This window comes from Pan paniscus, chromosome 10 (assembly GCF_029289425.2).
Source record: "Pan paniscus chromosome 10, NHGRI_mPanPan1-v2.0_pri, whole genome shotgun sequence".
NCBI classification, from domain to species: Eukaryota; Metazoa; Chordata; class Mammalia; order Primates; family Hominidae; genus Pan; species Pan paniscus.
This window is the reverse complement of record NC_073259.2, coordinates 77,290,174-77,362,262: the sequence shown is the minus strand read 5'-3', so window position 1 is coordinate 77,362,262 and position 72,089 is coordinate 77,290,174. Positions and strand designations below refer to the sequence as shown.

The following is a 72,089-nucleotide window of genomic DNA, read 5'->3' as shown; positions in this document are numbered from 1 at the left end:
TTTTGGAATGAATAAGGAATAAAATGCGTGTTAAGCCACTGACATTTTGAAATTGTGTTATTTCAGCATTCCAGGTAGAGGTAAACATATTTAAAAATAAAAGAAAGGAAGAATAGACAAATCTTCCATGCAGGAGAATTTCAAGTACATTATGTAGATACTCTGCCCTCAAGGAAGTATTGAGGCTGTGCATAGTGACTTCCTTCCAAAGAATACAGTATGGAAACGAGGGAAAAGAATAATTTCACAGGAGAGAAACCTGACAAATTCTACTTCAGTCAGTAGATCAATGTTAACATCAACAGTGATAAGCCTCATTGATAAGTATGCATGCTTGATATGATGTGATGAAAATGGTATTTGCCTCTGTGGTCTTTCTCTCCAAAACATATAACCCCAGTCTCACCATAAGAAAAACATCAGACAAACCTCAAATGAAGATTATTCTACAAAATACCTGATGAGTACTCAAAACTGCCAAGCTCATCAAAACAAGGAAATTCTGAGAAACTGTTACAGCCAAGAGAAGCCAGAAGAGATACAACAACAAAATGTTATATGCCACCCTGGATAGGATCCTGTAACAGAAAAGGGGCATTAGGTAAAAACTAAAAAATCTGAATAGAGTATGAACTTTAGCTAATAATAACATATCAATATTGGTTCATTAATTGTAACAAAGGTACCTTATTGATGTAAGATGTTAGTAATAAGGGAAAGTGGGTGTGGGGAATACAGAAATGAACTGTCTTATCTTCAGGATTTTTTTGTAAATCTCAAACTATGCTGAAATTAAAAGTTTATTTAAAAATAAACACTGCCTCGGCAACATAGTGAGATTCTGTCTCTTAAAAAAAAAATTGGCCAGGCATGATGTTACATGCGTGTAGTCCTAGCTACTCTGGAAGCTGAGGTAGGAGGATCACCTGAGCTCACGAGGTAGCGCCATCATTGTGCCACTGCACTCACTCCAGCCTGGGTTGCAGAAGGAATCTCTGTCTCAAAAACAAAAAATAAAATAAAATAAAATAAAAAAAGAAAAGAAAAGAAAGGAAAAAAGGTATAAGAAAGAACATATACTGTGGAAGTTCCTTTATACTGTGGAAGTTCCATATGCTGTGGAAGTTCCTTTCAAAGTAGAAAGTGGAAGTGAAGAGCTTGGCTAGGTAAATGAAGAATCTTTTCTGCTATTAAAAGGAAATTCCATTTTTATTGTGTAGGTTAGGTGAAGGATCCCTAGAAGATCTATGGATAGGCTTCAGAGGTGTTGCTAAACCTCCAAAATTATATAAAATTATATTGCATATTTTTCTCAGAAGAAAGTAAAAAGCTTTATTATTTATTCTCAAAAGTATAAGTACCTAAAATAGGTTAATAATCATTGCTGAAGGCAATGTAAAAACTGAAGTCTTCTGAGTAAAAGAAATGACACAATTGTATTTTTTTGTGTGCCAAAAAGGACCATAGATCACATTTTGCTAGGACAGACTAAAGTGATTTGGTGTGTGTGGGGGTGTGTGCGTGTTTGGAGAAGGAAGGCCAAAATTAAAGGCAAGATGATAATAAAGACAGTGATCTTCAAACTTTTGAACATGGTACATTTTGCAAGGGGAGAACTGTTGGGATTCACTCAGGATGGTGGCAGAAAGAATAAAGGGAAATATTAGGGAAAGTTATAGGAAATAGTCACAAACCTTTTAGAAGGCCGAAAGTTTACATAGCTTGTAATAATTGAACAGGCCAAGGCGGCCGGTTCTTACCTTAGAGCATTAGGTCATAGGGTAAATACAAGGGACAACAGAGGCTTCCCCAGTTAAGTCTGTTTACCCAACTTCAATTAACTAACCTTTGAGCCAGATGGCCTTCTCTGGGGAGGCCTACCAAGGATATTGCCCCCTAATGGTATTTGTCACACACGTCCCTGTGAAGAGACCACCAAACAGGCTTTGTGTGAGTAACAAGGCTGTTTATTTCACCTGGGTGCAGGTGGCCTAAGTCTGAAAAGAGAGTCAGCAAAAGGTGGTGGGATTATCATTAGTTCTTAAAGGTTTTGGGATAGGTGGTGGAGTTAGGAGCAATGTTTTACGGGCAGGGGGTGGATCTCACAAAGTACATTCTCAAGGGTGGGGAGAACTACAAAGAACCTTCTTAAGGATGGGGAAGATTACAAAGAACCTTCTTAAGGGTTGGTGAGATTACAAAGTACATTGATCAGTTAGGGTGGGGCAGAAACAAATCACTATGGTGGAATGTCATCAGTTAAGGCTATTTTCACTTCTTTTGTGGATCTTCAGTTGCTTCAGGCCATCTGGCTTAGCTTGGGCTCAGAGGCCTGATAGTATTTACCTGAGACCGTGGTACCTGAGTTTTAATCATTCCTAGAACTACTCTCTTAACCATGTTAATTATCCACAAGTGTGTTTACTCAAGTTTACTCAAAGTGTGTTTACTCAAGTTTACTCAAAGCTTCTGTTGTTAATTGTATACTAAATAAATGCCTGGAGTTCGAGCTGCTCAGGGCCGTCCACAGTGACAAACTAGGTGTGCAGGCGGCTGGACACTCAGCTGGACTGGCAAAACAGAATATCTGTGTGTCAGTGTACGTTTTATTCATCTGTCGTTTGGGTCAGGGTCTGAGGGCAGACCCCGCGGCTAATGCCTTCACGTGTGAGGAGCAATACCTCAACTGGTGGCCTGTGTGAGGAAACCCGTGTGAGGAAAGCCCTGTGAGGAAAGCCGTGTGAGGCCAGTCAGGGGTCTGCAGAAACAGCCTCCCCGCAGCTGGAGCCCCTCCTGAGGCAAGCTGCCTAGGAAGAGTGAGGACCGCCCTCATGAGGAAAGCTGCGAAGGAAGCGTGAAGGAAAAGCGACGGACCCCCCGGAAAACAAAGGTGAAGAAAGGAACCGCGCGGTCAAGTCAGTGAGTAATCAGCAAGTCATTGGTGCCCACTCAAAGTTACCAAGTTCTGGGGGAAGTTGGGTCAAGCTGAGTTTTCATCATGGGACCACAGTTATTAGCACAGCAGAAACATTATATGAAAGTATTAAAACAGTTACTTAAGGCTAGCGGAGCCTCAGTTTCACAGGCTCAATTAAGGGACCTAATCATCCATGCTAGACAAACTGTTGCAATGCAAACTGTTGTGATCCCAAGCCCATGGTTCCCGGAAGAAGGAACGCTAGACGTAGAACTCTGGGAACAAATGGGGAGAAATCTTAACATGTGCAAAGGCAACAGGTCCCAGTAACAGCTTTAACCTTATAGGCTTTAATTAGAGCAGCCTTAGCTCTGTTACACGCAGAAGAGCCTAAAAAGAGCAAGGAGGAGAAAACGTCACCTGCCTTATCACCTCCTCTTCCCTCCACCCTAATATCACCGGGCCGAAATAACAGAGGAAACGGGGGTTTATACCTGAGCCTCCTCCTCCAATAGATAGGAAAAAAGACCTAGGATATGCTACAGCTATCAGTCCCTGTCTTAAGCGGGCAGCATTAGAAGCAGAGCTCTTACTCTGCCCAGTAATGCAGAATCGGCAAGGCCATCAGGTGTATGTTTATAAAAAGATAAGAAAAAAGGCATTAGGAGCCGAAAGCCGTGCAGCCGAGCAAGTAGTAAATAAAAAGAAAGGCTCGGCAGCCCGGAGGTTCACAGAAACAGAGCCCGCACAGGCAAAAGGCAGCGCTTTTACAAGTGTAAAACGGCTACCGCCCAGGGACCCGCCGGCTCAGCTCTCTAGCTCTGCAGGTGACCCAAGGCAAGTGCTCCTTGTTTACAAGCGACATCCCAGATTATAATTCTCTGCTAAAATTTAAGTAAAATGTAAGAATTTGAAAAACCTCTTTTCTGATAATGGCCACTGTTGCTCTCTCTCTCCTACCCCTGACGTAGCTCTCCAAATCCAATTTAGGTAAAACAGTAACCACTGAAGGGAGAGAGATTACAGAAGGCCGATGAATTAAAGAGTAGTTAAAAGCTAGGCATGTAAAACCACACATTACCCTTTAAAGGAGAACTTTAAACCTAACTAAATCATATTTGTTAAATTAGAAGAAAAGTTGTATGTAAGTGTAGTGAAAGCATATGCATGAATGACTGTCGTAACCCACTGATTAGATAGTCTTTGATTTGTACTTGCTAAAAGAGTCCTGAATTCAGTTCCCCAACTACTGGGTCACTGTTTTCAAGACTGTTGGCCAGATTAAAGTCCATAAACTTGATCAGCCTGAAAACTCAATTGCAAGATTTAAGCTGTTTGTTCTGCCTGTGGCTTTAAGCACATGGTTAAAGTATATTATTTAAGTTTCTGCTTCTAGAGATGCTTTCAGATTTTCTTTTTAAATTTCATGTTACTTATTTCAACTTGCCATCTTAATGATTAATGCAGTCAATTGCTAAGTTATAACCCTGATATCATCAGGATTCCTTTAAGTAAAAGGTAATTCGAAGCGGTACTGCACTTCCCCATACCTAATGCTTTAACACTGTTTACTGATGGGTCTGGTAAACATGGAAAAGCGGCAGTCTAGTAGAGACCACACAATTCCATCACTCAGAGTTTACTAGCACTCAGAGAGCTGAGGTTACTCTGTTTATTTATTAAAGAACTTTTACAGCATGAAGTTAGCTCTGGAGACCACTCTGTGTGCTCTTTTTCTCCGACTTCAGCAATTGCTAGACCAACGTACACGTCCTGTTTTTATTACACACATTCGAGCCCACAGCTCTCTGCCTGGCCCATTGGCTTATGGCAATGATCAAGCAGATCTTCAGGTTGTAACATCACTGCTAGACCAAGCCACCCAATTGCATCAATTTTTCTACTAAAATTAGAGAAACTCATCTTAAACAACTTCAACTTACACAGAGACTGGCTAAACAAATTATCTGATGGTGCCCAGATTGCCAGCTCACAGGCACAGCCCCTCTTTCAACAGGTGTTAACCCTAGAGGATTGGAACCTAATCAGTTGTGGCAAACAGATGTTACATCCCTAAATTTGGGAAACTAAGATATATACATGTATCCGTTAATACCAACACTCACCTAATTAGTGCACATTAAAAAGAGAAATAAAGGGAAAGAATGAGTAAGAAAGAGACTAGAAAAGACAGATCAGAGACAGACACAAAAAGACTAAGGAGAGAAAGTAGGAAGAAAGGAAAGAAATATTAAAGTTACAGATATAAGAATGCACCTTTAGTAAGGAAGGTTATAAAACATAGAAAGTTAAGGCATGTTAAAGATTGTCTGTGAAAGTTGTGAAGAATGTTATGAAAAGGAATTTATGCAGGAAATATATAATTTTTGTTTTGAAGGTCTAAACAAGTTTTAAAACGTTAATTGTAAAAAAAAATTCTGTGTGTAAACATATTGGCTAAAATAAAAAAGGTATCACCCAGTTTTTCTGTAAACTAGACATTAAAGTACAACAAGTTTTTCTTAAAACACTAACCTGCTCTTTAAAGACTGTAAAAAGTCTCTCAGCACAGGCACCACCCCTAGAATTTCCAGTACACCAGCACCAGCCTGGAGACTACATTCTTATCAAAGGATGGAAAGAAGAAAAATCTCAAGCCAGCCTGAGAAAAGCCCTACAGGACTCGCAGCCTCAACAATGTGGCTTCCGAAGACAACACAGGTCCCAGGCATTATGCTAAAGAAGGAAAAGGCTAAGCCAGATAATTTATTCATTTTAAATTCTCTCACTTTACCTACTACCTATACCTGCTACACTCTATTAAGCTCATCTCTTAAATCTGCCTTTTTTCAGTCCTGTCATCTAGGCAGACACTCCCTTTCCAGCTTCTAACAATATCTACGTGTCAATGTATGTTTTATTCTTCTGTCGTTTGGGTCAGGGTCTGAGGGCAGACCCCTGCAGCTAATGCCCTCAAGTGTGAGGAGCAATACCTCAGAAAACTATCCCAAAACCTACTTTACTCCACCTGTTGCTACTTTTCTGAGGAAAAAGTACTGAGTAATTATGATGAACTGTCACTTAAAAAGTCAAGTTTGGTTGAATTATATACATCTACTTTAGCATTATGCTTATGAATATTAACATCTGAAGCAAAATGCATATATGTTGTTAATTATAATTATAAACATAAAGCATTGTGATGTAAATCTACACTTACGGGAAATGATCATTACAAAGCAAAAAGGCAGGAACCGAAAACCATGGGACTGATAGCAAAACATCCTTTCTGAAAATTAGGGGAATTCTAACTATTTATGTACAGTTAACATTGCACGCAGCCAGACTTCTTTGTAGGATACTAATTTAGAGTAATCACTAAACCCTATTAATGTGCTAATTTTATTAAAACAAATTTTCAGTAATCCTTAATAACTCACAGACAATTAGGTTTGGGAGACAACTAGTTTGGGAGGAGGAAGTCAGAGCCAACTAAGAATTCCTGAAAATATAACAAGAGCAACTCTGTATTTATAATTTAAAATTCTTTGTGAAATTTCCACTGCCTATTTTCTTGAAATTATGTTTTACATATCCGTGTTTCTCCTTACCAGTCTCTCTCGTTCAATCATGGAATTTGAGTGTCTGTTCATTTATTTATTTTTTGTTACTTTTCATTGGTGTATTATATTTACTAAGTTAACACATTTTAAATGTACAGTTGAAAGAATTTTTACATACTCCCCGTGTAACTCCTGTGTTAACCATCTATAAGAGAAACACAGATGTGTAAAAAGTAATATCAACATACAGAATATATCCAGTAACTCAAAGTCTCCCTATGCCTCCTTCCAATCAACATTTCTTCAAAGGTAGGCAGTATTTTTTTTTTTTTTTTTTTTTTTTGAGATGGAGTCTCGCTCTGTGGCCCAGGCTGGAGTGCAGTGGCGCTATCTCGGCTCACTGCAAGCTCCACCTCCCGGGTTCACGCCATTCTCCTGCCTCAGCCTCCCGAGTAGCTGGGACTACAGGCGCCCGGTAGGCAGTATTTTTATCTCTGTCACCATTAGTTTTTTCCTGTTCTGGGTGTCATAATAATGGAATCAGAGAGTATGTTTTCTTCATGTCAGCTCGTCTCACTCAACATTATGTCTTTGAAATTCCTCCATGTGTTGCCACTTTGTAGCAGTGGCTCATTTTTTTCTGTGTAGTATTACTTTGTATGAATATGCCAGAATTTATCGATTCAACTACTGATGGATTTTTTTCATTCTTTTGGTAAATATGAATAGTTACTATGGATATTCTTATAGGTGTTTTTGGTAGACATATGCACTCATGTCTCTTGACTATAGTCCAAGCAATGGAATTGTTGGGTCATAGGATAGGTGTTTGTTTAGCTGCAGTAAATTCTGCTAGTTTTCCAAAGTAATTGGGCGTATTTAGACTCCTACCAGCAATGATGAAAGTTCTGTTTCTCCACACCTTTAGTATTGCCCGTACTTTTAATTGTAGTCTATCTGGTGTGTAGGAAGTAGCATGTTATTGTTTTTTTTAAACTAGCTCATTGAGATATATATAAAAAATTAACCGCATATATTTAAAGTATACAAATAGATTTTTTTTTTTTTTTGAGACGGAGTCTCACACTCTAGCCCAGTCTGGAGTGCAGTGGCGCTTGGCTCACTGCAAGCTCTGCCTCCCGGGTTTACACCATCCTCCTGCCTCAGCCTCCTGAGTAGCTGGGACTACAGGTGCCCGCCACCACACCTGGCTAATTTTTTGTATTTTTAATAGAGATGGGGTTTCACCGTGTTAGCCAGGATGGTCTCAATCTCCTGACCTCGTGATCTGCCCGCCTCGGCCTCCCAAAGTGCTGGGATTACAAGCATGAGCCACCGCGCCCGGCCACAAATTGATGTCTTAAAATATGTATACACACCTGAAATGATCACCACCAAAACAATGAACATACCCATTATCTCCAAAAGTTTTCTGTGCCCCTTTGTAATTCCTCCCTTTCTTTAGCCTCACTCCCCCATTCCCAAGCAGCCACTGATATGCTTTCCGTGATGATAGTTTGCATTTTCTAGTTTTAAATAAACAGAATCACATAGTATCTACTCTTTGTTGTCTAGCTTAACTCTGCATAATTATTTTAAGATTCACCCATGTCATCGCATGTATCAAAAGTCCATTTTTTTGCTGAGTACTATTCCATTGTACAGCTATACTACAATTTGTTATTCCAGTCATCTGTTGATGGACATTTGGTTTGTTTCCATTTTGGGGCTATTACAAATAAAGCTGTTACAAACATTCGTGTCTCAAGTCTTTGTAGGGACATCTATTTTCTTTCTCTTGGGTAAATACCTAGGAGTAGAATGTCTGGATCACATAGTAGGTGTATGTTTAACTTTTTAAGAAACTGTTAAACTGTTTCCCAAAGGTTGTACCATTTTACAATCATATGTGTCTCATATGTAAAATCAGCATATGAGAGTTCAGGTTCCACCATATCCTTGCCAACACATGATATGGTCAGTCTTTTTAATTTAGTCATTCTAATAGGTATGCAATAGTATCTCATTTTGCTTTTAATTTGCGTTTCACCAATGACTAATGATGTTGAACATTTTTTTCATGGGCTCATTTGCCATCTACATATGTTACTTGGTAAAATGTTTGTTGAAATATTTTGCCCATAAAAAACATTGTTTTCTTATTACTGAGTTTTAAGAGTTCTTTATATATTATAGATACAAATTCTTTTTTTTTTCTTTTTTTTTGAGACAGAGTCTCACTCTGTCACCCAGGCTGGAGTGCAGTGGCACAATCTCGGCTCACTGCAACCTCTGCCTCCCCAGTTCAAGCAATCCTCCTGCCTCAGCCTCCCCAGTAGCTGGGATTACAGGTGCCCACCACCATGCCCAGCTAATTTTTGTATTTTTAGTAGAGACAGGGTTTCACCATGTTGGCCAGGCTGGTCTTGAACTCCTGACCTCAGGTGATCCACCCACCTCAGCCTCCCAAAGTGCTGGGGTTACAGGCGTGAGCCACGACGCCCAGACTAGCTACAAATTCTTTATCAAATATTTGCTTTGTAAATATTTTCTCATAGTCTGTGACCTGTGGGTTGTCTTTCAGTCTCTTAACATTGTCTTTTGAAGAATAGTTTTCAATTTTGATGAAGTCCAATTTATTGATTTGTTTTTATGGGTTGTGCTTTTGGTGCTGTATCTAAGAAATTTTTGCCCAACCCAAGGTCCAAAGATTTTCTACTATGTTTGTTTTAAGAAGTTTTATAGATTTATGTTTTACATTTAGGTTTATGATCCATTTTGAGTTAATTTTTATGTATGGTGAAATGGTGCAATGTATAGATCCAAGTTCTTTTTTTTTTGCATATGGATATATACACACACACACATATATATGCATACATGCAAACACACAATTTACATTTAGTAAACAAGAGATAAAACTGTAATCTCAAAAAAAAAATTTCTTTCTTGGTGGTGATTTCCATTAAAGACCATCTCCAGATCCACTTCCTCTTCTGTGTCAGGCTATTGGCATGGAACTAAGTCTATCTGATGTGTAGTTGAACTGTGTTTGACTGTGTTGTGGTTTTAGTTAGTTTCTGTTCACCACTGACTTCAAGTGTTATGGAGTGGAATGAGGGCTTCTCTTCAGCAGAGCCTGGGATCTGAGAATTAACAACATCTTAGAGATCCACCTGTGCTTCCCAGCCATGTCACCTGGGGGAATCTCTTCCTGCTTTACAGCCAAGCTGTCAGGTTATGGGTTACTGGGAGTTTTCTTTGTTTTTCAGTCTAGTCTCCTGTTTGTGTGTGTAGAGGTCTCTTGAAGCCTTGCTGCTCACCCTCTGGCCTTTGGAGGACAGCTTGTCTGCTCTCCATGAAGGTCCAGAATGTTTCAGAGGAGTTTCTTAGCTTTCCTACTAAGTCTTTAGGCTTTGGTAGTTGAATGTCTGCATTGCTTGTGAGGATTCCTGACCTATCTCAACTTTCACAGTTGGACATTAGAGTACCTCTGATGGATTTCTCTCCACTCGTCTTCCCTGTTCCCTTGCCTCCAGAAAGAGCTATGAACTTGCAGAAGACTCCACACACCCCAACAGGGGATCTCTCTTAACTTTTCTTCTCTCCTTCTAACTTTTTACCTACTACTGTTGTATAATGACCCATGGGAAAAAGTGAATGAGTGGATGCAGACTTGCTCTGTGGCTGGGTATCTTTGGGATTTAATCTGTTTCACTAGCCCATTATTATATATTGGTGAAAAACTAGCTAATTTCTCCTTATTCCCATCCATGGTGTTTTTTTTCCCCTAACCTGTTCTTGCTCCAGTGATGAGAGCAGCTGTGGGTCTTATCTTTCCTAGATAAGGGCTACTTTCTGGAGTTTGTGTTTCTTTTCTTTCTAGATTCCTTTGTGTCTTTAGTCCCTTCATTATTTTCTTTCTCTCTTTCTTTCTTATAGAGGTAAGAGTCTCGCTATCTTGCTCAGGCTGGTCTGGAACTCCTGGCCTCAGCTGCCCTAGTAGCCACCATACCTGGACCTTCAGTTCTCTGAAGCAGTTAAAAAAATTATGTCTGGCTTGTTTTGATTTTTAGCATGAGATTGACACTCTTTTGTGATTTTCTATAATAGAATCAGAAGCAGAACTGAGATTTGGTCTTAATAATTTGAGAATTGTACCTTTACAAATAAAACTGTTGATGGTTATATGAATAACTAACGTTCAGAGAGAAGTGATTGGCCAAGGTATAGAAATGAGGTAGGAGCTATCTTAGTCAACTCAGGGCTGTCATATCAAAATACCACAGACTGGGTGGCTTAAACAACAGAAATTAATTTTCTCACAGTTTTAGAGGCTGGAAGTCTGAGATCGGAACTAGCATCATTAGGTTCTTGTAAGGGCTCTCTTCCTGGCTTTGCAGACTGCCACCTTCTCCCTGTATCTTCCTATGGTGAATAAAGAGTTCTGATATCTCTTCTTCTTCTTATAAGGGTACCAGTTCTATTAAATCAGAGCTCCACTCTTATGACCTCATTTAACCTTAATCACCTACTTAAAGACTCCATCTCGAATATAGTCACATAGGGGGTTAAGACTTTGACGTATGAATTTGGGGGTGTAGTGAAGGGGGACAAAATTCAGTCCATAGCAAGGTCCTAGATGAATTATAATCCAACACTTTTGATTTCTAGTCCCTCCAGGGTGGCAAATGTGGGGTCAAGGGACTCAGTGTCGTGTTGTAATTTAAAAAGCATAGGCTGTAAAGTCCAAAAAACTTGAGCTTAAATTTTGGCTCTGCACTAAAACTGTAGGAGCTTGTGAAGGGTCTTCAATGAGCCTCAATTTCCTAGAAGATGTGAGAGTTTGATGGGATTACATATGTAAAGTGCCTATGTGTCTTGATTGTACTTGTAGGATTTTCACTTTTGGAGATGACTGAGCGATTGCAGAGAGAGGCTAATGTCATCGAAAGAAGATTTCATTGTAATTCAGTTATCTAGAGGAGGGGACATGCCATTCCACTCAGGACCACATTTGGAAGCACCTGGGTCAGTTAGAAGGCATAGGAGCAGGAGGAAAGCATGGCTCAAAGACTTTATTGTGATTTCCATGAGAAGGAAGGAGCAAGACAGAGTAAATAGTTTAAAATTTGCTAGTTTGAATAATTTCCACAGACTCTGGACTATAGGGATGGGCTCTAGTTGTTAGGTACCTGGCCCAGGGGTGATTTAGGATAGGACAAATATTGGCTTGGTGTGTGATAGTTAGATACAGCCACGACCCCCAAAGGTTTGGGGGTGTGGCTTTGGATTTGTTGTGTTGCAAATGAAAGGTGTTTTCCCAGGCAAGTTATTTACTGTGTCTAGGAATTAACTAGCAGTCCCTCCCCTGCCAGTAGGGCTCCTAAGATGTCAAACCAGACATCTTACAGAAACACAGAAAGTCATTATTAATACATTATCTCAGTTCCTGGCATATTAGTACATGCTTCATGAGTGGTGGTCTTTTCCATAATCACTCCTGTCTTTCTCTCACCTCAGCAGCTTCTGGAAGATTTTTCTCTCAGTAGTTCTGTCTGGATAACCCAGGCCTTGGTTTTTCCCTGTCATAACTACATCTTGATGGACCACACCTGGGTAAGGCTGAGAGCCCCCCCCATTAAGAGGGAGCCCTTCCAGATTCTGTTAGGGCAGGGGCAGGACTAGAAAATAAGAGTCATCTGGAAGGGGCCAGCTTTGTTGGGGGATTGATATCTCTATTTTCAGGCTAAAAGAGAGGGATTCTCAGTCTGAAGCCCTATGGGTGGTTGATTTGGGGTCACCATGCATCAGCATCCTGGCAACAGAGAAGAAAACTAGAAAATCTATTCCATCTGACTGGGCTGCCCATATTTAGCTACATGCTTCAGCAGCAACTGTGTCCAGGCTGGTGAAAGGGCAGTATTGGCCTCTCCTCAAGAAAGACTGAGGTCAGGCCAGGCGTGGTGGGTCAGGCCAGGCGTGGTGGCTCATGCCTGTAATCCCAGCACTTTGGGAGCGCGGAGGCCTAGGTGGGCAGATCACAAGCTCAGGAGTTCGAGACCAGCCTGACCAATATGGTAAAACCCCGTCTCTACTAAAAATACAAAAATTAGCCAGGTGTGGTGGTGGGCACCTGTAGTCCTAGCTACTTGGGAGGCTGAGGCAGGAGAATCGCTTGAACCCAGGAGGCGGAAGTTGCAGTGAGCCAAGATCACGCCATTGCACTCCAGCCTGGGTGACAGAGTGAGACTCCGTCTTAAAAAAAAAAAAAAAGACTGAGGTTAGCAACAGTTGCAATAGTTATAATGAACAGTTCATTTTTCTGAGTTGTCTGGGCTGTCCAGCTTCAGTATGCAGTAAGAGTAAACAAGATTGATACTCTGGACTGAGTAAGCACCACTGGAATCTTTGAACATCAAAGAAAAAGGTGCTGGTAGAAGAAAAAACATAATTTTCTGTTAACATGGCCAAATGAGGCCTTAATTAATTAAGCACCTCTGAATGGCAAAGCGGGACACAAAGACAGGGCACCATTCAGAATACAGAATTATGAAACCCATGGAAACTGCATAAATATCTTTTCTTTCCAAAGTCATCCTACCATAAAGAGATTATCCATGGCTGAATTCGCACCATCAGAGTTCACAGTTCCTGCAAGTGATATGAACTTGGGTCCAGATGCCTCACGGATATTTGCCCAAGCAACCTCTCCAAAATAAAGGTTAAGAAGCTGCACTAATCTCTATGATTCTGGCCAGTTATTCATACACTATGAAACTCAACTTCCTCTTACAGAAGATAAGGATATTAATATCTACTTTGTGGCTTTGTTGAAATCACACCATGATGACTATTGCACATTCACATTTAAACAATAAATAAATGATAGCTTCTCCTCTTCCCATCCCCAGTTTGCTCTCCTTTCTAAACAATAAACAAGTTATTATCTCAAAACCATACAGTTACATGGAAATTAAACAACCTGCTCCTGCATGACTTTTGGGTAAACAATGAAATTAAGGCAGAAATCAATACATTATTTGAAACTAATGAGAACAAAGATACAACATACCAGAATCTCTAGGACACAGCTGAAACAGTGTTCAGAGGAAAGTTTATAGCACTAAACACCCATATAAAAAAAAGATCTCAAATTAACAATCTAACATCCCACCTAGAGGAACTAGAGAAACAAGAGCAAACCAACCCCAAAGCTAGCAGAAGACAAGAAATAACCAAAATCAGAGCTGAACTGAAAAAAAAAATGAGACTCAAAAGCCATTAAAAAGATCAGCAAATCCAGGCATTTTTTTTCTGAAAGAATCAACAAGATTGATAGACCACTAGCTAGACTAATGAAGAAAAAAAGAAAATATCCAAATAAACAGAATCAGAATGACAAACGGGACATTACTACCAACCTCACAGAAATACAAAAAACTCTCAGAGACTGCTATGAACAGCTCTATGCACACAAACTAGAAAACCTAGGAGAAATGGTTGATAAATTCCTGGAAACACATAAACTAGAGAACCCAGAAGAAAGGTTGATACATTCCTGGAAACATAACCTCCCAAGATTTAACCAGGAAGAAGTTGAATCCCTGAACAGACCAATATTGAGTTCCAAAATTGAACCAGTAATAAAAAGCCTACCAACCAGAAAAGACCCAGGACCAGATGATTCACAGCTGAATTCTACCAGATGCATAAAGAACTGGTACCATTCCTAATGAAACTACTCCAAAAACTTGAGGAGGAGGACACATTCCTAACTCATTGTATGATGACAGCATCATCCTGATACCAAAACTTGGCAGAGACACAACAAAAGAAGAAAACTTCATGCTAATATCCTTGATGAACACAGATGCAAAAATTCTCAACAAAATACTAGCAAACTGAATCCAGCAGCACTTCAAAAAGCTAAGCCACCATGATCAAGTAGGCTTTATCCCTGGGATGCACAGTTGGTTCAACATACACAAATTAATAAATGTGATACACTATATAAACAGAACTAAAAACCACATGATCATTTCAATAGATGCAGAAAAGGCTTTTGATAAAATTCAACATTCATTCATGTTAAAAATCCTCTAGGCATTGAAAGAACATACCTCCAAATAATAAGAGCTATCTATGATAAACCCATAGCCAAAATCATACTGAATAGGCAAAAGCTAGAAGCATTCCCTTTGAGAACCACAGCAAGCCAAGGATGCCCACTCTCACCACCTCTATTCCCATAGTACTGAAAGTCCTAGCCAGAGCAATCAGGCAAGAGAAAGAAATAAAAGGCATCTAAATAGGAAGAGAAGAAGTCAAACTATCTCTGCAGACAATATGATCTATACCTAAAAAACCCATAGTCTCTGCCCAAAAGCTCCTAGATCTGATAACTTCAGCAAAGTTTCAGGATACAAAATCAATGTACAAAAATCAGTAGCCTTTCTATACACCAACAACATCCAAGCAGAGAACCAAATCAAGAACATAACACCATTCACAATAGCCACAAAAAGAATAAAATACATAGGAATACAGCTAACCAGGGAGGTGAAAGAGCTTTATAATGAGAATTACAAAACACTGCTCAAAGAAATCAGAGATGACACAAATAAATGAAAAAAACATTCCATGATCATGGATAGGAAGAATCAGTATTGTTAAGATGGTTATACTGCTCAAAGCAATTTACAGATTGAATGTTATTTGTATCAAGCTACCAATAACACTCATCACAGAGTGAGGAAAAAACATTTAAAAATTCATATGGAACCAAAAATGGGCCTGAATAGCCAAGGCAATCCTAAGCAAAAAGAAGAAACCTAGGAGCCAGGTGTTGTGGTTCACACCTGTAATTCCAGCACTTTGGGAGGCCAAAGTAGGCAGATCATGTGAGCTCAGAAGTTTGAGACCAGCCTGGGCAAAATGGTGGAACTCCATCTCTATAAAAAATACAAAAATCAGCTGGGCATGGTGGCACACACCTGTAGTCTCAGCTACTCAAGAGGCTGAGGTCAGTGGATCGCTTGAACCTGGGAGGTGGAGGTTGCAATGAGCTGAGATTGTGCTATTGCACTTTAGCTTGGGCAACAGAGTGAAACCCTATCTCAAAAAAAAAAAGACAAAGCTGGAGGCATCATGCTACCTGACTTAAAACTAACTACAAGGTTGGCTGGGCGTGGTGGCTCACACCTGTAATCCCAGCACTTTGGGAGGCTGAGGTGGGTGGATCACGTGAGGTCGGGAGTTTGAGACCAACCTGACCAACATGGAGAAACCCCGTCTCTGCTAAAAATACAAAAATTAGCTGGATGTGGTGGCACATGCCTGTAATCCCAGCTACTCAGGATACTGAGGCAGGAGAATTGCTTGAACCCGGGAGGCAGAGGTTGCGATGAGCTGAGATCACGCCATTGCACTCCAGCCTGGGCAACAAGAGCAAAACTCTGTCTTAAAAAAAAAAAAAAACAACAACAAAAACTATACTACAAGGCTACAGTAACTAAAACAGCATGGTACTGGTATAAAAACAGACACATAGACCAATGGAGCAGAATAGACAACCCAGAAATAATGTCACACACAACCATCTAATCTTCGACAAACTTGACAAAAACAAACAATGGGGAGAGGACTTCCTATTCAATAAATGGTGCTGAGATAACTGGAGAGCCATATGCAGAATACTGAAACTGTACCCATTTCTTACACTATATACAAAAATAGACTCAAGATGGATTAACGACTTAAATGTAAAACCAAATACTATAAAAGCCCTGGAAGTTAACATAGGAAATAACATTCTGGGCACAGGACCTGACAAAGATTTCATGATGAAGACATCAAAAGCAATTGCAACAAAAACAAACATTAACAAATGGGACCTAATTAAACTAAATAGCTTCTACATAGCAAAATAAACTATCAACAGAGTAAACAGACAACATACAGCATGAGAGAAAATATTTGCAAGCTATGCATCTGACAAAAGTCTAATATCCAGAGTCTATACAATACTAAAATCTATAAGCAAAAACAACCCCATTAAAAAGTGGGCAAAGAAGTCCGGCCATGGTGGCTCATGCCTGTAATCCCAGCACTTTGGAAGGCTGAGGTGGGCGGATCACAAGGTCAAGAGATCGAGACCATCCTGGCCAACATGGTGAAACCCCATCTCTACTAAAAATACAAAAAATTAGCCAGGTGTGGTGGCACACACCTGTAGTCCCAGCTACTCAGGAGGCTGAGGCAGGAGAATCTCTTGAACCCAGGAGGCAGAGGTTGCAGTGAGTTGAGATTGTGCCACTGCACTCCAGCCTGGGCAATGGAGCAAGACTCCATCTCAGACACTTTTCAAAAGAAGACATACATGCATCCAACAAGTATATGAAAAAATGTTCATCACCAGTTATTGAAGAAATCCAAATCAAAACCACAATGAGATACTATCTCATACCAGTCAGAGTGGCTGTTATTAAAAAAGAAAAAATAACAGATGCTGGTGAGATTGCAGAGAAAAGGATATACTTATACACAGCTGGTGGGAATGTAAATTAGTTCAGCCATTGTGGAAAGCAGTGCCATAATTCCTCAAAGAACTCAAAACAAAATTACCATTCAACCTAGCAATGCAATTATTGGATATACACTTGATGAGGTTTGGCTGTGTCCCCAGCCAAATATCATCTTGAATTGTAGCTCCCATAATCTCCACCTGTCTTGGGAGGGACCAAGTGGGAGGCAATTGAATCATGGGGGCAGGTTTTTCCCATGCTGTTCTCATGATAGTGAATAAGTCCCATGAGATCTGATGGTTTTATAAAGGACAGCTCCCCTGCACATGCTCTCCTGCCTGCCACCATGTAAGATGTGCCTTTGCTCCTCCTTTGCCTTCTGCCACGATTGTGAGGCCTGCCCAGCCATATGGAACTGTGAGTCCATTAAACCTGTTTCTTTATAAATAACCCAGTCTCAGGTATGTCTTTATTAGCAGCATAATGGACTAATAAGGTAAATTGATACTGGGAGTGGGGCGCTGCTGTAAAGATACCCAAAAATGTGAAAGCAACTTTGGAACTGGGTAACAGGCAAAGGTTGGAACAGTTTGGAGTGGGAAAGTTTGGAACTTCCTAGAGACTTGGATGGCTCAGAAAACAGGAAAATGTGGGAAAGTTTGGAACTTCCTAGAGACTTGTTGAATGGCTTTGACCAAAATGCTGATAGTGATATGGACAATAAAGTTCAGGCTGAGGTGGTCTCAGATGGAGATGATGAAGTTGTTGGGAACTGGAGCAAAGGTGACTCTTGTTATGCTTTAGCAAAGAGACTGGTGACATTTTGCCCCTGCCCTACAGAAGTGTGGAACTTTGAACTTGAGAGAGATGATTTAGAGTATCTGGTGGAAGAAATTCTAAGCAGCAAAGCATTGAAGAGGAAGCAGAGCATAAAAGTTTGAAAATTTGCAGCCTGATGATGCAGTAGAAAAGAAAGACCTATTTTTTGGGGAAGAAATTCAAGCCTGCTGCAGAAATTTGCATAAATAACAAAGAGTTGAAAGTTAATCACCAAGATAAAGGGGAAAATGTCTCCAGGGCATGTCAAAGACCTTTGTGGTAGCCCCCTTCTATCACAGGCCTGGAGGCCTAGGAGGAAAAAATGGCTTCATGGACTTGGCCAGGCTCCCCTGCTGTGTGCAGCCTAGGGACATGGTGCCCTGAGTCCCAGCTGCTTCAGCTACAGCCATGGCTAAAAAGGGCCAACATAAAACTCAGGCCATTGCTTCAGAGGGTGCAAGCCCCAAGGCTTGGTGGCTGACATGTGGTGTTGGGCCTGTGGGTGCAGAGAAGGCAAGAATTGAGATTTGGGAACCTCCACCTAGATTTCAGAGGATGTATAGAAATGCCTGGGTGGCCAGGCAGAAGTGTGCTGCAGGGGTGGAACCTTCATGGAGAACCTCTGTGAGGGCAGTGCAGAAGGGAAATGTGGGGCTGGAGCCCCCACACAGCATCCCCACTGGGGCACTCCCTAGTGGAGCTGTGAGAAGAGGGCCATAGTCTTCCAGACCCCAGAATGGTAGATTCACTGGCAGCTTGCACAGTGTGCATGGAAAAGCTGCAGGCACTCAATGCCAGCCTGTGAAAGCAGCAGGGAAGGGAACTATAACTTGTAAAGCCACAGGGGTGGAGCTGCCCAGGGCCATGGGAGCCCACCTCTTGTATCAGTGTGACCTGGATGTGAGATACAGAGTCAAAGGAGATCATTTTGGAGCTTTAAGATTTGACTGCCCCATTGGATTTCAGACTTGCATGGGGCCTATAGCCCCTTTGTTTTGGCCAATTTCTCCCCTTTGGAATGGGTGTATTTACCCAATGCCTGTACCCCCATTGTATCTAGGAAGTAACTGACTTGCCTTTGACTTTACAGGCTCATAGTTGGGAGGGACTTACCTTGTCTCAGAAGAGACTTTGGACTGTGGCTTTTGAGTTAATGCTGAAATGAGTTAAGACTTTGGGGGACTGTTGGGAAGGCATGATTAGTTTTGGAATCTGAGGACATGAGATTTGGGAGGGGCCAGAGGCAGAATGATATGGTTTGGCTGTGTCCCCACCCAAATGCCATCTTGAATTGTAGCTTCCATAATCCCCACATGTCATGGGAGGGACCTGGTGGGAGGTAATTGAATCATGGGGCAGGTTTTTCCCATGCTGTTCTCATGATAGTGAATAAGTCTCATGAGATCTGATGGTTTTATAAAGGGCGGTTCCCCTGCACATGCCTTCTTGCCTGCTGCCATGTAAGACATGCCTTTGCTCCTGCTTCACCTTCCGCCATGATTGTGAGGCCTCCCCAGCCATGTGGAACTGTGAGTCCATTAAATCTCTTTTTCTTTATGAATTACCCAGCCTCAGTATGTCTTTATTAGCAGTATGAGAACAGACTAATACCCAAAAGAATAGAAATCAGTCTGCCATAAAGACACATATATGCATATGTTTATTGCAGCAGTATTCACAACAGCAAAGACATGGAATGAACTTATCAATGGTAGACTGGATAAAGAAAATGTGGTACATATACATCATGGAATACTGTGTAGCCAAAAAAAAGAATGAGATCATATCCTTTGCAGCAACATGGATGGAGCTGAAGGCCATTATCCTAAGCAAACTAATGCGGGAACAGAAAACCAAATATTTCACATTCTCATTTGTAAGCAGGAGCTAAACAATAAGAACACATGGACACAAAAAGGGTACAATAGATACTGGGGCCTACTTGAGGGTGGAAAGTGGGAGGAGGGAGAATATAAAAAAACTACCTACCAGGCATTACGCTTATTACCTGAATAAATAATTTGGACCCCAAATCCCTGTGACATGCAGTTTTCCTGTATAACAAACCTACACATGTATCCTTGAACCTAAAATAAAAGTTAAATATATATATGTATTTAATATACAGTGTATTTTTATATACTATATTTTAGGTGATATATATTTATATATATTTATCACCTAAAAATACAGCTATTAAAAATTGATCACAGTAATCAAGAGAGTGTGATACTGAAAGAGGGAAAGACAGATCAATGGAACAGAAATACACCCACACAAATATACCCAGTTAATTTTTGATAAGGGAACAAAGGCAATTCAATGTAGGAGGGATAGCCTTTCTCAACCAATGATGTAGGAGTAAATGGACATTCATTGGAAAAAAAAAAAGAACTTTAACCTTGACCTCACACCTTAGGCAAAAATTAACTTAAAATGGATCATGATCTCAAATGTAAAACGCAGAACTATAAAATTCTATGAAAGAACACAGGAGCAAATCCTTGAGACCTAGGACTAAGTAAAGAGTTCCTAGATTTGAGACCAAAATTACAATTCACAAGAGGAAAAATAGATAAATTTTACCTCATTAAAATAAAAAACTTTTGCTCTGCAAAAAAAATTTTTTTAAATCCCTGTTGAAAGGATGAAAAGACAAATTACAGACTGACAGAAAATATTTGCAAATCACTTATCAGACAAAGGCCTCTTACCTAGAATGTATAAACAACTCTGAAAATTCAACATAAAAAATAAACAATCCCACTAGAAAATTGGACACTGACACAGAAAGACGCTCACAAACATTTCACCAAGAGGATATATGAGTGGCAAATAAACACGTGAAAAGATGCTCAACATCACTAGCCATTAGAGAAATGGAAATTAAAACTACAATGAAATATTACAGCTAGTCTGAATAATAGACCAACATATTATTTTCAGGCTGCTATAACAAAACAGCATAGACTGAGTAAATTATAAACAATGGAAATTTTTTTTTTACAGTTTTGTAGACTGGGAAGTCCAATATCACGGCACCAGCAGATTTGGTGTCTGGTGAGAGTTCATAGAGAGTTCATAGATGGCTGCCTTTTCACTGTGTCCTCACATGGCAGAAGGGGCAAATCAGCTCTCTGGGGTCTCTTTTATAAGGGCACTAATCCCATTCATAAAGGCTTTGCCATCATGATCTATCTAATCACCTCCCAAAGGTCCCACCTCCTAATACCATCACCTTGGGAGTAAGGATTTCAGCATATGAATTTGCAGGGGACACAGTCAGACCATACCACCTGGCAACTCCTGTCATATCTCTGGGATATATGTCATAGATAAGTCATATCTTAAACATATGGAAAAAATGGAGTTACCAAACAATCCAGCAGTACATTCTTGGTTGTATATCCCAGAGATATGTAATTTCCGCACAAGAACTTTTACACACATGTTCATAACAGCTTCATTTCTAATGTCCCCAAACTATAAACTATCCAAATGTCCTTTAATGAATAAATGATTAAACAAACTGTGGTATGTCCATGCGATGGAATACTACTCAGCAAGATAAAATGAACGAACCATTGATTTCATTGAATTGTCTACTTGTATCTTTTTGCATCTCATTGAGTTCCCTTATAATCATTACTTTGAATTCCTTTCCTGGAAATTTATTGATTTCCTATTCATTGGGGTCTGTTAGTAGAAAGTTATTATGTTCCTTTGGTAGTGTGCCATTTCCTTGTTGTTTCATGCTTCTTTGTTGATGTCTGTGCACCTGGCAGAACAATCACCTCTTCCAAAATTTCTAGAGTGGCTTTCACAGAGAAAGACTTTTACCTGCATTAGGTTTTAGTGTGCCAGTTGGGAAGGGTGTGGTAACTCCGTTTCCAGATAGGTGCAGTGGTATAATCTCCAATCAGCTTCTTCAGCTGCATTCAATGTCAGCAATAACTCTGAATGTCACAGTGGCCTAGGCTATAGAAGTTTGTGGTTGTGGTAGTGGCAGTGGCAGTGGCAGTAGCAGTGGTGTAGGTTGTTAATGTCCTTGTTGTCAAGGGCTTTTGGGGTCCTCCTATTCTCATTTTCACCACAATGGAGACTTAGCCAAGGGGATCCCTCTTGGTGTCAGGACTGATGGCCCTGTAAGCAGCTTCAGTGGCACTGGATTTCAGATGCAGTAGGTCTTGGGCTAGGGTCGTAGGCTCAGGTTCTTGCAAACCTATTATGGCACCTGAATCTTGTGGTGCAGGTTTGCTGTCTGTGGCAGGGTTGAATGTAGATTGCCCACAGTGCTAGGATCTGTGACTCTGAGACCCCTTAGCAGCTTGGGGCCAGGGGGTTGGGGTTGTAGCTGTGATTCTACCCTTGAGGGGCAGGGCACAGCCCTGGCCTGACTCCAAAGAAGGAGTACTCTGGAGTTTGAGCCTAGGCTGTAGGGTCAGCTATAATCCAGGAGCCAGAGTCAATAGGACTTAATAGCAACTTGGGTTCCTAGGGATAAGGCACTATGTAGTGGTGACTGTAGGCCCTGAGATGGTGAGGCTTGGCAGTATCCCAGACTCTGTGACATCAGGTGCAGTGGCAGCAAGTACTTCTGAATGGCTGATTATGGCTGTCATTTGGGCTCTGGGGGGCAGGGAACAGCACAGCAATGACTCCACCTCCCCAGGGAGAGTAGTATCTCAGCAGCTCAGACTCTAGGGGGCTAGTCCAGCTCCAGAAAAGCAGGGTACTAGAGCTGCTTAGCCTGTAGAACTGTAGCATGGAGTGTCTTAGTTCAGCCACACTGCTTTGCTTCCCTGGGATTCAGGGTACTATATCAGCCCAGTCTTGAGATGTTCTACTGCTCAGCTTGTCCAAGGCTCCAATTCTCCAGCAGAGCATGGTGCCATTCCAGCTGGGGTGGAGGGGGGTTGTGACTATCCCTGGGATGCAGGGCTCCACAGCACTGTTCCTGTAGGAAGCAGTGCACAGTTTCAGCTCAGGCCACATGGGGCAGGGGCAGCCACAGCTGAAAGAGGTAGACGGAGTTCTACCAAAGCATTTCCCCAGGAGGGACTGCAAAACTTCAGCTCTGGCCCAAAGATTGAGAGGGAAGGGTAAGTGGGGTGATTCCACCTTGACCCCACTGGAGAGTGAGTGCTACGGGCTTCTAATTGGCCGTCTTACTGACATCACTCATCTCTGTATCAAAAAAGAAACAAACTTCTGATATATATATCTTGGAAGAACCTCAAAAAAATTATGCTGAGTAAAAACAGCCAAACTCAAAGGGTATATATTGGATGATTCCATTTACTAACCATTCATGAAATAACATAATAATAGAGATGGAGAACAGAATAGTGGTTGCCATTGGTTAGAATGAGAGAGAGGAGATGGATGTGGCTATAAAGTGATGACATGATAGAGTCTTGTGGGGATGGGACAGTTGAATACCTTGACTGTGGTGGTGGTTATACAAGTTTCTACATGTACTAAAATTGCATAGAGCTACACACACACACACAAGTATATGTATAACTGGTGAAATTTAAATAAGCTCTATAGGGCTGGGTGCAGTGGTTCACGCCTATAATCCCAGCACTTTGGGAGGCTGGGGCAGGATGATCACTTGAGCCCAGGAGTTCAAGACCAGCCTGAGCAACACAGGGAGATCCCATCTTTACAAAAGGTTTTTTTAAAAAAATTAGCCAGGTGGCACATGCCTGTAATCCCAGCCACTTGGGAGGCTAAGGTGGGAGGATCACTGGAGCCTAGGAGGTCAAGGCTGTAGTGAGCTGTGATCACACTACTGCACTTCAGCTTGAGTTACAGATTGAGACCCTGTCTCATAAATAAATAAATAAATAAGCTCTATAGATTGCACCAATATCTATTTCTTGATTTTGAGACTGTACTGTAGTTGTGGAAGATATTGACATTGGGGGATGCTGGAGGAAGACTGAACAGAATTTCTCTGTTATTTCTTTGCTGCCACTGGTGATATAATTACCTCAAAGTAAAAGCTTTTAAACAACTGCTATGAAATTTGCAAATAAAAAATATTATTTATAATAAATAGATTGGCTAGATATAATGAAAAAACTTCTTGAACTTTCAAAAAATTTGAAAAAATTTGTTGAACTTTCTTAAAAGTAAAACCTACTTCCTTTTTTCCACCTCTCATTGAGAATCTTTCAACAGAATCATCTTGACAATTAGAGGCTTGGTATGGACAAAACAGGCCAGTGAGAAATATATTTATCTGGTTTCCTAATATTCATACTGAGCTGGATATTCTGTCATTTTAAGAAAAAGAAAAAATAAACCAGGCATGAAAATGTACCACTTATCTTTAATTATTTTTTCTGGGTGTATCACAAGTTACCTGGACCTCAATACTGTTTTGTTTTATGATTGTAAATGGAATATAGATGTTGCAAAATTGTAAACAATAGACTTTTTTTTTTTTTTAAATGAAACAGGGTCACACTCTGTTGCCCAGCAGTGGAGTAATCATGGCTAATTACAGCCTTAAACTCCTGGGCTGGAGGAATCTTCCAAGTAGCTGAGACTACAGGTGTGTGCCACCACGCCTGGCTAATATTTTCATTTTTTCTAGAGATCATCTCACTGTGTTGCCTGGGCTAGTTTTGAACTCCTGGCCATGGGTGATCCTCCCACATCAGTCTTCCAAAGTGCAGGGATTACAGGCATAAGCCACCAAGCCCAGGTAAAACCATTTTTAAAAAGAAAGTGAATTCCCTCAGAATCCCACCCCAAAGAAACCACACATATTTTTTGGTAAGTCAGATAATTCAATATATACTATTGAATAATTTGCTCTTTTTCACAGCACAATATTTCATACACAAATTTCTTTGCCAGTGCTCCCCGTTATTGCCATTGTTTGGATGTACTATAGTTTATTTAACCAATTTCCCATTGATGGACATTTGGATCCTTCCAATATTTTTATTAAATTTATTTAGTATTTTGAATAGTTTGTCTGTGTTTGCTGTGTATTACCCCAAAAAGTAGCAGTGGTTTAAAATAATAATCATTTATTTCACTTATGATTTGGTGGACTGCAGCTCTTCTGGTCTAGGCCACCCTGGCTGATTGCTGGGTTTTCTCAGATGTCCGTAGTTAGTGGTTGGTTGGCAGCTAGGTGATTTCAGATAGCTTCATTCATACGTCTAACAGTAGGCAGGCTGTTGTCTAGAATCATAGGAGGCAGCTAGTCTCTTATCATCCAGAAGGCTAGCCTAGGTTTATTCACATAGTGGCAGATTTCCAAGAGCAGACTGAGGTCTAGCCCTAATCCATAAGCAGTTTTCAAGCTTCTGGTTGTGTCATCTTTGCTAATGTTTCATGACCAAAGTGAATGATATGGCCAATCCAGAATTGAGGAGTGAAGAAAACAGACCTTACTTCTTGATGATAGGATCTACAACATTACATTACGAGGGCACAGATGTCAGATTAGGAAGAAATTGTGGCCCTGTGTTCAATCTACCACAAGGAGATGATACAATCACATAGTTTTAGATAGATACAATGTTAGAAATCAATAACCATCATATATACAAACAACAACCAGCTAGGAGAGAAAATAAAAGAAAATATTTTACTTTCTTTTTTTAATTTAATTTAATTTAATTTTATTTATTATTATTATACTTTAAGTTTTAGGGTACATGTGCACAATGTGCAGGTTAGTTACATATGTATACATGTGCCATGCTGGTGCGCTGCACCCCAACTCGTCATCTAGCATTAGGTATATCTCCCAATGCTATCCCTCCCACCTCCCCCCTCCCCACCACAGTCCCCAGAGTGTGATGTTCCCCTTCCTGTGTCCATGTGTTCTCTGTTCAATTCCCACCTATGAGTGAGAATATGCGGTGTTTGGTTTTTTGTTCTTGCAATAGTTTACTGAGAATGATGATTTCCAATTTCATCCATGTCCCTACAAAGGACATGAACTCATCATTTTTTATGGCTGCATAGTATTCCATGGTGTATATGTGCCACATTTTCTTAATCCAGTCTATCATTGTTGGACATTTGGGTTGGTTCCAAGTCTTTGCTATTGTGAATAATGCCGCAATAAACATACGTGTGCATGTGTCTTTATAGCAGCATGATTTATAGTCTTTTGGGTATATACCCAGTAATGGGATGGCTGGGTCAAATGGTATTTCTAGTTCTAGATCCCTGAGGAATCGCCACACTGACTTCCACAATGGTTGAACTAGTTTACAGTCCCACCAACAGTGTAAAAGTGTTCCTATTTCTCCACATCCTCTCCAGCACCTGTTGTTTCCTGACTTTTTAATGATTGCCATTCTAACTGGTGTGAGATGGTATCTCATTGTGGTTTTGATTTGCATTTCTCTGATGGCCAGTGATGGTGAGCATTTTTTCATGTGTTTTTTGGCTGCATAAATGTCTTCTTTCGAGAAGTGTCTGTTCATGTCCTTCGCCCACTTTTTGATGGGGCTGTTTGTTTTTTTCTTGTAAATTTGTTTGAGTTCATTGTAGATTCTGGATATTAGCCCTTTGTCAGATGCGAAAATTTTCTCCCACTTTGTAGGTTGCCTGTTCACTCTGATGGTAGTTTCTTTTGCTGTGCAGAAGCTCTTTAGTTTAATTAGATCCCATTTGTCAATTTTGGCTTTTGTTGCCATTGCTTTTGGTGTTTTAGACATGAAGTCCTTGCCCATGCCTATGTCCTGAATGGTAATGCCTAGGTTTTCTTCTAGGGTTTTTATGGTTTTAGGTCTAATGTTTAAGTCTTTAATCCATCTTGAATTGATTTTTGTATAAGGTGTAAGGAAGGGATCCAGTTTCAGCTTTCTACATATGGCTAGCCAGTTTTCCCAGCACCATTTATTAAATAGGGAATCCTTTCCCCATTGCTTGTTTTTCTCAGGTTTGTCAAAGATCACATAGTTGTAGATATGCGGCATTATTTCTGAGGGCTCTGTTCTGTTCCATTGATCTATATCTCTGTTTTGGTACCAGTACCATGCTGTTTTGGTTACTGTAGCCTTGTAGAATAGTTTGAAGTCAGGTAGTGTGATGCCTCCAGCTTTGTTCTTTTGGCTTAGGATTGACTTGGCGATGCAGGCTCTTTTTTGGTTCCATATGAACTTTAAAGTAGTTTTTTCCAATTCTGTGAAGAAAGTCATTGGTAGCTTGATGGGGATGGCATTGAATCTGTAAATTACCTTGGGCAGTATGGCCATTTTCACGGTATTGATTCTTCCACCCATGAGCATGGAATGTTCTTCCATTTGTTTGTATCCTCTTTTATTTCCTTGAGCAGTGGTTTGTAGTTCTCCTTGAAGAGGTCCTTCACGTCCCTTGTAAGTTGGATTCCTAGGTATTTTATTCTCTTTGAAGCAATTGTGAATGGGAGTTCACTCATGATTTGGCTCTCTGTTTGTCTGTTGTTAGTGTATAAGAATGCTTGTGATTTTTGTACATTGATTTTGTATCCTGAGACTTTGCTGAAGTTGCTTATCAGCTTAAGGAGATTTTGGGCTGAGACAATGGGGTTTTCTAGATATACAATCATGTCGTCTGCAAACAGGGACAATTTGACTTCCTCTTTTCCTAATTGAGTACCCTTTATTTCCTTCTCCTGCCTAATTGCCCTGGCCAGAACTTCCAATACTATGTTGAAAATATTTTACTTTCAATAGCAATAAAATAATTTTTTAAAAATCCAGAAATAAATCTAATAAAAGACACATAAGATCTATATGAAAGAAAAAAGGTGTTAAGGAACATAAAACTTGAACAAATGGAAAAGTCTATTATATTCTTGATTAAGGAAGACTGATATAAAAATATCAGTTCTCTCAAAGTTGGCCTACAAATCTAACTAAATAGATCCTAATGAAAATATCAAGAAGATTGGTTTTATTTTTTGAAAGTAGATAAATTCTAAAGTTTATACAGAAAAATGAATATGGTGATTTTAAAATGTCTAAAAATTCCTTAGGAAGTACAGTTTAATTCCCTTCTCCCTAAAGTGTGACTAGCTTACTTCTAATGAATATGATAAAGTGACAGCGTGCCATTTCTGACATTAAGTCATAAAAATTATGTGTCCTTCTCCTTGCTTTCTCTCTCTTGGATCATTTGTGCAGGGAGAAGTCAGTTGTAATGTCAGAATATTCAAAAAGCTCTATGGAGAGGTCCATGTAGTGAGTTACTGAGTGAGGAACAACAAGTGAGGAACAGAAGCCTCTTGCTAAAACTAACTTGGAAGTAGATCCTCCAGCACCAGTCAAGTCTTTGGATGACTCCATCCCCAGCTGATATCTTTTCTACAATCTAATGAGACACCCTGAGCCAAAACTACCCTGGAAAGTGACTCCTAAACTCCTGACATACAAAAATGATGAGAAAATAAATGTTTATTATTTAAGCGATTACATTTGGAGGGAAAATTGTTATACAGCAATAAATAACTAATATAATGAATAAGCAATAATAGACATAAACCTTAAAAGCAAGAATAATAAAGGGGGATTAACCCGATTATATAGTAAAACATATTCTAAAGCTATAATAATTAAAACAATGTGGTAATTGCATATGAATAAATATAGATATCAAAGGAGTAGAATAGGAGGTTGATAAATATGTACATATCCACTGAAAAAAGTTAGTGTATGATAATGGCAAAATTTCAAATCAATAGGGCAAAATAAGGATTATTCAATAAATGGCATTGTAGGAAATGAAGAGCTAGCTGAAAAAATAAATTATATCCATACTTCACATATTATATGAAAATGAATTATGGATAGATCAAATATTTAAATAGTAAACATAAAAAAGGATTTTAAAAATTATGGGAAAATTTTAAAAGGAAAACCTCTGAGTGGAAATATAGAAGCCTTAAGAGATTAGTAAGTTTACTTACACACACACACATTCTCCATGGCTCAAACATTGTGGACAAAGATAAATGACAAACTGGGAAAATCTTTGCTGCTTGTATCAAATATAAGGTAACTGATCATCCGAATTTATAAAGGAGTGAATATAAATTGATAAGAAAAAGACCAACAACCCTATGAAAAAAATGAGTAACAGACAACTGACACAGAAAAGGAAATACACATGGCTTTTAAATAAATAAAAAGATACTTAATAACCCTCATAAGAAATGTGAATTAAAACTACAAACTGATGCTACTTTTGATCTAATTAGTTGGCAAAAATCAAAATGCTTGACAAAATCCTATGTTGGTAAGGGTAAGGGGAAACACTCTCATATCTTGCTAGTGGGAAAATGAACTGGTACAATCTCTTCAAGATCATTTTGGCAATTTTGTTATCTGTCAAAACTACAAATTTACTCAGCCAATCCATTTCTAGGATTATGTCTCATAAATATATATAGTCACACGTGTAAAATGACATGTATAAAGTTATTCTCCTTGGCATTATTTATCATAGCAAAACATTGGGAAAAACTTAAATACATTGAAGAGGAAACATTAAATAAATCATGTCACACACATAAAATGAGATAATATGGAGTTATAAATAAGATCAAGGAAGTTAATTATATACAGATATAGCATGTCTACAGGATACATTTAAACATTAAAAAGCAAGGTGCAGATGCTTAACACTGTGGGAGGCAAAATAGTTTACTGACTTTCAGCAAGTCACTAAACAAATGGAAAATCAAAGAGTAATAACAAACCCTGGAGGAGGTAGGAGATCAGTACCCAGAGTTTGTACATTATTTGACATGTCCAGTTTGGAATACTGGCAAGTATATTACACAGCACAAAGGAGGTGGATGGGAGCAAAGTTGTACTGAGTTAAGGAAATAACTACAGATAGAAACGTAGGGGAAGAGGGGAATAGAGCTATATAGGATTAACATTTTTAAACACCACTGAAATTAAGCAATTATAAATCAGAAGCTGATTCTGATAAGTCAAGGTATATAAGGTATAGCCTAGATCAACTACTAAAAAAACTTTTTAAAATAGAGAAAAATAATTAAGAAAATTAAAATGTTTCATTAAAAATATTCACCAAAGGCAAAAGAAAGCAGTAATGAAGAAATAGCAAAATAAAGATATGAGACATAGAAAATGAAAAGCAAAATGGCATATGTAATCCAACTATATCAATAACAACACTAAATGTGAATGAATAAAAAAATTAGTAACAATTCTTCACAAACTCTCCAAAGTACAGAAGACAAGGAAATAGTTCCCAATAGGTCTTATAAGGCCAATATTACCCTGATACCAAAACCAGACAAAGACATTACAAGAAAAGAAAGGCACAGACCAATAATTCTTACAAAGATGGATGCAAAAGCCTTCAAAAAATACAAGCAAACTGAATGCAGCAACATATAAAAAGAACTATAGACCATGACCTGGTAGGATTCATCCCAGGAAGGCAAGGTTGGTTTAACATCTGAATGTCAATCTATGTAATATAACACATCAATAGAATAAAAAGGAAAAATCACATGATTATCTGAACAGATGCAGCAAAAACATCTGAGAAAACATCCAGCCTCCTTTCATGATGAAAATACTCAACAAACTAGAAATTGAAGAGAACATCTTCAACCTGATAAATGACATCCATAAAAACCCACAGATAACATCATACTTCATGGTAAAAAACTAGATGCTTTTCTCCTAAGATTAGGAACAAAACGAGGATGTCCACTCTCGCCATTTCTATCCAACACTGTATTGGAGGCCCTAACCAGGCCAATTAGGCAAGAGAAAAAAACAAGAGGCTTCCAGATTAGAAAGAAAGTTAAACTATCTCTATTCACAGATGACATGATTTTGTATGTAGAGAATCCTAGGGAATCCACTAAAACCTCTTATAAACTATGAAACAAGTACAGCAAGGTTGCAGAATACAATATCAATATATAACTTTCAATTCTATTTCTAGATACTTGCAATAAAAAACTCAAAAGTGAATATAAGAAAACAATTCCTTTTACAATAGCATAAGAAAGAATGAAATACTTAGGAATAAATGTAACAAAAACTGCAAAACTTATACTCTGAAAACTGTAAACCATTGTTGAAAGAAGTTGAAGAAGATCTAAATAACTGTAAAAACATCACATGTTCATGGATCAAAAGACTTAACATTGTTAAGATAGCAACACTCTCCAAACTGACCTACAGATTCAATCAAATCTCCATCAGCATCCCAGTTAACTTCTTTGCAAAACTGACAAGCTGATTTTAAAATTGATAAGGAATTGCAAGGTGCCCACAATCTTGAAAAAGAACAAAGTAGGAAGACCCACATTCCCTGATTTCAAAATTTACATAAAGCAACAGTATTCAAGACAGTGTGGTACTGGCCAGGATGGCTAGAATTAAAAAGAGGATAAATAAGGAACACTGGCAAGGGTGTGGAAAAACTGGAACCCTCATACACACCTGGCCGATATAGAATGGTGCAGTTATTTTGAAAAATAGTCTGGCAGTTTCTTAAGAAGTTAAACATAGAGTTACCCTATGATCCAGAAATTCTACTCCTAGGTTTCAATTCAAGAGAGAAATGAAAACACACATCATGCAAAAAACTCATATACAAATGTTCACAGCAGCATTATTCATAATAGCTAAAAAATCAACTCAAATGTTCATTGTCTGATGAATGCATTTAAACAATATTTCTTAAACCTTTTTAAAAAGTAAGCTGGACACAGTGGTGTGTGCCCGTAATCCTAACTCCTCAGGAGGCTGAGGTTGGAGGATTGCCTGAGCCCAGACGTTCAAAACCAGCCTGGGGAAAGTAGCAAGACTCCCTACCTCAGAAAAATGGTCTCACTTGTTCTTTCAAAATTATTTTCGTTTCTGTGATGGTTTTCCTTCTTTTATTTCCTCCTTCAGTCTGTCATTTAGTATTTTATTTCCTTTGATTATCTGACCATCTATATTGTATTCTTGCATTGTGTTCTTTCACAAAATCAACAATTGCTTCATTGTCTATTGATTTCAATTCATGGTAAAACGTTTGGCAGCCCCGAATGTTTGCAGGGCCTGGGGCAAGAGTAAAACAGAAACCCCAACAGCCATTTGTCTAAATTTAAAAGGTATAAGTCAAGTTTTGGAACTATTGAATAAAATACATTCTGCTGTCTTATTTTGACCAAAATACCTTTAAAACAACATAAAAATATGCAGAGATGATCTTTATATGATTGAAATGCAGTCAATATAAAAGAGAACTAAATTTAATTATTACTGCACATGTCTAGGTGTTCTGTTCATGGATAAGCAATAAAAGAAACAAATAAATAAATGAAACAAATATATTTTATAAATTATATTTATTCCATGAATTTTATGTCTTCATTTTAACACAATCACAATATCAACAAATGTCATACTATTTTCAATTAATTTCTGTTCCATTGAAGGTAATAATCTAAAGGATTACAAAAGAAACATTTTATTCAAAGTGTCCCAAATTTCCACAAAGGGGTACACTTTGAACACAAAGAGAAGCAATAAAATCAGTGAGGCACTTAGTGGAAAACAATACTTTATTATGCAAAAATTTTTTGCTTTCGTGTTGAGAGGAAAAATATGACAGGTTAATTAATTTGTCATTTCTGTTTCCTGAAACTTCTGACACTCCAATCCTCACTGATCTGTGCAGCAGTGTCAGTAGCAGTCAACCCATAAATCTGAATAATAGTTGGGCAGAGTTACCTATTGTTTTAAAGATATTGGGCAAAGGATTTGGAGAAGCATTTCCCTGGCGTTATTCACAAAAAGTTTAGATTAGTTGTGCTGTGCTGACACAGAGCATCAAATCCAAAAGTGACAGAGCTGCCTATGTGTTCTTTAATAAATGTGTGTGCTTGTGATATATGGGTCCCTCTGAAGTGTGGAACCCAGAGCAGAGGCCTCTTTTTTCTGAGTCGATGAGTGATACGTATTTGGTACTTTTCATCTTCTCTATACCATGTTTTTCTGGTTAATTTTGTCTCATGCCATGTTTGACTGCTCTTTCTCACATCTTTTTTCTCTAGTATCCTTATCTACCACTGCAAAGGCAAATACTTCAGATCATATATCCTCGTTGGCTCTTTCCGGGAGCTGCTACGATCCGTCCCCAGCCCACTATGCCAACAGTCCATTCACACCACCTGTTAACACTACTTAACTATTTTTACATTTGAGGATCTTCATCTGGTATCCAGTTTTGCTTGGTGTTATGGGTTGAATCGTGTTCCCATGTAAGTAAAAAATATGTTGAAGTCCTAACTCCTAGTACCTCAGAATGTGACCTCATCTGGAATTAGGGTCATTGCAGGTGTAACTGGTTAATATGCGGTCATATTGGAGTAGAGTAGGCTCCTGATCCAATCTTAATGGTATCCTTATAAGAAGACAGGCACGGGAGGTCAGAGACACACATGGAGAATGCCATGTTATGACTAAGGCAGAGACTGGAGTTATGCAACTGCAAACCAAGGCACACCAAAAATTGCCAGTAAACCACCAAAAGCTGGGAAGAGGCAAGGAAGGACATCTCTGCAGTTTCAAGAGGAAGCATAGCCCTGTTTACACCTTGATTTTGAACTTCTAGGTCCCAGAACTGAAGAGACAATGAGTATCTATTGTTTTGTGGTACTTTGTTATGACAGCACTAGGAAACTAATACACGGTGTGTTTTACCCATTTCTTGTTGCTCTGGTTCATTTCTAAAAGAGATGAAACTTTGGATCTAAGATGTCATCAAGTTCATGGTGTCAACGATTCTCCACATTTGCAGTAGAGTTATGAGATTAGAATTGTCTACATGATTGCCCTAAAAGGAATGGGTTTCTATTCCATCTACTAACCCACAAAAGATCCTTAATAAATAAATATATGTGAGAAGTATTTTCATATATGGAGGCAACTAAACTTCTCCATAGCATAAGTGTGACTGCAATTTGGAAGACGTTTGAATTATTATGAGATCATTTGTTCCTTGCAAAGTTTTTGCCTTCTTAGAAACAGAGGCTCCCTGTAAGTAAACATAACCAAGTTGTGGTAAAAGTCCATGATGTCCTCCCAGTCCCATATGGGGACATAGGCTTATGATGTCAGAAAAACATGAAATTCTGTTTTCCACTGAGGACTCTGGAGGCCTCAACATAGTCACTATTCCATACCTTTCTACACTCCCACTACTCTCCAAAAATAGTAGTTCACTGGAGGGTGAATATTTTGTAAAAATGTGTAGTTCTTGGGGTTTCAACTTTCTTTTGTTTTTGAGACAGAGTCTCGCTCTGTCTCCCAGGCTGGAGTGTAGTGGCGCGATCTTGGCTCACTGCAAGTTCCACCTCCCAGGTTCACACCATTCTCCTGCCTCAGCCTCCCAAGTAGCTGGGACCACAGGTGCCCGCTGCCACACCTGGCTAATTTTTTGCATTTTTTAGTAGAGATAGGGTTTCACCGTGTTAGCCAGGATGGTCTCAATCTCCTGACCTGGTGATCCACCTGCCTCAGCCTCCCAAAGTGCTGGGATTACAGGCGCGAGCCAATGCGCCCAGCCGGGGTTTCAACTTTCCACCAGGAAAGGTAAGAAGTGGAAGATGGCCTTTCAAGTATGGTTTGACCATTCTGAATCTATCATCATGACATTTGGCTTGTGCAAATCCCAAACATCCATTGATTAATAATAACATTCTCTGACAGCTACTTTCCCATTTCTCTCCTCTTCTTTACCTGTTTATTATTTTTAAAAAATTAGATAGAGTCTTGCTATATTGCCCAGGCAGCACTTGAACTCCTAGGCTCAAGCAATCCTTCTGCCTCAGCCTCCTGAGTAGCATGGATTACAGGTGCATGCCACCTGCCCAGCTTCTCTGCTCTTCCTTAGAACAATACTCTTATTACTATTATTATTGTGGTTAAAAAACACACACAATGTTGTATTTACCATCTTTGTATTGGGCCATTCTTGCATTACTATACAGAAATACCGGGCTGGGCATGGTGGCTCATGCCTATAATCCCAGCACTTTGGGAGGCCAAGGTGGGTGGATCACGAGGTCAGGAGATCGAGACCATCCTGGCTAACACAATGAAACCCCGTCTCTACTAAGAATACCAAAAAAATTAGCTGGGCATGGTGGCGGGCGCCTGTGGTCCCAGCTACTTTGGGAGGCTGAGGCAGGAGAATAGCGTGAACCCAGGAGGCGGAACTTACAGTGAGCTGAGATTGTGCCACTGCACTCCAGCCTGGGTGACAGTGCGAGACTCCATCTCAGAAAAAAAAAAAAAAAAAAAAAAAAAAGAAAGAAATACCTGAGACTGGGTAATTTATAAAGAAAAGAGGTTTAATTGGCTCACAGTTTGCAGGCTGTATAAGCATGGTGCTGACATCATCTGGCTTCTGGGGAGGCCTCAGGGAACTTTTATTCATGGTGGAAGGCAAAGTGGGAGCTTGCATGTCATGCGGTGAGAGCAGGGGCAAGATTGTGGGGAGAGGTGCCACACACTTTTAAATGACCAGATCTTGTATGAACTCAGATCAAGAGCTCACTTATCACCAAGGGGATGGCCTAAGTCATTCATGAGGGATCTGCCCCCATGACCCAAACACATCCCACCAAGGCCACCTTGAAGATTGGGGATTATATTTCAACATGAGATTTGAGTGGGGACAAATGTCCAAACTATATCATTCCATCTCTGCATCCCCCTTCTCATGTCCTCCTAATATTGCATAATACGATTATGCTTTCCCAATAGTCTCTTAAAGTCTTAACTTGTTCCAGCATTACCTCAAAAGTCCAAAATCTCAAATGAGACAAGCCAAGTCTCGTCCACCTATGAGCCAGCTTGTAAAATCAAACAAGTTATTTAGTTTCAAGATACAATGGGAGGACCAGCATTGGGTAATCATTTCCATCTCAAAAGGGAGAAATCAGCCAAAAGAAAGGGGCTACAGGCCCCATGGAAGTTAGAAACCCTGCATTAATTCTTAAAGCTTTGAAATAATCTCCTTTGACTTCATGTCCCATATACAGGGCACACTGATATGAGGGTTGGGCTCCCAAAGCCTTGAGCAACTCTGCCCCTGTGACTTTGTGGGTTCTGCCCCACAGCTGATCTCACAGGCTGTTGAGTGCATGCAGCTTTTCCAGGCACAGGGTGCAAGCTGCCAGTGGATCTACCACTCTGGGTTCTTGAGGACAGTGGTCCCCTCCACTAGGCAGTGCCTCAGTGAGGACTCTGTGTGTGGGCTCCAACTACACATTTCCCCTCAGCACTGCCCTAGCAGAGGTTCTTTTTGAGGGCTCTGCCCCTGTAGCAGGCTTCTGCCTGGGCACCCAGGCTTTTTCATATATCCTCTGAAATACAGATGAAGGCTGGCACACCTCATTCACTCTTTCACCCTACAGGCTTAACACCATGTGGAACGCACCAAGGCTTACAGTGGCTTTCACTCTCCAGAATGGCGGCATGAGCAGTATCTGGGGTCTTTTGAGCCAAGGCTTGAGCCAGAGTGGCCAGAATGTAGGGAACAGTGTCCTGAGGCTGTGCAGGGCAATGGGGCCCTGGACCTGGCCCATGAAACCATTCTTCCCTCCTAGGCCTCTGGGCCTGTGATGGAGGTGCTGCCATGAAGGTCTCTGAAATGGCTTTGAGGTCTTTTTCCCACTCTCTTTGATATCAGCACTTGGCTCCCTTTTAGTTATGCAAATATCTCTAGCAAGATATTGCTCCACAGCCTGCTTCAATTTCTCTCTCGAAAAACCTTTTACTCTCTTTGCCACATAGCTAGGCTGCAAAATTTCCAAATATTCTCTCATCTTCCTATCTTCTTCTCTGCCCTCCAAACTCTTCCAGCGTCTGCCTGTTACCCAGCTCCAAAGTCAGTTCCATATTTTCAGGCATCTTTATAGCAATGCTCCACTCCTCAGCACCAATTTTCTGTATTAGGCCATTCTTGCATTGCTATAAAGAAATATCCAAGACTGGGTAATTTATAAAGAGGTTTCACTGGCCCATGGTTGTGCAGGCCATACAAGCATGGCATCAACATTGCTCATCTTCTGGGGAGGCCTCAGGGAGCTTTTACTCGTGGTAGAAGGTGAAGTGGGAGCTTGCACATCACATGTTGAAAGCAAGAGCAAGAGAGAGAGAGAGAGAGAGGTGGGAGAGGTGCCACATACTTTTAAATGGCCAGATCTCATGCAAACTCAGAGCAAGTGCTCACTTATCACCAGGGGGATGGCCCGAGTCATTCATAGGGGATCCACCTGATAATCCAAACACCTCCCACCAGGCCCCACCTCCAACGTTTCAACATGAGATTTGGTTAGAGACAAATAACCAAACTATAGGCCAGGTGCAGTGGGTCATGCCTGCAATCCCAGCACTTTGGGAAGCCAAGGCGGATGGATCATGAGGTCAAGAGATCGAGACCATCCTGGACAACATGGTGAAACCCTGTCTCTACTAAAAATACAAAAATTAGCTGGGTGTGGTGGTGCACACCTGTAGTCCCAGCTACTTGGGAGGCTGAGGCAGAAGAATCACCTGAACCCGGGAGGCAGAGGTTGCAGTGAGCTGAGATCACGCCATTGCCCTCCAGCCTGGTGACAGAGTGAGACTCCATCTCAAATAAAATAAAATAAAATAAAATAACCAAACTACATCAATCTTAATCATTTTTTACTTAAAAATGATTACATTTCAGTAGTGTTAAATATATTCACATTATTGTGCAACAGATATCTAGGATGCTTTCATCTTGCAAAACTGAAACTTTATACCCCCAAACACTAATTCCTCTTCCCCCAACCTCCAGCCCTTAAAAACTACCTTTCTGCACTCTGTTTCTATAATTTCTGACCACTCTAAATACACCTTATGAGTGGAATCATATAGTATTTGTCCTTTTATGAATGGTTTATTTCACTCAACATCATGTCCTTGAGGATCATTCATGTTGTAGCATATGACAGAATTCCTTAAGGCTGCATAGTATTCCATGTATAAATATACCACACTTTCCTTATCCATTCATCTGTTGATGGACATTTGGGTTGCTTGCACCTCTTGGCTATTATGAATAATGCCACAATAAACATAAGTGTGCAAGTATCATTTAGAGACCTTGCTTTCAATTATTCTGCATGTATACCCAGAAATGAGATTGCTAGATCACATGGTTTTTCTATTTTTAATTTTTTGAGGAACCGCCATATGGTTTTCCACAGTGGCTGTGCCATTTTACATGACCACCACTAATACACAAGTGTTCCAACTTCTCCATATCCTCTCCGACATGTGTTATTTTCTGTTTTTTTGACAGTAGCCATACTGGTAGGTGTGAGATAATATCTCATTGTGGTCTTGATTTCCATTTCTTTAATGATTGGTGATGCCGGGCATTGTCCTGTGCATTTATTGGCCATTCATATATCTCTGGAAAAATGTCTATTTTGATCCTTTGCCCATTTTTAACTTGAGTTTTTGTTGTTGAGTTGTAGAAGTTCCTTATATGTTCTGGATATTAACCCCTTATCAGGTACATAATTTGCAGTTATTTTCTCCAATTCTATAGGTTTTCTTTTCACTGTTTCCTTTAGTGTGCTAAAGCACTTAAGTGTAATGTAGTCCCATTATCAATTACTGCTTTTCTTGCCTAGTGTTTTTGGTGTCATATCCAAAATATCATCGCCAAATCCAATGTCCTGAAGCCTTCCTCCCATATCTTCTCCAGGAGTTTTATAGTTTTAAGGCTTAGAGTTAGGTCTTTGATCCATCCTTTTTAACTTAATTTTTGTGGGGTAGGGTAAGGATTCAATGTCATGCTTTTGCATCCAGTTATCCCAACACCCTTTACTAAAGAGACACATTTCCCTATTGTGTGGTCTAGGAATACTGCCAAAGTTTATTTGACCATACATACAAAAGCTTATTTCTGGGCTCTCCATTCTGTTCCATTGGTCTATATATCTACTTTTATGCCATTATCACATCATCTTAATTGCAGTTTTTTTGTGGTATGCTTTGAAATCAGTAAGTGTGAGGCCTCCTACTCTGTCCTTTTTCAAGATTGTTTTGACTATTTGGCATCCCTGGAGGTTCCATATGCAATTTAGAATTTTTTTCTCTTTTCTGTAAAGAATGCATTGGGATTTTCATAGATATTGCATAGAATCTTAGATTACTTTGGGTAGTATGAATATTTTAACAATATTAAGGCTTCCAAGCCATGAACATGGGATGTCTTACATTTATCTGTGTCTTCTTTGATTTCTTTTAGCAATGCTTTGTAGTTTTCAGTGTACAAGTCTTTCATGTCCTAAGTGTTTTGCCCTTTCTTATGTTATAGTATATAGTATGCGTTTTTGTAATTTCCTTTTCTGGTCAATGTTAGTGCATAAAAACACAAATGATTTTTATGTGTTGACTTTGTATCCTGCAATTTTTTTGAAAGTGTTTATTGTAATTTTTTTGGAATCTTTAGAATTTTCTAAATATGAGATCATATTGTTAGCAAATAGAGATAATTTTACTTCTTTTCCAGTTTGGATGTCTTATACTTCTTTTTCTTGCCAAGTAGTTCTTGCCAGACTTCCCATGTTAAATATTAGTGGTGAGAGGGCAAATCCTTGCTTTATTCTTAATCTTAGAGGAAAAGCTTTCAGTCTTTCTCCATTGAATGTGATGCTAGTATGGGCTTGTCTTATATGACCTTTATTATATTGAGGTAAGTTCCTTATATACCTATTTTGTTGCATCTATATTCATCAGCAATATCAGTCCATTATTGGTCCATAGGTTTTTCTTTTTCTTTTCTTTTTTTGTGTTTGTGTGTTTTGTTTTGTTTTGTTTTTGAGAGAGTATCTCATTCCTGTTGCCCAGGCTGCAGTGCAGTGGCATAATCTCAGCTCAGCACACTGCAGCCTCGACTTCTCGGGCTCAGGTGATTCTCCCACCTCAACCTCCTGAGTAGCTCCAAATGCACATCACACCTGGCTGATTTTTTTTTGTTTTAATAGAGACAGAGTTTCACCATGTTGCCCAGTCTGGTCTTAAACTCCTGGGCTGAAGAGACCCACCTGTTTTGGTCTCCCAAAGTGCTAGAATTACAGATGTGAGCCACCATGCCCAGTCTCTTGTGTTTTATTCTGGTTTTGTTATCAGCTTACTGCTGCCCTCAAAGACTCAGTTTGGGATTGTTCCCTCCTCTTCAATTCTTTGGAAGAGTTTGAAAAGAATTGGTATTAGTTCTTTAAATGTTTGGTGGAATTTTTTTGTGAAACCATCAGGTCCTGGGCTTTTCTTCACTGGGAAGGTTTTGATTACTGCTTCAATTTATTTACTCATATTATGTTTATTCATATTCTTTATTTCTTCATGATTCAGTCTTTGTAGGTGGTATTCCTTTAGGAATTTATCCATTTCTTTTACATGATCCAATTTGTTGGCATAGTTGTTCACAACAGTCTCATAATCCTTATTTCTGTGACAATGGTTATAATGTCCTCTCATTCATTTCTTTTTTTTTCATTTTTTATTATACTTTAAGTTCTAGGGTACATGTGCACAACATGCAGGTTACATATGTATACATGTGCCATGTTGGTGTGCTGCACCCATTAACTCGTCATTTACATTAGGTATATCTTCTAATGCTATCCCTCCCCACTCCCCCCACCCCACAACAGGCCCCAGTGTGTGATGTTCCCCTTCCTGTGTCCAAGTGTTCTCATTGTTCAATTCCCACCTATGAGTGAGAACATGCGGCATTTGGTTTTTTGTCCTTGCGACAGTTTGCCGAGAATGATGATTTCCAGCTTCTCATTTGTTTCTAAAGTTTTTTATTTTACTTCTTTTTTAGAGATAGGGTTTCGCTATGTTGCCCAGGCTGGTCTTGAACTCCTAGGCTCAAGCGATCCTCCCACCTTGGCCTCCCAAAGTGCTAGGATTACTGGTATGAGCCACTGCACCTGGCTTTCTAATTTTACTTATTTCAGTCTTCTCTCTTATTTTCTCAGTTGGTCTAGCTAAGGGTTAGACAATTTCATTGATCTTTTCAACAAAAACAACTTTTGGTTTCCTTGATGTTTTTCTATGGTATTTCTATTCTCTAATTCATTTACCTATGCTCTAATCCTTCTGATAACTTAGGGTTTAGTTTGTTGTTCTTTTCTAGTTCTTTGAGGTATGAGATTAGGTTGTTGATTTGAGATCTTTCTTCTTCTCCCTCACTTCTACTTTCACTGCATTCCATAAGTGTGATATGTTGCATTTTTGCTTTCATTAGTTTTCAGATATTATCTAAATTCACTTGTGTTTTCTTCTCTGACCCATTCATTAAGAGGGCACTGCTTAGTTCCCACAAATTCGTGGACTTTCTTGTTTTCCTTCTGCTATTGATTTCTTGTTTTATTTCATTGTGATTGGAGAAGATACTTTGTATGATTTCAATCTCCTTAAATTTGTTAAGATTTGTTTTATGGCCTAACATGTGGTCTATCTTGGAGAAGCCTCCAAGAGTACTTAAGAATGTGTATTCTGCTGTTGTTGAGTGGACATCAGTTACAGCCAACTGATCTATACTGTGTTCATGTCTTCTGTTTCCTTGTCGATCTTCTGTATGGTTGTTCTGGCCATAAATGAAAGAGAAGTATTATGTCTCCTGCTATTATTGTATTGCTGTTAATTTCTTCTTTCAGTCCTGTCAATGCTTCACCTATTTGGGAGTTCTAACATTAGATGTGCATATATTTATAGTTGTTATATGTTCCTGATGAATGGACCCCTTATCATTACATAACATCCTTTCTTGTCCTCCTGACAGTTTCTACTTAAAGACTATCTTGTCTAGTATTACATATGGCCACCCCTGCTGTCTTGTAGGTTTCCATTTACATGGAATCTTTTTCTGTCCCTTTACTTTTAGCCTATGTGTATCTTAAGTATAAAGTAAGTCTCTTGTAGAAAGCATATAGCTGGATCTTGTTTTTAAAAATACGTTCAGCCAATCTACATCTTTTATTTGGTGTGTTTAATGCATTTACATTTAAAGTAATTGCTGATAGGAAAGAACTCACTATTGCCAGTTTATTAATTGTTTTCTGTTTGTTGTGTAGCTTTTTGTCCCTCCTTTCTTCCCTTGCTGTCTCCTTTTGTGTTTTGTTGATTTTTTTGTAGTGACATATTTTGACTCCCTTCTCATTTCCCTTTGTGTATATTCTGTAGATATTTTCTTTGTGGTCACCATTGCAATTACATAAAACATCTTAACATTGTAACATTCTATTTTATGCTGCTAACAACTTACCTTCTTTCATGTGTAAAACTCTGCTCCTTTACATCCTGCCTCTCTTCATGTTATGTTATGAATAACACAAATTTTCTCTTTTTATAATGAGTATCCAGTAATATACATACATAATTACTTCTAATTTTTTTTAATTCAATTTTATTTTATTTCAAGACAGGGTCTCATTATATCACTCAGGCTGGAGTGCAGTGATGGGATCATGGCTCACTGCAGCCTCAACTTTCTGGGCTCAAGCAATCCTTTTGCCTCATCTACCCAAGTAGCTAGGACTACAGGCATGCACCACCATGCCTGGCTCCTTTTGTTTTTGGAGAAAGATGAGGTCTTGCTATGTTGCCCAGGATGGAAGAGCAAATATAAATTGATTAGAAAAAAAACCCAACAACCCTATGAAAAAAATGAGTAACAAACAGACAATTTACTCAAAAAAGGAAATACATATGGATTTTAAGCATATAAAAAGTTGCTAGGCCTGCCCAGCACTGCCCGCCCCATGTCAGAGTCCCAGCCCCCTTCGCCTGTGTCCATCATTCCATGCAGAAGCACCACCAGCATGTCTGACAAACTGCCCTACACAGTCACTGACATCAGCCTGGACGCCTGGGGACACAAGGCCCTAGACATTGTGGAGGCTGACATGGTGGGCCTGATGTACATGAGGGAGTTGTTCCTGGCTCCAAGCCACTGAAAGGCACTCACATCACTAGCTGCCTGCAAATGACAGTGGAGACCATTGTCCTCATTGAAACCCTCATTACCTCAAGTGCTGAGATGCAGTGGTCCAGCTGCAACATCTCCACCTAGAACCATGTGGCAGCTGCCATTGCCGAGGCTGGCATTCCAGTGTGCGCCTGGAAGGGTGAAAGAGATGACAAGTACCTGTGGTGCATTGAGCAGATACTGTATTTCAAAGATAGGCCCCTCAACATGATTCTGGATGATGCTGGTGACCTCAACCAACCTCATTTACACCAGGTACCCACAGCTTCTGTCAGTCAGCTGAGGCATCTTTGAGGAGACCATGACTGGGTCCACAGGATGATGGCCAATGCGATCATGAGGGCACCTACCATCAATGTCAATGACTCCATCACCAAGAGCAAGTTTGACAACCTCTATGTCTGCCAGGAGTCCCACATAGATAACATCAAGTGGGCCACACACGTGATGATTGCTGGCAAGGTAGCGGTGGTGGTGGGCTGTGGCGATGTGGGCAATGGTTGTGTCCAGGCCCTGAAGGGTTTTGGGGCTTGCATAATCATCACCAAAATCGACCCGCTCAACACACTGCAGGCTGCTATTGATGGCTAAGAGGTGACTACCATGGAGGAGGCCTGCCAGGATGGCAACATCCTTGACACCACCACAGACTTTTTCAATATCATCCTTGGCCGACACATTGAGCAGATGAAGGATGTTGCCATTGTGTATAACATTGGACCCTTTGACATGGAGATCAATGTCAAGTGCCTCAACAAGAATGCTGTGGAAAAGGTGAACATCAAGCCCCAGCTGGATGAGGCAGTGGCTGAAGCCCACCTGGGCAAGCTGAACATGAAGCTGACCAAGCTGACCGCAAAGCAGGCCCAGTACTTGGGCATGACCCATGATGGCTCTTCAAGCCTGATCACTACTACTACTTAAAGGCAGGCCTGCCCTTCACCTTCCAGTTGCTGTCCTTGCCCAGGCCCCAGCTTTCCTCCCCAAGAGCAAACGACACCAATCCCATTGACTCCCTAAGGCTGATTCCTCAGTTTTTGACCTCTACTGCATCCCTCATATGGTTCCAAGTGTCACAGGGGAAGCTGAGAGGCACCTCCTCAAACCCTGGTCATGATGGGGGTATGAAGGAGACATCCACTGGGAACCAGCTCAGTGGTCTTGGAACTGCTAAGTCAGTCCTTCCTTAGCCTGAAGCTGGCAGTGGGGTCACGAAGCCCATGTACTTTACCATCCAGTCTTCACTTGGCCTACAGACTTATGCCCATGGTGCTTGGTTTACAGGTTCACTGGTTCCTCAGCCCATGACAGATGAGAGGAGCTATATATATTGAAGGGCAAGGGAGAACTGAAGGGCAAGGAAGAACTGTTCCTGAGAGCCTGGCTTAGTGCTGGGCCTTCTCTTAAACCTCCTAACAATGAGGTTGGCACTTTTAGTCCCTATTTTACAGGGGTTAGAATAGTTAAGTGACAACCAAGAAAGGACAAAGAAGTGACAGCTTGAGGTTGAGAGAGGACAGAAAAACATAAAAGCAGGCATAGACCTGCCACCATTTTGTAACAAGAATGGTTCTTATCACAACTCTCAGTCAAAAAGAGAGTAATTTGGTTTATAATGTCTATATAGTGTTTGTAATGTTAAAATAAAGGAGTTTGGTAAATAAAAATTTGGGTGCCTAAAAGAAAAATTGAATTGAAGCTACTTTTGGTCTATTACATTGGCAAAAATCAAAAGGCTTGAGAAAATCCTATGTTGGCAAGGATATAGAGAAACAGCCACCTTCATACATTGCTGGGGCAAGAATGTTCAATCTCCTCAAGATCATGTTGGCAATGTTGTTATCTGTCAAAACTACAAATTTACTCAGCCAATTCATTTCTGGGATTTTGTCCACTAGTTTCACATGTGTAAAATGACATGCATAAGGTCTCGCTTCGGCATTATTTATTATTGCAAAACATTGGAAAAAACCTACATGCACTGAAGAGGAAACTGATTATATAAATTATGTCACACATATACACAATGAGATAATATGTAGTCGTAAACAAGATTAAGGAAGTTAATTATATACAGATATAGTATGTTTGCAAGATATATTTAAACATTAAAAAGCAACGTACAGGGCTGGGTGCAGTGATTCATGCGTGTAATCCTAGCACTTTCGGAGGTCAAGGTGGGTGAATCACTTGAGCCCAGGAGTTTGAGACCTGCCTGGGCAACATGGTGAAACCCCATCTGCACAAAAAAATACAAAAATGAGCCGGTCGTAGTGCCTCATGCCTGTGGTCCCAGTTACTTGAGGCTGAGGCTGGGGGATCACTTGAGCTGGGAAGTGGAGGTTGCAGTGAACCAAGATTGTACCACTGCACTCCAGCCTGGACGACAGAGTGAGGCCCTGTGTCAAAAACAAAAACAAACAACAACAACAACAACAAAAACCCCCCAAAAAACCCCCACCAAAATTACCAAATTCTGATATATGTCCTCATCAGTACAAGTACTGATACAGGCTACCACAAGTATAAACCTTGAAAAAAGTATGCTAAGTGAAAGAAGCCAGTCACAAGAGACCACATATTGTATGATTCCATTCTTGTAAAATGTGCAAAATAGGGAAATTATTATAGAGACAGAAGGTAGATTAGTGGTTGTCTAGGTCTGGGTGGGAAGAGTGTTAGAGGATAGGTGGGTAATAGCTAAAGAGTAAATGGTTTTTTTTCTTTTCTTTTTTTCCTTTTTTATTGTGGTAAAATATACAAAACATAAAATTTACCATCTTAACAAATTGTAAGTGTACAATACCGTGGCATTAAATACATTCATAATGTTGTGCATCCATCACCACCATCCATCTCCAGAACTCTTTTTATTTTGTAAAACTGAAACTCTACCCATTAAACAGTAACTTTCAATTCTTCCCTCCCCATCCCCACCATTCTACTTCCTATGATTTCGACTACTCTAGGTACCTCACCTCATATAAATGGAATCATAGTTATTTGTCTTTTTGAGATTGACATTTCACTAAGCAGAATGTCCTCAAGATTCTTCCATGTTGTAACACATGTCAGATTTTCCTTCCTTTTTAAGGCTGGATAGTATTCCATTTGTATGTAGATGCTTTACCACATTTTGTGAGCCCTTCATCCCTGGATGGACGCTTGGGTTGCTTCCACCTTTTAGCTATCGTGCCTAATGCTCTGAATATGAATGTACAAATATAAACATTCTTATTCATTCTATTGACATACATAGATTTTTAAAAATGTGACAGATTCATCTATGATCAAACTCTTTTGAAAATCTGTGGCAGGATAAGTATACCAATGGTTCACTATGTTGAATCTCGGTTTACCACTTCACTAATTTCTGCTGTTATCTCTATGACTGTCTTTCTTCAATTTTTAAAAAATTTGCTATTCTTTTGTTATCTTATTGCAGGAAATGCTTAAATCAGGGGATCAACAACCTTTTTTTAAAGGGCCAGATGGTAAATGTTTTAGGCTTTGTGGTGGTAAATATTTTAGGTTACTCTGCTGTCAGAGTACAAAAACACTCATAGAGAATAAACCTTTATTTACAACAACTAGCAGTGGGCTGGATTTGGCTTATGGGCCACAGTCTGCTGATCCTTGGCTTACAGCATTAGATCCCTCATCGACCTGTTTCCATTGTTCATTGTTTCTCTTGGCTTTTATCCATGTTTTGTCTTCTGGTAAATCCAATAATTTTTTATTGAGTGTCAGAATAGCATTTGAAGAACTGTAGGTAGTTTGAAACTCTGCATGATGTTAATCTTCTCCAGATAACTTACTTTTGCTTTTGGTAGCAGGTAGACCAATGTCACTAGCAGTTCCTCTTAATTCCCATAAACCAACAGGGATTGAGACAATCTGAAGCTAAATGAGTCTTTTGGGGTTCCAAATGAAAACTTGAGGTGTACACCTTCTCTTAGCAGCCTTCATCTTCAATTTTGTTCCTTCAGCACCGTGCATCTGTTGAAACCCCTACTGAGCTTCTAGACCTCTTGGCCTCCTTCAGAATTGGCAGGAAGAGGTGGCCTCAAATACCAGACTCTTATCTTTGGGCTTCTCTCCTTTCCTAGACACTAACCCCACAATTCTTCATGCATTACTTGCTTTCTGAGGCTTCAGAAAGATATATTTTCTCCAGCTTTTCTGGTTGTCTTCTGTGAGAGAGGAAGCCTAAACCATCTATTTTACAATTGCTTGAAACAGAGCTCTCTTTGTGGCAACCATTCTGGGTCAATATTTCCTATTACAGTGCGCCTTTTCAATGTACACATTTGAGCCTTCAGTTTGCAAAATTACATTTGGGTTTTCTACTAAGAATTTTAATTGTGACTGTTAGATTTCCTTTGCCTTCCTTCTTGTATTTCTGTAACTCAGTGGTGCTCAGCTTACTTTTTAAAAAAGGTTTAAGAACTATTGCCTTTTAAAAAGGGATTTAGGACGCTAAGGCAGGAGGATTACCTGAGGCCAGAAAATGGAAACCAGCCTGGGGAATGTAGTAAGACTCTCCACCTCAAAAACAAAAAATTGACTCACTTGTTCTTTCAATATTGATTTTAGGCCAGGCATGGTCGTTCACACCTGTAATCTAAGTAAGCATTTTGGGAGGCTGAGATGGGCAGATCACTTGAGGCCAGGAGTTTGAGACCACCCAGGCTAAAATGGCAAAACCCTATCTCTACTAAAAATAGAAAAAAAAAAATTAGCCAGGCGTGGTGGCACACACCTGCAGTTCCAGCCACTTGGGAGTCTGAGGCAGGAGAATCACTTGAACCCAGGAGGCGGAGGTGCAGTGACCCGAGATGGCTCCACTGCACTCCAGCCTGGGTGACAGAGTGAGACTCCGTCTCAAAAAAAAAAAAAAAAAAATTATTTTCATTTCTATGATGGTTTCCTTTTTTCTTTTATTTCCTCCCTCAGCCGGTCATTTCTTATTTCATCTCCTTCAATTATCGGACCATCTATGTTGTATTTTTGCATTGTGTTCTTTTACAACAGCAATAAGTGCCTTATTGTCTACCAATTTCAATTCATAGTAAAAATGTTTGGCAGCCCCACTCTTTACATTTGCAGGGCCTGGGGCAAGAGTAAAAATGGAACCCCCAGCCACATGTCTAAATGTAAAGGTTATAAATCAAGCTTTGGAGCTATTAAATAAACATCCTGCTCTCTTAATTGGACCAATATACCTTTATGAGATTAAAATATGCAGAGAGATGGTTTTTATATGATTGAAATGCAGTCAATAAAAAACAGAACTAAATTTAATTACTACTGCACATGTCTAGGTGTTCTATTCATGGATAAGCAATGTTTGCATAAAAAATAAACACATGTATTTCATAAATTATATTTATTGTTATTTTTTTGCCTCATCTTAGCACAATCACAATATATCACAACAAATGTTATACCGTTTTCACATAATTTCTGTTCCATTCACGGAAATGATCTAAATGATTACAAAAGAAACATTTTATTCAAAGTGTACCAAATTTCCACAAAGGGGTATCAAATGTTTACACTTTGAACACAAAGAGAAGCAATAAAATCAGTAGGGCACTTAGTGAAAAATAATACTGCATTATACAAAAATCTTTTGCATTTATGTTGAGGAAAAATATGACAGGTTGTCATTTCTGCTTCCTGAAACTTCTGACACTCCAATCCTCGCTAAGGTTGACTGCCAGTAGCAGTCAACCCATAAACCTGAATAATAGTTGGGCAGAGTTACCCATTGTTTTAAAGATACTGGGCAAAGGACTTGGAGAAGCATTTCTCTGGGGACTGAATGGCGTTGTTCACAAAAAGTTTAGAACTATTAGTTGTGCTATGCTGACTCCGAGCATCAAATCCAAAAGTGACAGAGCTGCCTATGTGTTCTTTAATAAATATCTGTGCTTGTGATATATGGGTCCCTCTGAAGTGTGGAACCCAGAGCAGGGGCTCCGTTTTTCTGGGTCAATGGGTGATACTGGCACTTGGTACTTCCCATCTTCTCTGTACCATGTTTTTCTGGTTAATTTTCTTCATCTGATGCCATGTTTGACTGCTCTTTTTCACATTTTTTTCTCTAGGATCCTTATGTACCAGGGCAATGGCAATACCTCAGATCATATATCCTCATTGGTTCTTTATAGGAGCTGCTACAATCCCTCCCCAGCCCACTATGCCAACAGTCCATTCACACCACCTGTTGTCAACACTACTTAACTATTTTTACATTTGAGGATCTTCATCTGGTACCCAGTTGTGCTTGGTGTTATGGGTTGAATCGTGTCCTCATGTAAGTAAAAGATATGTTGAAGTCTTAAGTCTTAGTACTTCAGAATGTGACCTCATCTGGAATTAGGGTCATTGCAGATGTAATTGGTTAATATGAGGTCATATTGGAGTAGAGTAGGCTCCTGATCCAATCTTAATGGTATCCTTATAAGAAGACAGGCACGGGAGGTCAGAGACACACATGGAGAATGCCATGTTATGACTAAGGCAGAGACTGGAGTTATGCAACTGCAAACCAAGGCACACCAAAAATTGCCAGTAAACCACCAAAAGCTGGGAAGAGGCAAGGAAGGACATCTCTGCAGTTTCAAAAGGAAGCATAGCCCTGCTTACACCTTGATTTTGAACTTCTAGGTCCCAGAACTGAAGAGACAATGAGTATCTATTGTTTTGTGGTACTTTGTTATGACAGCACTAGGAAACTAATATATGGTGTGTTTTACCTGTTTCTTGTTGCTCTGGTTCATTTCTAAAAGAAGATGAAACTTTGGATCTAAGATGTCATCAAGTTCATGGTGTCAACAATTCTCCACATTTGCAGTAGAGTTATGAGATTAGAATTGTCTACATGATTGCTCTAAAAGGAATGGGTTTCTATTGCATCTACTAACCCACAAAAGATCCTTAATAAATATATATGAGAAGAATTTTCATATATGGAGGCAACTGAACTTCTCCATAGTGTGTGACTGCAATTTGGAAGGTGTTTGAATTATTGTGAGATCACTTGTGTCCCTGCAAAGTTTTTGCCTTCTTAGAAACAGAGGCTCCCTGTAAGTAAATATAACCAAGTTGTGCTAAAAGTCCATGATGCCCTCCCAGTCCCATACGGGGACATAGACTTATGATGTTAGAGAAATGTGGAATTCTGTTTTCCACTGAAGACTGTGGAGGCCTCAATGTATTCACTGTTCTGTACCTTTCTTACACTCCCACTACTCCCCACAAGAAGTAGCTCATTGGAGGGTGAATATTTTATAAAAATGTGTACTTCTTGAGGCTTCAACTTTACATAAAGAAAGGCAAGAAGTGGAAGGTGGCCTTTCAAATGTGGCTTGAGTGTTCTGAATCATGATGACACTTGGCTTGTGTAAATCCCAAACATCCATTGCTTAATAATAACATTCCCTTCTAGTTACTTTCCCATTTCTCTTCTCAATTTTTAAAAACTAGAGGTGGATATTTGTGTTGCTTCCACCTCTTGGCTATTGTGAATAATGCCACAATAAACATGGGTGTGCAAGTATCATTTAGAGACCTTGCTTTCAATTATTTTGCATGTATACCCAGAGGTGGAATTGCTAGATCATACGGTTTATCTAATTCTTTGAGGAACCTCCATACAGTTTCCCACAGTGGCTGTACATTACCACCATCAATGCACAAGGGTTACAACTTCTCCACATCCTCTCCAACATATATTATTCCTGTTCTTTTGATAGTGGCCATAATGATATGTATGAGGTAATACCTCATTGTGGTTTTGATTTCCATTTCTTTAATGATTTGTGATATTGAGCATCATTCTGTGCATTTATTGGCTATTTGCATATCACCTCTGGAGAAATGTCTGTTCAGGTCCTTTATCCAGTTTTAGCTTTATTATTATTATTATTATTTTGTCGCTGAGTTGTAAGTTCTTTATATATTCTGGATACTAACCCTTTATCGGGTACATGATTTGCAATTATTTTCTCCCATTCCACAGGTTGCCTTTCACTGTTTCCTTTAATATGCTAAAGCATTTAAGTTTGATGTAGTTCAATTTATCAATTACTGCTTTTGTTGCCTGTTTTTGGTGTTATATTCAATAAATACTTGCCAAATCCAATATCCTGAAGGCTTCCTCGCATAATTTTCTAGTTTTTTAGTTTCTAGGAGTTTTATAGTTGTAAGTCTTAGAGTTCAGTCTTCGATCCATCCTTTTAAATTTTTGTATGTGGTATAGGGTAAGGATCCAACATCATGCTTTTGCATCCAGTTTCCCCAATGCCATTTAGTGGAGATACTCCTTTCCCTATTGTGGAAAAGTGTGGTCTAGATACAGTGTCAAAGTTCATGTGGCCATATGTACAAAAACTTATCTCTGGGCTAATTGGTTCCATTGTTTTATATAGCTATCTTTATGACGTCATCCCATCATCTTAATTGCAGTTTTTGTGGTATGTTTTGAAATCATTTAAGTGTAGGCCTTCCACTCAGTCCTTTTTCAAGATTGTTTTGCCTATTTGAGGTCCCTTGAGGATCCACATACAATTTAGAACTTTTTCTATTTTCTGTAAAAAATGCATTGGGATGTTGATAGATATCACATTGAATCTGTAGATTGCTTTAGGTAGTATGGATATTTTAACAATATTAAGTCTTCCAAGTCATGAGCATGGGCTCTTAATCCATTTATCTGTATCTTCTTTGATTTCTTTACAATGTTTTGTAGTTTTCAGTGTACAAGTCTTTCATGTCCTAAGTATTTTATCCTTTTTCATGTTATAGTATATGGTATGTATTTTTAATTTCCTTTTCTGATTGGTCACTGTTAGTGCATAAAAACTCAAATGACTTTTATGTGTTGACTTTGTGTCTTGCAATTTTGCTGAAATTATTAGTTGTAATTTTGTGGTGTCTTTAGAATTTTCTAAATATGAGAGCATACTGTCAGCAAATAGAGGTAATTTTACCTCTTTTCCAATTTGGATGTTTTATATTTCTTTTTCTTGCTTAATAGCTCTTGCCAGACTTCCCACATTAAATATTAGTGGTATTAGTGGTAAGAGTGGACAATCTTGCTTTATTCCTAATCTTAGAGAAAAATCTTTCAATCTTTCTCCACTGAGTGTCATATATGACCTAAATATACATATATATAAAGAGAGAGGGTCTCGCTATGTTGCCCAGGCTGGAGTACAGTGGCTATTCACAGGCGTGATTCCACTACTGATCAGCACAGGAGTTTTGACCTGCTCCTTTTCCGACCTGGGCCAGTTCACCCCTCCTTAGGCAACCTGGTCATCCTCTGCTCTGGAAGGTCACCACACTGATGCCCAACTTAGTACAGACACCTGATCAGCATAGCGCACTACAGCCCAGAACTTCTGGCCTCAAGTGATCCTCCTGCCTGCCTCAGCCTCCCGAGCAGCCAGGAATACAGGCATGTGCCACCATGCCCAGGGGACCTTTATTATATTGAGGTAAATTCCTTATCTACCTATTTTGTTGCTACTGTATTAATCCAAAATGTTGGTCCATAGTTTTCTTGTGTTTTTGTCTGTTTTCAGTATCAGGGTACTGCTATAGACCTCTCTCTCACTTCTACTTCCACTGCATTCCATAAGTGTGATATGTTGCCTTTTTGTTTTCATTTGTTTCCAGACAGTTTTTAAATTCACTGGTGTTTTCTTCTCTGACCCATTCATTAAGAGGGCACTGCTTAGTTTCCACAAAGTCGTGGACTTTCCTTCTGCTATTGATTTCTTGTTTTATTTCATTGTGATTGGAGAAGATACTTTGTATTATTTCAATCTCCTTAAATTTGTTAAGATTTGTTTTATGGCCTAACGTGGTCTATCTTGGAGAAGCCTCCACGAGTACTTAAGAATGTGTATTCTGCTGTTGTTGAGTGGACATCAGTTACAGCCAACTGATCTATACTGTTGTTCATGTCTTCTGTTTCCTTGTCGATCTTCTGTATGGTTGTTCTGGCCATAAATGAAAGAGGAGTATTATGTCTCCTGCTATTATTGTGTTGCTGTTAATTTCTTCTTTCAGTCCTGTCAATGCTTCACCTATTTGGGAGTTCTAACATTAGATGTGCATATATTTATAGTTGTTATATGTTCCTGATGAATGGACCCCTTATCATTACATAACATCCTTTTTTGTTCTCCTGAGTTTCTACTTAAAGGCTATCTAGACTATCTTGTCTAATATTACATATGGCCACCCCCGCTCTCTTTTAGCTTCCCATTTACATGGAACTGTTTTCCATCCCTTCACGTTTAGACTTTGTGTGTCCCTAAGTCTAAGGTAAGTCTTTTGTAAAAAGCATACAGTTGGATCTTGTTTTTTTTTTTAAAATCCACTCAGCCAATCTGTCTTTTAATTAGTGTTCATCACATCTACCTTTAAAGTAATTGCTGATAGGAAAGAACTCACTATTGCCATTTTGTTGTTTTCTGTATGTCACGTAGCTTTTTTGTCCCTACTTTCTTCCATTGCTTTCTTTTTTGTTTTGTTGTGTGTTTTTTTTCTTTTTTTTTTTTGTAGTGACATGCTTTGATTCCCTTCTCATTTCCCTTTGTGTATATTTTGTAGGTATTTTCTCTGTGGTTACCACTGCAATTACATAAAACACCTAAACATTGTAACATCCTATTTGATACAGCTAACAACTTCATTCATGTATAAAAACTCTACTCCTTTACATCTCTGCCCCCCTCCACTTTGTAATTAATAACACAATTTTCTCTTTTTATAATGAGTATCCATTACTCAGATATATAATTACTTTTTACACTTTTGTTTTTTGTATTCAAAACTGGTACCTGGGCATGGTGGTGCACACCTGTAGCCCCAACTACTCAGAGGGTAAGGCAGGAGGATTACTTGAGCCCAAAAGTTCAAGACCAGCTTGGGCAACAAAGCTAGACCCCAACTTTAAAAATAATAAATAAATTCAATGCTAGAATTAAATGTAATTTACACACCTACATTACAATATTATAGGACTGTATATATTTCTATGCATTCACCTTATCAGGAACTTCTATACTTTGAATGTATCATCCCATTCCCTTCTAGTCTGCAAGGTTTCTGCTGAGAAACATGCTAATAATTGATTAGGAGCCCTCTTGTACATGATGAGTGCTTTTCTCTTGCTGCTTTCATGATTCTGTTTTTGATAGTTTATTATAATGTGTCTTGGAGATTTATCTTTGCTGGCATTTTCTTAGTTTCTTTTATATGTCAATTTCTCTCATATCTAGGGAATTTTTTGCTGTTATTTCTTCTAATAGGTCTGTGCCTTTTTCTCTATTTTTCTTCTGAAACTCCCATAATGTTGTTCTATTTGATGGTGTCCCATAAGCCCCTTAGGCTCTTTATATTTTTTCATTCTCCTGTGCCTCAGCAATTTTGAAAGTCCTGTCTTTGAGTTCACTATTTCTTCGGCCTTTCCAAGTCTGTTCAATCCCTCTAGAGATTTTTTTTTTCAATTCAGTTATTGTATTCTTCAGTTGCAGAATTTGTTTGGTACTTCTTTACAGTTTCTCTTTGATGATATTCTCAATCTGTTTATGCATGATTTTCTTGGTTTTGTTTAGCTATCTATGCTCTATTTTAATTAAGCATTCTTATAATGGTATTTGTTAATTCTCTGGCACCTCATTTACCTCCATTTATTTCAAGTTGGTTTCTGGAAATTTAATTGGTTTCTTAAATGTGCCATGTTTCCATTTCTTTGTTATGTCTCATTAATTTTTGTTGGGATTTTAGTATTGAAGAATCAGCCATCTCACCCAGATTTTCTGATCTTGTTTTCTATATCAAAGACTTTCTCCATTCAGCCTGGCTAGAGATTCTGGAGGCTTCTTACGCCTTTTCTGGGAATGCATCCTCTTTAGGCTTGTGTGTGAATTCTACTTGAAGAGGTTTGCAGGGTTTCTAATCAGAAGTTCCCCTGCAATACTGTGGCGTCTTGGGTGCTATAGCAAGTCATGGTACTGGAGCTTCACCTAGTGTCTGTCTGTGGTACTGCAGACTCCGGAGCAGTGTGTTCCCAGAGCTTACAGCTGGTGCCCCCTTGCTGTGCTCAGATTCAGGCAAAAATACAGAAAGCGGTCCCTCAGGCAGGTCCCTAAAACTTAGAATGTTGGATATATGTTCTAGTCCTTTTCCTCTGCAGATAGAAGTTTGAAGATTTCCTCCCAATTGCTCCACGCTGTGCAGGGGTTGGGGTCTGGGAGGCTCTGGCAAGCGACAGGTAGTTGAATTTTCCTACCTGGCTTTGATGCCGTTGATTTTAGTCTCACTTGTGGTAAAGCAACCTGTAACCGGTTTCTGGATTTCTCACAGAGGGATTTGGTCTACCATTGTTAAATTCATTTATCCATGACAGAAGAAGGGTCTTGGGCTTCCTGTTCCATCGCCTTGCTGACATACTACAGTACTCTTCTAAAGACTGTTTCTGGGATGGGCACAGTGGCTCACGCCTGTAATCCTCACACTTTGGGAGGCCAAGGCAGGAGGATAACTTTTGAGTCCAGGAGTTCAAGACCAGCCTGGGCAACATAGTAAGGACCTCATCTCTACAAAAAGTTTTAAAAAATTGTCAGGCTTGGTGGTGAATGCTTTTAGTCCCAGCCACTTGGGAGGCTGAGGTGGGAGGACTGCTTGAGCCCAGGAGGTTGAGGCTGCAATGAGCCATAATCACATCACTACACTCCAGCCTGGGTGACAGGGCAAGACCCAATCTCCACAAACAAACAAAAAAACTGTTTTCACTATCTCCCCTCTTATTCCCTCCTCAGTTCACTCAAATCACCCTTTTGTCCTCACCACTCCATTCAAACCATACTCTCAGCCACTACTGAACTTAATTGTCAAATGAAATGGTCAATTCAGTCTTCATCTTAGTCAATCCTTCAGTAGTATGCCAGACACTTAATGTTTCTCCCTCTTTTATGAAACTTTGCTTCAAGGCCCCCCATGCAAATTTAATTTTTTTTTCTCCTCTCTCAGCTCTCTTACCTCACAGGTTGTCCCCTCAGTCTTATTGAGTCACTCTAATTTTGTCTATCTTAAATATAGGAGAACCCCGGGGTTCAGCCTGCTGAACTAGTTACATGAACTTAACATTGGCAGGGTGTGATGGATCACAAGGTCAGGAGTTCAAGACCATCCTGGCCAAGATGATGAAACCTCGTCTCTACTAAAAATACAAAAATTAGCCGGGCATGGTGGCAGGCGCCCATAATCCCAGCTACTCGGGAGGCTGAGGCAGAGAATTGCTTGAACCCAGGAGGCGGAGGTTGCAGTGAGCCGAGCTCACACCACTGCTCTCAGTGAGCTCATCCGGTCCCACTGCTTTAAATACTATTTATATACCCATACTTCCCACACTTTTTTTTTTTGAGATGGAGTCTCACTCTGTCTCCCAGGCTGGAGTGCAGTGGCACGATCTCGGCTCACTGCAACCTCCACCTCCTGGGTTCACGCCATTCTCCTGCCTCAGCCTCCCGAGTAGCTGGGATTACAGGTGCCTACCACCATGCCCAGCTAATTCTTTCGTATTTTTAGTAGAGACAGGGTTTCACCATGTTAGCCAGGATGGTCTCGATCTCCTGACCTCATGATCCGCTTGCCTCGGCCTCCCAAAGTGCTGGATTACAGGCTTGGGCCACCACGCCCGGCCCTATACTTCCCACAATTCTATCTCTAGCCCTGACACTGACCTTGAATTCCCAATATGTATATTCAAATCACTACTTGGTGTGTCCACTTGGTGGTCTGTTTTCTCAAACTCAACATATCCAGCATGAAATTTTTGATACCTACCCCCTCAAAAGTTTCCACCCCACTCCCCAGTCTTTCATTATTAGATGACTTATTTTTTCCTTCTTCATTTTCTTAGGTCAAAAACTTTGGAGATGTTCTTTTTTTCCTCATATTCACCTATACAGCAACAGACGAAGTTAGCTTTACCTTAAAAATAAACTCGGAATCTTTGTTTCCACTGCTATTACCCTAATCTAAGAAACTATACTTTTTTCTCTTACCCATATTAAAGCCTTTGCTTTAATTCCAATTGGTCCACCTGCTTCTGGAATTGTTCCCTAACAGCTTATTTTTCAAATAGTAACCAGTGATAAAACGTAGGATTATATCTTATCTGCTCATATGCTTCCAAATTTTGTCATACCAAGAAAAAACCTGAAATCTTTACCATTCCCAATAAAGCCCTATAAAATCATGTCCCCAAATATCTTCTTGAACCCATTTCTGACCATTCTTCTCTTCCCTCATTCTACCAGCCTTTTGCTGCCTCAATTAGGGCACTTGCACTATTACTTCTGCGAGAATGTTTTCTCTGGCTGGGCATCATGGCTCACACCTGTAATCCCAGCACTTTGGAAGGCCGAGGTTGGTGGATCACCTGAGGTCAAGAGTTCGAGACAAGCCTGGCCAACATGATGAAACTCCATCTCTACTAAAAATACAAAAAAATTAGCCGGCATGGTGGTGGGCATCTGTAATCCTAGCTACTCAGGAGGCTGAGGCAGGAGAATCGCTTGAACCCGGGAGGTGGAGGCTGCAGTAAGCCGAGGTCGCGCCATTGCACTCCAGCCTGGGCAACAAGAGCGAAACTCCATCTTAAAAAAAAAAAAAGAATGGTTTTCTCCCTGATAGCCACATGACTATCACTCCCTCTCTATATTTTCAGCTCTGTTCAAACCACACTTCATAAGGATCTTCCTTGACAAACATATATAGTAATACCTTGCTTTATACTGGTTAATAATTTTTAACACAAACGGATATATTTGATCATCGTCTGCCTTTCCTCACTACAAATAATCTTCAAGAGGTGAGGGATGTTATGTTACATTCATGGCTATATTCATTTTGGCACCTGGATATGCGACCAGAATATTTGTTAAATGAATCCTACCTGAAGAGAGATACTAACTATAGCTTATCTGATTTAGATCCCATAATGACCTCACATAAACTCTTCTTCCAAGACATAAGACATCCTGAATACTGCAGCACCACCTCTTCTTGGCTAACCCTGAAAAGTGCATATATGTGAAAGCCCAAAAAATGAAATTCCTGAGCTACGTCTTTTCTAAGTTATCTCTATAAGATTCAACAAGATCTCAGACATAGCAGATTGGGAGCCCTACAGATTGAGCAAAATTGCTGGGTACAGTGGCACGCACCTGTGGTCCCAGCTACTCAGGAGTCTGAGGCAGGAGGATCACTTGATCCTAGGAGTTCAAGCCTGGGCAACATAGTAAGACCTATCTCTAAAAAGATTAAAATATCCACTGCTTCATGCAAATATTAGCTAATCTTGAGGTGGAGTTTTTAGTTTGACCCTAGCACAGTGCCTGACATCTAATGGGCAACTCAGTAATTCTGAATGAATGAATACACAGAACCCAATAGTACTTAAGGTTTCTCAAATGTTGGAAGACACTATTCATCACCAAAATCCTGGCTTCCCCAACCCATCTTGGCAAGCTGTCATGTAATGGTAGTTGCTTTCAACAATGCTAAGGTTTAATCTGTCCTGGAATGACTCTGGTTCTCGTAATCTCTACCTTGGCCAATTTCTCCAGGAAGCAGGCTCCAATTGAGGTCATCATTCTGAGACCTGAGAGCTGTTAGGACTCTGAAAAGTATTTGAAAAAAATGAGATACCACACCACCATAAGGGCAGAAATGGTTTGGCACAGGTAGATTACCACCAGGTGCAAACGTGTCAGGAAGATATACAAGCTCACCAGAGTGGCCCCAAGTTGCGTGAAATTCTACAGCAGTCTGCTTCATAAGGGAGAATGACTGTTAAGTCCCCATTCGGGTACATTACTTGTACTAATCACTGTGTCCCAACCAAGACAACAAATAGAGAAATTTTTGTGTGGCATCAACTGCAACTCAATGTTTCAAACTGTTTACCTTTTTGTGGACCTAGAGATACCATAATTGGTAACTGAAGTCCTCCCAGCCCCCAGTCCAGTACTTGGTACACTGGTGACCAGGCCCTTGGCTTCCCCCACCTAGTGCTGTATGAAGACTAATTTTATGGCTATCTGGAGAGAAAGTGGTGTTAAGCCTTACAATCTCCTTTGATATTATTTGAAAGAAAATATATCAAAGCAATAATAGTTTCAAAATATGCTTTTTCAACCTACATGTTCCTCTTTTTCATGTTGAGATTCTCTGATAGAGCAGAAGACTCTTTATAACATTAACTATTTGTTACTTCCATGCCCTCATTGGACTATTATCTCCCATTTCAAGTAAAATGTACTAAAACAAAATTTCAGATAATATAAATAGAAAATTTTAAAGTAGTATTTGACATGTTTTTGGAAAAACACCTAAGTATTATTTTAAATATTTATTACTATCACCTTCTAGGTATGATGGTCACTTAAACGATCTAGAATTCAGCTAGACTTATACAATAGTAAGCATATTTCTATTATTGATTATAAAATACATCATATTTGTGTATTAAAATATATACCGTCCAAAAAGTAAAAACGCTTGGATGCCAGCAATTCTGGTTGGTTATGGCACATTAGATGCCCTGTGAGACTTCCTCCTTGATTACATCCCTCTACTTTCTTGCCCCTAGAAAACTATGCTGAATTTTATTAATGATTTCTTACGTTGCTTTTCTAATGTCTCTAAACGTTAGAATCTCTAATATAAATGGAATACTGTGTGAATTCGTCTGTGACTTGCTTATTCCAGTAAAGATGTTAAGTTTTTTATTTTTATTTTTTTTTTGAGATGGAGTTTCGCTCTGTTGCCCAGGCTGGGGTGCAGTGGTGTGAGCTCGGCTCACTGCAACCTCCGCCTCCTGGGTTCAAGCAATTCTCTGCCTCAGCCTCCCGAGTAGCTGGGATTATGGGCGTCTGCCACCATGCCCGGCTAATTTTTGTATTTTTAGTAGAGACGAGGTTTCATCATCTTGGCCAGGATGGTCTTGAACTCCTGACCTTGTGATCCATCACACCCTGCCAATGTTAAGATCTTTTTAAGTTCATGTAACTAGTTCTTAAATTTGCAGGCTCCATACTATTTTATTGCATGAATGTCCTACTATTTATCTATTCTATTGGTGGCTATTTGAGATGTTTCCAGTTTTCTATTACAAATGATGTTGCTATAAACATTCTTGTAAATGTCTCCTAGTGTAAAGATATGAGTTTCTCCTGGGGATATATGCACATTTACTTTACCAAGTAATGTTAAACTAGATTCCAAAATTGTCGTATGAATTTATACCCCTTCCAGCAGTATTTTCACTTGCACCGTATACTAGCCAATACTCAAATTACATTTTGAACCTTTTTTTTTTTGCCAATATTGTAGGTAAAAAATGGCACCTGTGATTTTAATATGCACTTTCCAGAATAAAATTAAATTTTATTTCATATATTTATAAACTTCTGTGAAATGTCAGTTCATGTCTGTTGCCCTTTTTTTTTTTAATTTTCTTTGGGGCAGATCTGTTTATTACTAACATGGTGCACTGTAGTTTTAGCAAATTTAATTGTTTTAGTTTCTCAGTGACAATAATACAGATGGTCAAAAATAGGCAACAAAATCTCTTTTCTAGTTCCTCTACCTGGTCACCATTTTAAAAACACAAGTTCTTCATATATACAGATATATTTATATATTACTGTACGAAAACGCATTTTAACAGACTTCACAGCTCATTTAAAGCTTCAGTTTATAATCATTCATGTGAAAGATTTCTACATGGAATGTTCACTTAGAATTCCTCATTGGGATTCCAGTGTTCTATGTTAGAAATGCAGAAGTCCTTCTTCAGTGCAATGCTAGACATTTTACCTTTGTTCATCATTTACTTTCATTCAAGGGTTTCCTAACCTCACTTTTGTACCTTCATTTTTGTTTGCTTGACTAATTTCCTTTAGTATATTTTCAGGTAAGGCAGGTTGATATCTGTACAAATAATCATATAGACGACGATGAGAAATGAGGTATCCTAACTCAGGCATAGTTGTAGAATCAACATAGTGAAAAGAAACTGCAAGATCAGAACAAGAACCAGGACCCTCTACAGGAGGAAAACAGTTGTAATTCCAGTGCCAAAAGGTTCTGGGTAGATAACCTTTAATTAAATGTTCTGGCATAAAGGGATGAAAAGTCTCTTTTCCAGTGGTATCTCTGGAATCTCCTGCTTCCACATTTATAATTTCCATGCATCTCCCCAGTGCTGTCTTCAATGGAGGAACTAAATGTACACTTGTCTGTTTCAAATGCATCAACAAATCTCTTCAAGGTTTCTTTGCTTAGCACATATTCTGCTCCTCCACTCAATGTAGCCCTGCTTTACATATAGGGTTTTAATTTTCTCCCAAAGTAAATGGGTTCTTCAGGGTAATATTTTGAAAGAAGCCATCTCAAATTGTCTAGTATGACATATGTGTCATCATCTGCTTTCAAAAGCCAATCAGCATCTTCTAAATAATGCTCATGAACATACTGAAAAGCTTTGTTTTCCAGTATAGCTGATCTCTGCCTTCTTTGGTTTTCAATCCCACAGTAGGGAAGTCTTTATTTTCTTCTGAACTCATAACACTTTGTGACAATGCTGGGCCCGTGTAACTTTGATAAGTTTGGCCTTTTTCTCTAGGTTTTAAGGGCTTGTCATAACCCAGCAAAGAATTTTAACTTTCTGATAGAGGTTTTCAGCGATGTCGGTGTTCTCATCTTTATGTTGGCTAGAATCAGCATTGAAGTTCATTTGTCCTTCTAGATGATTGTGCCATTATCATCTGAATGCCTCGCATGAGGATCATTATGAAGAGTATTAGGCTGGGTGTCACCCTATTCTCCCAAAATACTAAATAGCTGAGAACATTAAAAAAAAAAAATCCTATTGCCGATCCACAGAAGAAGGCTAAAAAATTCAGCCAGGATTTAGAGGCCATTTCTCGGAAGTCTATTTCTCACATCAACCGCGGCTCCCTCTCGCTCCTCCTGGGGGCGAAGAGGAAGACGACACGGGATCGAGGACCTCTGGTTCTCTGGGCAGCCGCACAAGTGGCTCCTGGCCAAGAGTCGAAACCGCCCGCTGCAGCTCAAATGATTCAGCGGCAGCGGCGGCGGCCCGAGTTGACCATTTTTCTATTGGGTTTCTATTGTTCTCATATATGTATGGTTTATTATCTATTCTTGATAAAAGTCCTTTCTCAATTATCTGTGTTCCAATATCTTCTCCTAGTCTGGGACTTTTCGTTTCACTCTTTTAATAATCAGGAGTTCTTAATTTTATTCAAATTTATCAATCTTTCCCTTTATAATTTGTCCTTTTATGTCTTAAGAACTCCTTCTCTAATCCAAGGTCATACAATTATTTCCTATAGTTTATTCTTAAGAGTCTGGCTTTGCCTCTTACATTAAGTCCACATTTAATCCACCTAGAATTGATATTTATGTATGAGATTCCCATTCTATCATAAATCTAGTTTTCATATGTGGTTTCTAGTCTCTGTATATTGTTCTATGGTCTATTCCTGCATCAAGTCTGTATTATCTTACTTACAATACGGCTTAGTATCTGGCAAGGCAAGTCTCACTCCACCTCCCTCTTGGTTATCATTTGTTTTTGAGGTTCCATATAAAATTTAGAACCAGATAGTCATATTCAGTAACAAAAACAAACTTCTTGGGATATTATTCTGATTTGCATTGATGCTATAGATTTGGGAGGAGCTGTCATATTTAATGATACTGATTCCTCCTACCCAACAACAGGAGTATTGATGTCAACGATGCCAGTCTGTAGAACACACTTTCAGGAGCAAACAGATGTCCATTGATTTGGGTCTATCTTAATGTCTTTCAGTAAAGGTTTAAAACTTTCTACAAAGAGAACTTTGCACACCTTTTATTAAATTTAAAACTAGCTACATTATATCTGGCTTCTAAATTGACTTTGTATTCATTGATCTTGCTAAATTTTTAAGTCTATTAATGTATCTGTAGATTCTTTCAAAATATACATATCACCTCATATCTTCAAATAATGACCTCTAAGAGTCAGTTCTACCGTCACATTCTCTGGGTTGGCTTTTCTGACTCCTAACGTGGATCACTGCTCTGCTACTGAATCTTACAAAATACCTTACCTCACCTGTAAACAAGGAATCCCAATAGGACTGTTTTTAACACTTACATGAAATAACATATGGAAAAGCACATATTAGTCTCTTTAGTTCCTTTCTTCTGGACAGCCAATTGTTTTTTCTTTGTATGCTCAAGGTATTTTGCACATTGCAATCACTTTGAGTTACTCACTGAATGGAAATTATTTTATTTCCTGGCTCCTAAAAAAACAGAAGTAATATTCACTGTCTTTGTATCTCCTTCCTGAATACCACATACATAGACATTCAAATGCTATATGTATATAATATATATAATATAATATATATAATATAATATATAATATAATATATATTATATAATATATATATTATATTATATATGTAATATATAAAATATATATAATATGTAATATATATTATATATATTATATATATATAGCCTATAATAGGCTTTCACCTAGGGCTAAAAACAAAAACAAAAAGCAGCATTACATAGCTAAGTAAAATTAAGACCACTTTCTTACACCTACCATGAGAATTCTACTCAGAATGTTAGGATACTATAAATTTCCTTAAAAAAAAAAACACAAAAAAACGTAAATGTATTTTCAGGCCAGGTGCAGTGGCTCACGCCTGCAATCCCAGCACTTTTGGGAGGCCGAGGAGGGTGGATCACTTGAGCCCAGGATCCGAGACCAGCCTGGGCAACATGGCAAAATCCGCCTCTACAAAAAATACAAAAATCAGCTGGGTGTGGTGGTGCACATCTGTAGTCCCCGCTATGCGGGAGGCTTGAGCCCAGGAGGTTGAGGCTATGATGAACCATGATCATGCCACTGCACGCCAGCCTGGGTGACAGAGTGAGACCCTACATAAAAATAAAAGTATTATCTAAGGATTCTCTAAGGTAACAATCTAAATACTAAATAACTTCCTTTTAAATGACTCTCATTGTGTGCACTAAGTAAACTTAGAAACATTTTCAGTATAAGAATGGAAATAAAAAGGGTTTGATTTGATTAGCTAACTCCACCATAATAGAATATATTAGGTTAATTCTGGTTTGATAGATTAGAAAAGGATCTTTCAGATCTTTCTTGGTTCCTAAATCAGATCTTTAGTTCCTGGGTCTGCCCTTTACTGGTTGTATTACTGAACTGTTTCCTCAATTATTAAAATGGAAATACCAAATCATGATTTACCGATTCATTTCTTATGTACGCCTATCTCTAGATGGAAGCACACAACTAACATTTAAATATATTTAAGCCACTCTAACAATCACGAAATAGTTAAAAATAAGATACCCATTTCCACCACTAAAATAGATTTTTTAAAGCACTAATTACTGAAAAGAATGTGGAGAAATACACATTTTCACATACAGCTGGGGTAAAAGTAAATCGGGACAATTTAATGTGTCAAAAACTCAAATATTCGTACTCTGAATCAAGCACTCCAAGAAATTCATTACTGGAACACAGATATTTGCACTAAGATTTACCTATAAGGAAATTCATTGCAGCATCCTTTATAATACTCAAAAACCTAGTGAAATAGCCTGAACACCCAGTGGCAAGAACTGGTTAAAATTATGTTACAAGTTGAAACACCAGGTAGCCATTAAAAGTAGTTTAAAGGCACAATTTGTCAATCTTTAATGTGCATACAAATCACTGGGGATCTTGCTCAAATGTACATTTTGATTTCGCATGGTACATTCTGCACTTGTGACCAGTTCCCAGACCAGGTGATGCCAATGTTGATACCCTGTAGACCATACTTTCAGGAGCAAACTTAGAGCATTTAAGAAAATGTCAATATTCTAAAAGCCCTCAGTTGGCCCCACATAACCTAACTATACATTCTCTCTATAAAACTGACTTAGTCACACAAAATACATCATATCCAAGAACTCATGCTACTAGTAATGTTTAGAGTCAGCTGTTTACTTCTAAACTATGTCAATGGTAATTTTGCTTGTGATTTCATCTCAGTATTATGTAAACCAATGAAACATTTGAGTGCAAAAGAGAATTGGCTCAATGAAAACTAAGTTTACTTTGGTTTTTCTTTTTGAGACAGGGTCTCACTGAGTGTCTGTCGCACAACCTGGGGTGCAGTGGGACAATCTTCACTTGCTGCAGCCTCGACCTACCACGCTCAGGCGAAGACTCCCACATCATTCTCCTGAGTAGCTGGGACCACAAGCCTGTGCCACCACACCCAGCTAATTTTTGTATTTTTGTAGAGATGGGGTTTCACCATACTACCCAGGCTAGAACTCCTGAGCTCAAGCGATCCACCCGCCTTGGCCTCCCAAAGTGCTGGGATTACAGACATGAGCCACTATGCCCGGCAAGTTAAGTACTTTGTAAAGTCTCCATAAAAATGAGCTGCTTTAAAAATTGCCATTAACAATGAAATAACCACTTGTCCCCATTAGGATGACTACTATCAGATAAAAAGAAAAGCATAAGTATTGTTGAGGATGTACAGAAACTACAATCTTCATGCACTGCTGGTGAGAACGTAAAATGGTATAGTAGCTGTGGGAAAGTTTCATGATTCCCCAAAAAGTTAAACATAGAATTACCATTACCCAGCAATTTCACTCCTATATACCCAGAACTGAAAACAGGGACTTACAGATAGTTGTACACCTATGTTCATAGTAGCATTATTCACAATATTCAAAAGGTAGAAACAAGCTGTCCACTGACAGATGGATAAACGTGGCATATATGTACATAAAATGTGATGATATTCAGCCACATATTGACACATGCTACAACATGGATGAATCTTAAAAACATACCAAGTGAAATAGCCGGGCGCAGTGGCTCACACCTGTAATCCCAGCACTTTGGGAGGCCGAGGCGGGCGGATCATGAGGTCAGGACATCGAGACCATCCTGGCTAACACGGTGAAACCCCATCTCTACTAAAAATATAAAAAATTAGCCTGGTGTGGTGGCGGGCACCTGTAGTCCCAGCTACTCGGGAGGCTGAGGCAGGAGAATGGCATGAATCTGGGAGGCGGAGCTTGCAGTGAGCCGAGATTGCACCACTGCACTCCAGCCTGGGCGACACTGCGAGACTCCGTCTCAAAAAACAAAAAACATACTAAGTGAAATAAACCAGAGCCAAAACACAAATATTGTATGACTCTGTTTATATGATGTACCCAGAATAGGCAAATTCAGAGACAGAAGTACAACAGAGATGATCAGGGACTGGGGCTAGGGTGGGAAAGGGGAGTTTGTTTGGGATGATGGAAAAGTTCTGGAAATGGGTAGTGGTGATGGTTGCAAAACACTGTGAATGTATTTAATGCCACTGAATTGTATGCTTAAAAATTGTTAGAATGTCAACTTCTATATGCTTTACAATTTTAAACATGCTGACGCAGCTCTTAGAATAGTTGCTAACAAGACAGTGAGGCAGAACTACAATTCAAGATCCTTCATTCAAATATTAACATTTGCTTGCCACAAGCTGATGTAGACACTTGGGATTTAACAGAAACTACAATAAGATCCTTGCTTTCATGGGACTTTGTATTTGAACGAACAAGCAAAATACATAGTGCTAGGTCATAAATGCATGGGAAGAGTAAAGAATAAAGCAATTAAGGGAGGTAGCAGTTTCCATTCAATAGAATGGTAAAAACAAACCTCACTGAGATTCTTCTCAGGCAGCTATCTCCAGCATTCCAGGCAGGGGAAATGGCCCACACAACGGCTCAGACACATGATGATACCTAGCCTGTTTGAAAAACAAGGCCAGAGTGGCTAGAATGGAGTGAGCATGGGGAAAGGTATTGGCAGATCTGGTCAGAGGTAAGAGAAGCCAAATTGGTTGGGCGCAGCAGTTCATGCCAGTAATCCCAGCACTTTGGGGGGCTGAGGCAGGAGGAGCTTGAGTCCAGGAATTTGAGTCCAGCCTTGGCAAGATGGCAAAAAGCCCATCTCTACAAAACTGACAAAAATTAGCCAGGTGTGGTGGTGCGCACCTCCAGCTACTCAGGAGGCTGGGGTGGGAGAATTGCTTGAGATCAGGAGGTGGAGGTTGCAGTGAGCTGAGCTCATGCTACTACACTCCAACCAAAGTGAGAGTGAGACTCTTATATCAAAAAAAAAAAAAAAAAAGGTGGGGGGAATGGGGGAGCAAATCATGGAGAGACTTTTGTCAGGACTGCCAGGACTGCAGCTTTACTCTGATAGAAATGAAGAGCGGGCTGGGTGAGGTGGCTCAAACCTGTAATCCTAGTGCTCTGGGAGGTTGAGGTGTGAGGATCGTTTGAATCCAGGAGTTCAAGGTTGCAGTGAGCTACGGTCACACCACTGCACTCAAACCTGGGTGACAGAGATCCTGTCTCTTAAGAAATGGGGAGGCACTGCAGGATTTTTTAAGAAACAATATAGACTGACAGCTATACTGACAACAGACTGTGCAGTGGCAAACGCAGAGAGCAACCCCAGCATTAGTAAGAGATCCCAGGTATTTTCTGGTGGTAGAGACAAAGTACTTTCCCTGTAGATGTAGGGTGTGAGGAGTCAAGAGTGATCTGTTTTGGGCCTACACAACTGAAATGATAGTATTTATATTCGCTGTTGGGTAAGACTGTGAACAGGCAGATAGGGGAGAGGAGGGGCTGAAATATTAGCCCATCTGAATTGGAAATATAAATTTCGAAACTGACAGCATGTAAATCCTACAGCCATGAGTCTGGATAAGAGCACCAAGTGTAGAGACTAGGCCCCTGGAAGTGCCCTCAAAAATTAAAAGGTTAGGGGAGAGAAACAGCAAAGGAAACTAAAAAGAATAAACATAAATTTGACTCCGTTTTTACCTTTCCTATTAACCAATCAAATAACTAGTATCGGCCAAATCTAATTAGAGGGCACATTCTGTCTGCGTGTGTAAGCAGAAGAAACAACTGTCAGAAGATAAATTACTCTAGATAACTTACTGCCCAGGTACACATAATAGAGATAAGAGGAGGTGGGCCATACGTCTTTTAGTGTTCATTCATAGTTAGATGATTTAGTAAGTCAAGGAAAACATAAAATGGACTGCTATAGAAGTAGGCAGTCTCTCACTGTGCACAAGCATACACAGCATGTGTTTAGTGTGAAATATAAAAGGCTCAAGTTTACACACTTGGAGTAGAATGGGCTGCCAGTATCCTTGATCAATTTCTAAGTTGTATAAAAATAACTTCATCAGAAAAGTGTTTATAATACATAACCTAAGATATACTATTGTGAAAAGGCAGCCATCACTAAAATCCTTTAATAACTATTTTTTTTTTTTTGAGATGGAGTCTCGCTCTGTCGCCCAAGCTGGAGTGCAGTGGCGCGATCTCTGCTCACTGCAAGCTCCGCCTCCCGGGTTCACGCCATTCTCCTGCCTCAGCCTCCCAAGTAGCTGGGACTACAGGCGCCTGCCACCACGCCTGGCTAATTTTTTATATTTTTAGTAGAGACGGGGTTTCACCGTGTTAGCCAGCATGGTCTCGATGTCCTGACCTCATGATCCGCCTGCCTAGGCCTCCCAGAGTGCTGCTGGGATTACAGGTGTGAGCCACTGCGCCCGGCCTACCTTTAATAACTGTTAGCTCCAGTTTTCACGTTCTACAAATAACTTCTGACGGTATTCTTAGGTTAGATGCCTAGGTAAGATTCTTGCATTTTGTGTTAAGATGATTTTTTCCCCTTACTTGAGCAAAGTTGAAGAGGTCATGATGTAAAATGATAACCTATTTCAGGGGGAATAAAGAGCTGAAGTGGTACACGGGACTGGTTTCTATACTGTAATGGGGAGGGGTCAAATTTCTAGACTCAGTGCCTACATTTTCTGCATGTTAGACCCACCTAGTTCATATCTGACAGCTATAGTAATTGTGTAGCTAGAACCTGTATTTACATGAGACAAGATACCACCCTAAAATGCTATGGCCTATCTTACTCAAAAGTATCTAACACAGTATCTTGTAGAGTAGGTACTCAACATTTGTGCAAATGAAAATTTTAAAGTAGTATGTTCCTAAATGGTTAGTTTGGGTATCAGTAAAGCTTAAAATCTTACAGTGGTGGTGGCTCAGTATCATGACATTCAGTAAATAACTGAAAATTTAGAATTGTAAAATCATTCTAACCTCTACTCACTATATTCTGCTAGTCATAACCTTTCAGAGCCCATTACATCCCTTTTAAAAGCAGAACACTGGCCAGGTTGGTGGCTCACGCCTATAATCCCAACACTTTGGGAGGCCAAGGCAGGAAGATTGCTTTTGACCCCAAGAGTTTGAGACCAGCCTGGACAATATGGCAAAACCCCATGCCTACCAAAAATATAAAAAAGTTAGCCAGGCATGGTGGCATGCACCTGTGATCCCAGCTACTCAGGAGCCCGGGGTAGGCTGCAGTGAGCCATGATCACACCACTGCGCTGCAGCCTGAGTGACAGCAAGATCTTGTCTCAAAAAAAGAAAAACAAAAAAAGAATACTAATTGTCTTATAGGATAATTAAGAAACTAATGAAGCAATAGGTACAAAAACAATTTTTTAAAAATGTTGATGGTTGACCAGGCACAGTGGCTCACGCCTGTAATCCTAGCACGTTGGGAGGCAAAGCCAGACTCATCACCTGAGCCCAGAAGTTCAAGACCAGCTTGGCCAATGTGGTGAAAAACCGTCTCTACTAAAACTACAAAAAAAAAAAAAAAAAAAAAAAAAAAAAAAATTGGCGGGGCGTGATGGCTCACACCTATAGTCTCAGCTACTCGGGATGCTGAGGCTCAAGAATCACTTGAACCTGGAAGGCACAGGTTGCAGTGAGCCAAGAATGCGCCACTGCACTCCAGCTTGGGTAAGAGAGCGAGACTGTCTCAAAAAATAAAATGTTAATAGCAATCCCCTAAAAAACAACAGGACAGCATCGGTGATTGTGTTCTTCAGCTGGGTTGACAACCGTTAAAGTGAAAACTGATGAAGACAATTACTGCCTTCTCCGTCCCATAGCTTGATCCATCTACCCTCTCCCAGGGGATGAATGTGTTACTAGATGGACTGCCACCATAAAAATGGGAGCCTTATCTTAGATAGCAAATCCTGACAATCTCACAGATAAACACTGTTACTTCTAAACTAAGCCATGGCCACACCACAATGCCCTCAATTTCTATTTCAAAGAAAACATAAGTCACTAAATATGACATCTTAAAATTTCTACCACACACCTACAGCCCACAAACTTCTATTTTTATCTACCCTTATCTTCTCTCCTGACAGGAAGAGGTGTTTCTCTTTTATCTATTCTTTTATCAATTTAATCTGCAGCCAAGAAGCTTTTTGAAATGCTGATTATGACACTTCACACAATTCAATGATTCCACATGATTCTTAGGACAATCTTTAATGTGACCTACAAGCTCCGGAGAGCCTAGCCTTGCCAACTGCTTGAGCTCCACACATAGGCTATGTTCTTCACTCCCTGCTTCAGCCAAACTGGCATTCTTTCAGTTCCTACTAGCAAGCTCCTCTTGCCAAAAGCCCTTTTTGCAAGTCTCTGCCTAAAAGGTACTTCCCTTTCCCATTCACCAAGTCATTTTTTTCCTACAGATCTCAGTATAACATTAAAGTAGTAAATTTCATTTTTTAAAGTTTTTCTATAAAATGAATATAGATTTTTGAAAGGTAAAGTATATATCATTTATCTGGAACTGACAATAGTTTATCAGAACTAATGTACCACACGAAAATCCAAGAACTGTTAATGAACTATAAATGGGAGAAAAAGACCAACAACAGCATTGGAAATCATTTCTAATAATTATTGTTTCATGGTAATGGCTCTGAAACAAAACTAGGAAGACTGGGAAAAATCTGTCCACAAATCTTTTGTAAAAAAAAGCTTCTCTCTTTCACTAAATCAGGTCTTGAACTGAGTCATATGTAGTGTGGCATCTGGCCAAAAAATATTCCTAATGATCTTCTCTTAAAAGTTAAATGACCTCACAGGGTAGGGACGAGAGTCTCAACTAATTCAGCACAAATAGGGATTGATCAATGGAAACATGTAACAAACAGTAACAGGAAATCTAACAAAAACCTGAACCACAATTTTAGTGGAGGCATGGAAAGAGATCCCAGTGATGGTAGTATTATTTCTCATGTTCATATTCACTTGTTTAGAACTGTTACCTTTAATACTCTGAAGCTTGCAGGTTAAGAAATCTGAGGCCTGATATTAATACCTGGCACAGAAATATCTACTGAAATCACTGAAACTGAAGTCTGTTACTGTTTCAAAAGTACCCCATAATGTTTCCAAGCTAACCAGTAAAATATTTTTGCTACAAACATTTTTACTTAAGTCTAGTGAGGTTAATAATCCTCTAAAACTAGACAAATGCTTTCTGAATCTTCCATTTAAAAACCACGTAACAGCCTGGAAATCTGTCAGGCCTCTTAATCCTAATTTTAGCCCAATTATCAGTCGCTTTAAAGGCATCAAAATGTCAATACACAAGAAAACCACCACTATCTGGCTTAAAGATAGAATACAGACAACAGTCCGATTTCTGCTATACTGCATATTGCCAATAAACATTAACTACTTAAAACCATACACAATGGTTACCAAATAACAAATTAAACAAAAAAGACAAACTGCAAAGTCTTATCAAAAGTTTGTTTTATTTTCAATACAAGATAAATACCATGCTTGTTACTAGTGCAGTTTAAGGCCGACAATGGCCATATATCAAACTGCTGAACAGTCACCTAAAATGCTAAAGAAAGGAAAGACAAAGTAAACATTAAACACAAAATTGCAATTACAAACATTTTAATAAAATGGAATGAGCTTTTTAATTGAAGCTAATATGAAGTCTAATTCTCATGGACAGCAAAAAAAAAAAAAAAAAAAGTCTATTAGATCAATTATCACCTTACCTTTTTGCACAGAAATCTTATTGTGAAGTCACCATAGAGTCAATAG

The 72,089-nt window shown here is 39.4% G+C and overlaps 2 pseudogenes; one reads left to right on the top strand and one right to left on the bottom strand.

Annotated features, from left to right (window-relative positions):
• Positions 1 to 34,678: 34,678 nt before the first annotated feature.
• Positions 34,679 to 44,263, top strand: LOC100981596 (adenosylhomocysteinase-like; annotated as a pseudogene).
• A 607-nt stretch (positions 44,264 to 44,870) lies between these two features.
• Positions 44,871 to 63,286, bottom strand: LOC100970262 (glycoprotein-N-acetylgalactosamine 3-beta-galactosyltransferase 1-like; annotated as a pseudogene).
• Between the last annotated feature and the right edge of the window lie 8,803 nt (positions 63,287 to 72,089).